A 63,999-nucleotide genomic window follows, 5' to 3' on the forward strand; every position below is an offset into this window, starting at 1 on the left:
ATGCTCGCATTACATTTGTATCTACTCACTTAAATATAAAGCATTCGGTTTTACGAAGTTGAAACGCGTCTTGTTAAATATCTACTGGACGGCCCACCAGGTCGGTAGAAGTCTTCGTGTCAGTAGTTAATTACATGCATGAGTGAGGAAGAGAGTGTACACAAAAGTTACGTAAAACTCTGGCTAGTTAAATATAACGTTTTTACTGAACTTTGTTAATATGATAGATTTTGTGACACCTTTACACTAGTTAAACAATATCCGATTTATCACCCACAGTCTGAATCATAGTAGCTGTTTCAAATCAATACACTCGGTCAGTCAGTTGTAAGAATATCAGGTGACATTGAATATATCAATAACACCCAATAAAATATTGTTACTCGACTATGGTACCGCTTACCTTTTCCTTGTAATTTATAAAATATTGTTACTCGACTATGGTACCGCTTACCTTTTCCTTGTAATTTATAAAATATTGTTATTGGACAAGGATACCGCATACTTTTCCTTTGTAATTTATAAAATATCGACAAGGATACCGCATATCTTTCCCTTATAATTTATTAAATATCATTTACAAATAAATCAAGACTAAAAAAGTCTTGATTTAAAGTTTAAGTTACAGCTGTATTAAACAACGTGCCAATAGAAATTCTCCTTCAAAGATGTCTCCATCAACATATTTTTACATCTAATATCATAGGGTAATGTTTAGATACCACATTTTATCAACGATAGTATAACTATTCCCACAAAAGTCAATTCTATCACTGATCCACAGGAACAATTGTCACAACTATGACTAGTAACTGGGTATTTAATGTCATTAAATTGACATCTGTATAAGAAACTGTCAATAAAATTGATTAAATGTCAACCGAAATGATGCACTACTCTGTTAACCTTTTCTTAAATGTTAAGATTGATATGGATATAACAAATTGTTGAATAAAAAATACAGATACTTCTTTAACACGTTATATGTCAAACATTAAGTGTAAAAATGAAAATCCCCTATACGGCGTAATATTACTTTATTCAAGTGTAATGCACTGTTTTGAATATAATATTCACCGTGTTAGAGAAATCAGATAATGCTGATAACACCGCATTTGTGATAATTACTAAAAAATGAAATCGAATTTGGTCAAATTTCCTATTTGATATATCGTGTATATATGTAATCTATATAAATACAGACAACAAAGATTTGGGATTTATAATAATGATAAATGACATAACAGACCAATGATAACAGAAACATAGACTAAGAACATGTGCCGTTAACAGGCAGATGTGTACGAAATATTTGTAATTCAATTTGTTTTCGCAGTAATTTGACGTTAAATATTTTTCTATAGCTAAGAAGTACGTAAAGGGACATGAAATAGAAAGATTACATGTTATACGTAATGTTTCAATATAGAGACGTATCAAAACACTCTCTTTAAATGGCAGTAAACATTTTTATGTGTAATTAGTGAAATGTTTTTGGTAACATCTTTCTCAGTTCATGATTTTATATTAAATCAGATACACACGGCACACCGGTAATGATAAAGATGTTAAATAACCTACCTGGACTTTGCGGGCTGGATTGAGGGGACCATGCAGTTTTCCCATAGGACGGATCTGAAATGGAACGAAAACATATGTTAACATTTGTAGTCATATATTAAATATATATAAATGAATATATATGAAATTATTATTACACTGTAGATGGAAAACATTTAACTTTGTATATGTATATGACAGATGAGAATATATAACAGAATAATCGGTACTTCTATACATTTCACTTAAAATAACAACTTAGCAAATCTAAAGTACACGCAATATTTTCCGTCATATTACAAGAATTATTCATCATTACAGTAGAACTATATCGAACGCAGTAATCTGTCTCTTTAAAACATGTTTTTACTTTTCACGAACCATATAAGATTGAAGAATGCTCAACATTTTAAAACCGGATTTGTCTAATCACTTGCAATGAAAAAGAACAAGCAGAAATTTTGAATGATGGCTTCAGTTGAGGCAATATATCCAGTCCTCACGCACAACGCAGTTCTATAGTTACAGTTACTCTTCTATCAGTACACGATCATGGCGTAAGTAATCGTAATATTTTTTGAAATCATAAGTTTTTCATGTTGACAAAATGTGATATACCCATTTAGGTGCCTAGACATTAGCAAATAAAAAAAGAGGCTGATAGTTGGAAAAAAATGTAGTCGTTGTATTCTTTTTATAAGTTTTTGTTTCTAGAAACAATTACTTTTTGCTGTCAAATAGCAGTGTTCCCACAGAATTATTCAATCATTCAATGATGTATGTCCATCACAATGTATACAATTCAACGATTCAGTGATATATTTACAAGCGCCATCCGGTACGGGATGTTAAGAGGAAGGAACCGAGCCTCACGCTTCCCTTAACATCCCACTACCTCATTACACAGTAAACCGGGACAAGTCCCGGATATCCCTTGCTACCTACCCGGGAACACCATTCCCGGAAGTGCTGGGAAGCTACACGTTCGGTAATAATCTTGCTGTTTTAAGCTCTGCATTTGTTAAGCTTCTTAAACACAGATTTCAATTCCAGCGTCAGGATATGGTTGTGATGTTTCTTTTGGCACCGGTGGTTCTACAGCTATCCAATTATCGTTTTCCTCAATCGCGTTTCCGAAATGCGTTGCTGACAATTTCCCTAAGCGGAACTTTCCCCACTATCAGTACAGTGCCGAAGAGCCGTTCTGTAACTTTGGGGAAGGAAGCTTTCATATGTGGATTTTAAATAAGTTCCGAAAGGATGGCGAATAATGTGTACAAACTCGCATTGATTTATTGTAGTCGATATTTATACAAAAGTCGTCTTTAATAGCGCAGCAATCACGTCGCCCAATCAGGAATTCATTAAGAAGGCGGAGCTTAGTTGAGGGGCGGGCGTCACTTGTCGTGTTATTCTTGTTCGACCTGTCAATAACTCTTCGGGAGAAATTGATCACGCCATGACACGCCAACACGTGCGCGCGTGTTTACATTTTTGTTGGCATTTACAGAGTGACATGGAATCGCGCCGTATTCACATCTCGAGTACTACTACGCGCAGTTTATTTGCATGGAAATTCCGGAGATAATTTTAGGGTGCATTTCGTTTGGTTTATTCTTACAAGCACTTTAGCGTGCGAGGAGACAGTGTTAAGGCAACAGTATACAGCAACAATCATTTTCCCCATCTATGTTAGTGTGTTTCTCACGACAATCTATTTCCTCTTGTTTAAAGAAAAAAAAAGCAATCGAATTTTGTCGATACATTGGAGAACGAAACTGGGATATGTTTCCTGTATTAATAAGCTATAAAAACATCAACAGAAATGTTTATCTGGAAATTTCAAAGAGGCAGTATCTGAGAAGAAAGCATTCGACCAGGCTTTTTCATTGCGCTCTATGATTGTATAAAAATTACACAAAAGTACATTACAATAATAATTAACCTCCATCCATCGAGGACTCGTCAGAGCCATATTTTTAAATCTATGATGTTACTGAGGAAAATCAAAATTGATAAAAGAAGTATGAAAAATGTAGTTGTAGAGGTGGACTAGCCCTATATCTCAATCAACCTCATCATACGATAATTCCAAACATTATTTTATATCATGTTATAGTCAGATGATGTTTATTTTGTCAAGGTTTTAATTCGTTTAATTTGAAGAATCAATTCTTTAAGTAAAATTATACTGTGTTAAGTTTATGTGTTAAAATAAAATAAAATGAAATAAAATTAAATATACCGGTTTCCAATACCGTTTATTTGCAAAAAAAAAGGATAAGTTTGGGTTGGAAGTATTTCTTTTGATACCGTCACATCCGTAAGACTTGTAATAACTATTGACATTTATCCTTTGTGGAATTATATGATACAAAGTACAGCACCTTACATTAACACTAATACTAAGATCAAAGAATTTGTGTTATAATGAGATCTAAACTGTTTCATTGTGAGAGAAATGACTCACAAATATATAACTGGTTACGTTTATTAAGATTTATTCACCTGAGCGTTTCGTTGAAATTGTAGCATTCTTCTTAAACGATAAAATGAAAAATAAACTGAAGTCTCGATCGGGTTTGTTAGAGCCCGCATGGATTTGTGTCAGGAAAGTCTGATGTTTACACTCTTAATTCAGTGTTTGTATTCATGTTCATTTAAACGCGCCCCTAAGGTATTGTGATAGCAATGGTGATAGTAATATTGTGGTGAGAAAACTCACAGTTAGCTGATATTTATTACCGAGTCGGTGTAATTGATTTCACTATTAAAGGGGATACGTGGTGACAGTTGTTACCGCCCACACAACAACTAACACTGTTCTTATAATGGTCTTCTATTCTAGATAGAAGGTCCAAATACTGCATATCAGATAAATTTCAATTTTATAAGACATCTAGACTATCGATACTTTATATAAATTAAGATTACACTAAACGAGATATTGTTTTTATTTGAAACCAAATTATGTGAACTAAGTATATATGATTAATGTCCATGACGATATTTTAAATGCAAATGTTATACAACAATAATTCACGGTAATCATCTGAAAACATCAGATAAGACAACACTTCGTCTTGTAATGATAAAAAAATATAAATGTACATGATGAGTCAAATCTTTTGTTATCGGGATAGTTATTGAACTATGATCATATTATAGATTTGTGTTATGAATTTTAATGTATATGAGAAAATGAAAAATACTAATTTTGAAGCTTAAAGCATACTGACTGTCAGTTGTTCTGTGAATAGCGATTTCAACTTTGCATATATCATTCAAAACAAGGTAGTTAAAACACAAAAATCTAAAAATCATCGCCACCAAGGAAAATTCATAACAATTTATCTTAAAACATCAGAAGAGATGGCGTTTTATTGGAATGATCACAGATAAAAGTATCACGTTGGGCGCTGACAGGGTTTACACAAACATAATTTCTTACTGTTTCAAGAACACAAGTGATACTATCAATGCGATTTAAAATCGCTGTATCTTATAACATTTTAGGATAGGAAAATGTAAGTGTAATTGGTGTCCTCGTCTATATTCTAATTTCTGAGATTTTGAAGGCAGTTTATATTACTATGGATATTAATGAAAATATACTGCATCGCAGCTGAACAGTCATGTTATTTGCTATAATTGGTCTTTGTCATTATAAAGTATACACTGTCCAGTACACTCACTGATTAGAATAATCCACTGTTGTGCTGTACATACATATACATCGTCTTACCATGCTTGAGAATATTTATTTCATGTAGAAGAAATATCAGATACTGAACTACTTTGTGTTGTAATATTCATTACATGTAGCATAGACATTAAATAATAAACTGCCTTGTGTAGGAGTATTCACTTTATGTAGTATAAATTTTAAATATTGAACTACCTTGTGTGGGAATATTCATTATATGTAGCATAGACATTAAATAATAAACTGCATTGCGTGAGAATTTATGTAGTATAAATTTTAAATATTGAACTACCTTGTATGAGAATATTCAGTACATATAGTAGATATATTTAATTATGAACTACAGTGAAATGAGAATATTTATTACATGTAGTACAAATATTAAATATTGAACTACCTTGTATGAGAATATCCATTTCATGTAGTACAAATATTAAATATTGAACTAAATCACTTCCAAGCTGCGGTGTAAAGAATTTCCTAGTGTCGAACTGAAAGGTCTAATATAGAAAGAAAATGCCACATTGTCTGGCGACCTACATATTCTTCCGGATATTACGGCAGATAGGTTGGTGGGTATTATACGCTGGTCGAGATATACTTTCCAATGAAGCTGGTTACTCATCGGTTTTATTTTATCTGTTTCGCTCTTCTATGTTCTGAAGGTCAGTACCTTTCTTCTTACCCTATTTGCAAGCGTGCAGATCCTGTTTTATACATCGTGCAAACCTATATTTTAGTAACTATTTCTCTTTTGTTATGATTAGGTTTTCAAAGTATCAAAAATGGCGATATCAGAAATGACATTACGACAGTTACCTAAGGTTGGTCAGAAGACATCAATGCATGGTGTGTTAAAGTGCTATTTATATACTCTCATGTGATAAAATTTCTATTACGTTTTACAATAATGTAACGTTTGTTCCTTATACACCTTATATCACATATATAACAATTTTACCATTCATATAATGAGTATTGACGTAACAAATTGTCGTCATGAACATAAAATACTATTCTTAACTAAAATAATTGTGTTACCACTAGGTATGTAATTATTTGTCGCTCACTATTAATGAATATGTACCTTTATGTGTTTTTTAAACCACATATCACCAATCCTGTATTATTCATATTTTCGACGTTGCTCTACTTATTGTAAAATACTAATCAAGTAATCAACATATACCGTGTTTGTTTATGGACACATTATATGAGCATTCTTTGATAAAAAAGAAAATACCAACATGTCAACAAAATCATAATCCAAGCCCAAATTCAATAAAACTAGGTCACAATTTGAACAAAAGAAAGATCTACGCTAAGACTCTTTAAAAAGCAATAGAAGACTAAACCCATGTGTTGCGGAGGATAAAGAGTCTTATTGTTCATCGACGACACTAACCATAGTAATTTTGGTCGATCCAGGTACGTCCTAAAATGAGAAAAAAATATAAACAACGTAACCAACAGGCCAATTAACCAGCATCAAACACGTCCAGTTTCAAGTCACAACAGAAAATCTCAATGAGATCACTATGACGACCGTCCCGTAAAACTTCTTCAGAATTGTCATCAACCTGAATCTTCATCAGTCGACGAAACTGCGAAATGCAAACACTAAACGTTGGAGAAGCAGGGATGTTTCTATCCAGAAATCGAAAATTCTAAATGGGGAGATTGAAAACGGATATGATAGAGATACGTGTCGAGAGTCGTGTCTTTGATTTCCAATTCTGCTAGGTATATCCGATGGAAGAGGTCAATACAGTTCTTGTTATTTAGCGACAAGACGTATTCAAAATATCTGAAAGTTCTTCAATAAATTCAGCCTCGCATGAAAAAAAAAACATGTAAGCCTACAAAGATATGCCAATAATCTGTTGGAAAATTTTACCACCAAACATGACGAAGAATTCAGACAAAGCAAATTTTACGAGTTTACGAAATTAAGTTGTATAACAAAATATAGTCCGCGAGCAAGAACGTCATATCTAACACTCAATTTTAGCTCATAGCTATAGATAATGAATTATATAACATGTATCAGAGGTTATGCTGGAATTTATTTTCGGCTCAAACTTGATTTAATATGTCCGGGTGATTGTAATCAAACCTTTGTTACACTGGTACAATATAATGATGGATACCTACGATATTCTTCCTACTGTAGGCCTTAAAACTAGGTTCCGTTTATATTTTCATTTATAAAATGGTATAAACTATGAATGCAATGCTGTGATGTTATGTTTGTTAGTTTGACAAGGATACTAACCGTTCATTACATACTTTTGTTGTTGTTGTTTTTTCTAGATAATACTGTCACGAGATATCAAAAGAATGTATTATAGGGTCTATTTTAAGGAGATTGGGCTTTAATAAATTAAAAACATAATATTCTGCTAATGAAAAAATGTAAGATTTCTTCCAAATGGCATATTTTTTTTTACAAAAGCTTACTTTTGAATAGAATCGGAAGTGATCTAATATGAGAATGGGAAAGTTAGCTCAGTTTATTTGTAGATATTAATTACCTTGTTGAATAAATTTGAATAGATTTCATTTGTGGAAAAATATCCTTTGTGGAAAGAAAGTTCTTTAACGATAACAGTGTTCGGTAATGGCATATCCTCTATCTTGAATATTCCGAAAGGTATAAAACATCATTTCAACCACAAGAAAGTAAAATTATTAAATAATTGATTTTCAAATTATTTTATGACGTATGATTATAAGAGTACATCTTGCTAAGATAGAGGGATAAGTTCACGATGTCATGATCATGTATTGTTTATTATCTTAGGAATCTAATTAACATAATGCAAATATGATAATACATCTCATATGAGATTTCGTTTCAAATGAGATAATATATTAAACATGATTTCGATATTTTTACTTTTGCAAGCCTTGATGAATGAAATAAAAACTTTGAGACGAGTTTCATAAAATTTCATATGAAACTATATCCTACACATTTATGATATAACTGAGAATAAGTTACATTTTAAAATGAAATTGTTGAGGACAAACTCAAACGGGGGTAGTCATTTTGCTGCGTCATTTTGAATTCATAACATAACGTCGTTTTCTAAAATTATGACATCATAATCGATTTCTGACTGACGCAGCCAATGAAACATGAACAATAACATTAACAGCTACTAAAGAAAACAATTTTGTGTTCATTATCGATGACACAATATTACGAAGGTTCAAATTCGAGACCCAGAAATTAAAAAAGGATGCACAAAGTAGAGGCAATATTTAAAATACAATATTATTTTTGTGAAATCATATTAGCAGTGGTGGTTCTATAGCGTATTGTTAGTTCTTTGAAGTTAATGGTTTTAAACGCGATGAACTTTCCAGGATCGAATTAGAATGAGAATATTTTCAGTGCGTTGTTTTCATAGAAAAATATATACCACGGTATCAACTTCCATATCAATAATTCCAATATCCTGTCCGTATTTAATTATTTATATAGGTTTTTAAATACCAACGAGAGAACGATTGCAAATTGCTCATAATTGAATGTTTTATATGACCAAATAAAGTGCGAAGCTCATATCTTTTAAACAATGACCATCAAACAGTTCCCGAAACAATGTCGTCTTTTCTCCAAAGCAACGTAACACTGCACGTTCTACGCTGTATTCGCGTGCAACGTACACCTGCTTTGGCGGGCACGTTTCGCCGCCATTATTCAACGCATTCACATAACATCACAGGTCACATGGCCACGTGCGAAGCATGTCAATATTTGCATGCTAATTAGCCGCAGTCCGAAAGATGAAGAAATCCATATTGAGTTTCATAGTTCATCATGCAGAAACTACAGGAGATCGTTAGTCTGAGATGTTTGCACTTGTAATTCATGACGGGGACGGCCGAAAAATGAGTTTGATGAAAAAAATAACGCGTCTCCCTTCGGCTTTCTTCAACCATTAGTTAATGCCACGTGTCATTCGAAATAATAAATGCTCCCTAATTTTACAATATTCTGTTATTCAGCTCTGTCATGTTTCATAACTGTAATTTTCACATGATTTTTAAAAACATAAACGTGTATCGTCAAACAAATCCTATATTGAACCTGGAATGTAATTGGAATTTAATTAGGGGAGTTTAAAGCCGGTTTTTGTCACTAACATTATCGCCTCAATGTGTTTGTCGTTCTTTATGAGAACGATAAACAATTAACGTCACTAATTAAAAGTTACAGGGTTATTATGTGACACTATATAGCGCAAAAGTATGATTTAACGTTAAGTTATCTAGACTTTGACGTATGACCCTAACAGCTGATTCAGGCCCTACATCACTGAATGTGTTCCCATCTACCATATACTCAGGAGGACACTACAGATACGGAAAATATAGAGCAACATCCATTTGTTAAAGAGAACTATATATATATATAGTGTATTTATTGCATACTCCTTGAAACATCTATATAACTGAAAGATTGTACAAAACACACACACACATACTTTGAAATATAGAATAAGATACAGTATAGCCAAAAATGAATTAAACTGCATCATACGACTGCTATGAACAGTTTGTCTATGCTGACCTCCTACCGTCGTCTGAGGAAAGGGCTGATAGTTGTGGTCGCATTTATAAAAGATGAAATAATGTGTAGCGTGATGATCAAAACGTTTAGTAGTCTTATTATACTTTCCACTTATCATAGTTCATCAGTACATGCTATATCATAATTGTTATGCAGATATCTTGATTAATCTTTGTGTACTTTTGAAATTAAGTGTATTCTAATAAGCGGGCTTTCATAGGCTTTGCCTATAGCCCAATTGCTTTTTCTCTAAGATCATTGAAATAAAATTATTCTGAAATAAAGATACATCTCTTTCGTACCTTTAGAACTCGTCTTGCGACAATACGGTCTGCGTTACCTGGTGTCCCTTGTAAAAAATGAGTTGAGACAGTCTAATGAGGTCGAAGACACTCTGAACAGGACTCCCACCATAGAAGATGTTGTTAACATAGCAGATCAGGTCAGGATGACTTCAAAGGTACAAAAGACACAAATAAATAACAATAACACATTTAAATATGCCTTTATAATTATAAGCTTCCTGATACAGATGTCTCGTCCTTCTAAGACTTGTCAGTAATGCTAACGGAGTTATCTAAAGCGATAGAAGAAATGTCAAAATCTGGGAAGGTGCAGTAGCCCCATAATTCTACAAATTTCGTTATTTCATATATATGATTGAATTCTTTGACTGAGATTAAAACAAAACAATTCCTTTACTGAATGTTATGTATTTTTATCATGTTTTTAATTTTTCTCGCGATTACAGATAGAGAAGACTCTGAATCGCACGAACTTAACAGTATCCTAAGGGGAATTATGGAATGCAGAAAACAGAAATCAACGTAATATCAGGAGTAATAATATCTAGTTATGAAAACACAGTATATAAGGGATAGTGTGATTTTCACCTTCGGCCGAGGATGCCGTGTTCTTAGAAGTTAATTATTATTTAATTTGAAAATTGTGTAATAAGCTTAATATGGCAGTGTGTAGCAATTAGGACGCAGTACCTATCTATACTCATTTTGACATAATTCTCAGTTTCATCAGCCGTGCAACTGTGTAAACCGTCATGCTTTATATGTTAGGTATATGGCGTTTTTTGACCTATCAGAACAGTTCTTTTCTTAACGTCATTCAAACTCAACGGGTACAGGTGAGGTAGGGTGAATGCAGGTGAGGTACGGTTAATCCAGTAAACTGTATAAAATCATTTCCTTTTCTACAATACTGATATCACCTTCTGACACAGACACAGATGGTTTGGGAAGCCCGTGGAATAGACAGTTTACAGATTTTTAAAAAAAAATCGGCATTTAGTCATATTCGTGATAAAATCTATCACGAGGGGAAAAGAACACCAACTAACTGCACTACATGAATATTAGTTTTGAAACCTTGTTTTTTTTGTGAATTATTTCCAAGGTTCTCCTGTACTCGAAGTATTTCACGACGCGTTGACGACCTTGTAATTCACCAGGTTTGCGAAGATAAACATAAACATTGGCGGGTATCTAGAATATTTGTTTTCTATCTTTATTTCATTTATTTTATTTTTTTAATTCAGCTGTTAATAATCAGATATCTATTCTTGTGTATACCTTTTTGGAGACGAATTACCAGAGTACAAGGGGAAACCCACCCACATGGAAAGGCAGGTGACTCCATACCTTTTCACGTCCGAACAGGGAGCCGAATACATATGTCGTTATATACTACGCTTCCCCCACCTCTACTCCTCCGAACAATTTATAATATGAAAATACACTTTACGAATTGATAGCATTTTTTCGCACTAACATTCTAAATTGCTTAAGTAACAAAACAGGGGAATGAAAATGTACAGGGCACTGCGAAATAAAAAAAGGAAATTCGCTCTTACTACCGCAGAATTTATCAGCAGTAATATTGCCATATTTACACTATGTACACTATTACCACTCCCTTCTTTTCAATGACTTGTAAAAACCTACCTGTCGAATTGAGAACCACACCTTATACTACAAAGCCTCACTCCAGTCTATCACACACTGGGTATGCATGGCACACGACACGCGACACGACCGTAAAAACGTGCACAATTCCTTTCTAGTGTAATAAGCCTTATTTTCATGGTTATGCCTGGACGATTTGAAACGATAAAAGCACATTCTCGGTTAGCCAAGTTCACGGTTGATGAACTTCACAGTATGCGTCTATTGAACTGCCCCATGGAACAGATAAAGAGCGCCAGTGTGGAGCCGGCTTGCCGTTAACTGGACTTTTGAGGATGTGCTTTTTTTAGTGAAGTCAATTTCCTAGACGGGCGTTTAAGATAATATACAAGGTTATATCTAGCAGGATAATGTGGCTGATATCGTTGTAGATTTTGTAAATAATCACATAGTCTCATAATTACTTGTCAACAGTTATATTACACATAATTATGTATAATGTCACAGAGATAGGTATTCACGATGTGTATGTGTATTTAATATATACTTGAAATGTTTATTGATATAACTCTGGTAGGTATTCATAATTAATGTAAATTTTATACATATTGGAAGTATTCATTTAAATCACACTGAAAAGTATTTATGATAAACGTGGATTTCATAATAAAGTTCACATATTCATATGGTAACAATACAAAAGTTGGTTTCAAGATATTAACATGTACCTGGTTGTAATAAAATCATCATTTTCAGGATCGAAGAAATATTTTTTTATGTCCTTTCTGTCTATTTATCTTTATTTTTCATTGTAATGTCAGATAACTGAATTTTTAGAAATCATATTTGAACAATGCTTATGAAAAATAAGGTATAAGGTAACCTGAATCTGTGGGGATTTTTCACCATCTTTGTTATACTTGACTGCCATTTCAGAATAATATTAAAAGTATTGGTGTTACAAAAACATAATACCGACATTGACATTATCAAAACAGAAATCTACACGCTATTTAATAACCAATTTTATATGAAATATGTCATTGAAATTCGACATTTGTTTTGCTGTGTGAACAACTCGTGTCTGAAAATTAAAGTAATATATTACTGTATGTTATAGTTATTTAATGAGAAGGTTTTCACATTGAATGACGATACGATCTGATATAATGATAAATGATTAAATAGATATTAGTTGTGGTGTGCTGTCTGATCACAGGGACATGACAACTCATGCCACCAGGTTCCTATTACCGATAGCATTTTACCGTTAAAAGGAAGGTGGCAGGCATTTATTGACCAGCGAGGGTGTTGCACCCACTCCTTTGGATGGCGTTTGTACATTAACATTTGAAAAATGTATTACTAGCGATATAATTATGAAGACAATTTTAGATATTAACTAAATTATATTCAGAGTTTCCACGAGGAGGGTTATCTGTAACATAACGAGCACGAACGAAGTAGGTAAACAATGTACTTAGTAATGTCTGACTATTGATTATTATGTTGCACTCTGTTCTATAAATAAAAACCACACTGTTGTCTGAAGTGAAATTCGTATTTAATTACTGATGTTGTCAAAGGCCATAATGAATACTAAATACTACTATAATAAACACCATACTATTACATCTGTTACATTAACAATAATGTTTAACATATAGAACTGTGTTTTAATGCAATATCCTAATCAAATGTACTCAGAGACATTCTACAAATTAGGATCACAGGAGTTAATGTTCGTTATACGTATATTTATAACAAAAATATTATAGATAAATTTATTAAATTTTCTAGTCAGTTTTTGACAAGGATGGAATCGAAAAGAAGCTGTAGCCGGAAACGCACCCACATTGGAAGGCATGTGACTTCATACTTTTTCACGTCCGAACAATGAGTCAAATACATATGACGTTATATACTACGCCTTTTGACCAATCTATTATACAAAGAATACACTTCGCCAAACAGATAACTAGAAGGAAAACATATAAACTGTGTTACGGATAATACTACGTTTCAGTCGTGAGGATAGACATGGTTTTAGTTTTATTACTAGATAGGTTTTAATGGCGTGAACTGATAAGGCGCAGAGAGAACAACATGTATCCAATACACTAACATCTGGCCAGGCAAACCTATACGATATAAGGATACGATAGGAGGACATATTTGGAAACCAATCTAGTGCTGGAAATTAGACAAATCATGTTTCCTAGTTAACATGGCATTACATGTATGGCCAAATGATACATCGTTGTTCGTATAGCACTATAAGCAGTAGGCATTTGTTACGCAGATAAATGATGAAATATTGTGTGGAATCCAGTCTGCTTTTGACACGCAGACTGTCTGCGTATAATTTTGGCATATCACACATTTATCTTTTGAATTTTGTGTCATATGGTTCATTTAGAATAGACAATTAATGATCTCAGTCTACATGTTACCTTTTACATATCTCAACATCAAAGAAAAGCTTCAAATCTACATCAGTGATAATTTTAAGGATCTTCTCCATAAAACGATGACTGCTGACTACAAGCATGTCATTACTAAACCCTTTCTAACTTCCACCCTTATCTCAGACGGTACAACCATCGCTACGACTCGCACAAAAGTAACTCAAGACGCTTCTTTGCGTGTGAGAGCAGAATCTCTGCAAGTGTTATGAGGATGTAGCGGATGCGACCCTTCTTACTGGAGGCCATTTAAATGATTAATGGTCTTATGTTAATTCTACGTCAATATAAACAGTCAATTAGGTGCCTTGCTCCATTAGAGGATGATATTAAACGTGCGTGCGGGAGAAACACAACCACTGTTCGTAATGCGTAATTAAAATTTATCATGGCAAGCTCTAAGAATTTTCTCGTATATTCGTAAGTAACAATGTAATATCTAATTGTATTATTTATCTTTGACTCGTAATAATCATGAAATGTATAAAAGACAAAACAAAATTAGCTTTTGTCTCTAAATGAAGTGACACGTGATGTACCCGAACTTGACTTGTGATTGACTTTGTGACTCGGACTATTTGTGTTCGGTTGCCTCTATCTTCAGTGGAATGGTTTGTGATTTAGATATATAATGGCTACAACTAATGACGAAGCTTTCAGACTATCTATTGATCAAGTAGGATCTTCTAGTTTTATGACAAGTAACTTTTACTCAATTTAAAATATGCTACATATGATTGATGACCTATATCTGGCGATAAATCATATCACTAAGTGGGAAGAGTGCTGAAATAGAATCACAGCATACATGCATGACCGAACGCAAGAACGAGGATATAACATTGAGACACTGGTACATAACATAGTGTTATTGAGTACTGGTAAGATATATAAAGCATCCTCCCTATACAAAAGACATAAAAGTGCTGCATTGCATTGTAGAACATTTTATTCAAATCTAGAATTAGATAAAGCAGAACAAACATCGAAGTAAACTGCATTTTACATCTTAATTTTGAAACCTAGAAGGCAACTGAGGAAAAGCAAAACTGATTGAAAGACAAAACTCTACATGGGAAGGTGCAGTAACCCTTTAGTTTGATATATTCCTTATTTGTCATATATTTGATTCTTTAAGAAGTACGTCAAGTACATGTGTCTGAACCGTGACACTTTTCGAATAAATGTTAATTTAAAAGAACAACAGAGTTCAGATTCTAAACACTTATTACCATTGCTGGCAAACATAGTATGTCATTTTTTGGCATCATCTTGTTTTCTCGGCAATATCATAAATGTTTGAAGTCCAAAACAACACTGCTTAATTACTCATCACTAAGATTTCTTAAAAACAACAGTTAGATTTACAGTAATGTATGTATGCATTTTCATAATGTCAATCCTTACGTCTATAAACAATATAAATGTTCACCAAAAAAATTTTAATTGTTTGATTTGTTCGCTTTAACCTTTATAATGAAAACTGTGATTGATAGGAAACACTGCTGTTTAATTGTTTAAGATTTTATGAACAAAACAAAAACAAAAAAGATTTTATGAACATGAACAACGTAAATATATTGACAGGAAACACTGCTGTTTAATTATTTAAGATTTTATTAACATAAACAAGTATGTTGTTAATATATTGCAGATGTAAATGTATATGTATTGAAAAGACTAACTCGTACTAGAATGTGTTTGTCAGTGTAATATATTAATGTTTCCTGTGAAGACGAAATGTATGTGAGATTAACTTATGTCAAACCTGTAGTTTTATTCTTCATTCATTTATTCTGTGTTTTGTGCATGTTTTATTTTCTAACAAAAGACAAGTTTTTCTTTTATTTTCATAATTTGAGTATCATTAAATCACCGAACCTCAGTGGCTTAAAGGGACTAAATAGTTAGATGTTCATTTAATGACTGATAAAAATTTTAATATTTAAATACACCTGATGCCCTCTGTTTATTTTAAACAGCGTGGTGTTATAATAGCAAAGTGTATATAATGTGCAAATTGCTATCAATTTGATATAAATACTTAATACCCCATTTTATTTCAAAGTCTAAACAAAATACTATGCTATCCTTAAATAATGTGGTTTAATGAAACCAATTTGATATACATAAGTACATAATGCCCTTTGGTTATCTTGAACAGCCGTAACAAAATATTGTGAAGCAATACTGTGTTATCATTATATAATGTGGTGTTATATTAAAGTGTATATGAATGTACTAATTGCGATCAATATGAAAATTGAAATTACTAAATGCTGTCTGTTTATTTTAAAGTCTTAACAAAATATTTTGAAGTAACACTATGGTATCCTTATATAGCGTGATGTTATGCTACCATTTTGATTTATATAAGTAAATCGTATTGTTCTAGTTGTTATCAGTCTGATCTATGAAAGTACTGTGTACTTTGAATAGTCCTAACAAAATACAGTGAAGCGTTACGACTTTCTGTTACCATCCATTTTGTCACGTATCTATTGATATAGTATTGTTTTACCTCATGTTATACATTTTCATGTATCTGAGGATCCAATAAACTTGAAACTTGAAACTTAAATATCTGTTTAAAATTGTGTATTTTCTTTTTAAAGTTTGCATGACCATTGTTTTGACAACGTCAATAAATGTAAATCGTATAGAAACGACCCAACACTAATTCATATCATGATCGTTCGGAGAGTGTAAACAGTGTCTTTGTGCATACAGTTTTAGATTCAGATTGATTAAAATTAATTTACTTCGCTCTGTCACGCGTAGAGCGTGAAACACATTGTCATTTTACATACTCAGACTGTAAGCATGACTGGCAAATTATGTTTTGGCTAATTTCATATTCATACATACGAAGAAATCATATGAAATTGGCGGGTCAAAACGAGACTCTGAAAGGTCACGTGATGAGCTCGGCTATCTCCGATCAAACCAGGGATGGATGGTAGCAGAGACATAGATAATATATATGTGATATAAACGTCTCTGGTGGTAGACACAAAAGCGAGTGTCGACTAGCGTTAGTTTGCAGCTGATAATCTTAATGAATTTCACTCAGAGAGTGTTAAAATTTTGTGAAAAGTCTAATTTGAAGTATTGCAATGCTTGCCAGAAATCAAGCACATGGCAAATAAATAACGACATCTAACCATTTAGTCCCTTTGAACATTGTTTTGTACCATAGTAATAGATATCTTTATTATTTCTTACATCAATACACTAACAAATATTTTTTCTCGCAGAAGAGGTTTACTGAAGTTTTGTCGTAACATAATAACAGAAATTATTTAAACATTTGTTTTCTTTTGATAGGTATTTTACTAGCTGTGGCTATACTGAAAATAGACAAAAATTGAATTGCATGGACTCATCTGTATTACAATATTTTCTGTCTTTGAACAAGTCAAGATATATGACTAATGACTGTGTTTAAGACTTGCAAGGAGGAAACCAAAGCATACTGAACCAGTATTCAAATATTGAATACTGTCCATTTTATTTATGCAGTTAACTGTTTTTGGTTTTATGCTTTCTATATAAAGTCACTGAATACAAACCTTTTGTCTGATCTTGTAATGCATGGTTTGTTTATGAAAGGCATTAAAATGACCACAATATGCTATAAATATATGGAACACGTGTAGTAAGGCTGTATAACAATTATCTGTGTTTACGCATATATATTTTAATTTGATATAATCACTGTTGACGTAAACTGTATTAAACACATTTTAATCAAAGAAATTTCACACTCTTCGTCGTCAGGTGCCTACCTGACAATCTTCATGATAAGACTAACTCAATTCATTTTGCTGTATGATAAACAAGACAATTTCAAATTTCCAGTGCCGCATCTTATAATAACTATCCCGCATCCCGTTTCCATCTCAGAGTAGGTAGAGAGTTTTTACCAAACATTACAATAGCATTACAAATACCTCGACAGTTGTCAAAATTGCTTGGTTCGAGATATGTGAATATTTAAGGACAGTGTGCAAGCTTTGTTAACGCCAGTCATGAACTTACGGGACAAACAATTCTGCCATGAGAAAATCAAACAAATATATATTTGTTCGTTGACCTCGTGGTTCCGTCATCAGTGGTAACGATTCCGGAAGATGACGTTTTATATTTAATTTTATTTGGTTGGGGGTGGGGGTGGGGGGAGAGGATCTCTGAGCTGTCGTATACCTTAATCTCACACAATTTCAATCCACTCTACCCCATTGTTTCATCGATCAAGTAGCCATTACGTTTTCACGTGTACCCTCTCCCTGCACATCCTGTTCTGCTGTGACATCAGGTTTACATGTACGTTCATCGCATTCTTTACTAATGAAACGATTTGTGTTTCCGTTACTTTTGTCGTGTAATTCCGTACTGTCGGTAATAGTTTCCTTTGTTACAATTTTAGAGGATCGTTGTTCAGCTTTAGTATTCTACAGATGACAAAATATGAAAAAATAACAACTAAACAATACATTAGTAACTGTAAACTACAATACCGAATATCTAGATAACAATCACATTGTATTATCGCCCACACAAACTGTCGTAAATTTCAAACTGAAATGTATACCTGTTTTTATAATGACTTTTTCACAGTGATCGTTTACCGGATATTTTGGAAATATGATTTATAAACTACTTCCTAGATAAATGATATCTTAAGTAATTCTAATAACAAGACATCTGAGAATGAATATTTCATACAATTTCCTGCCTCCGAAATTATAAAACGGCATCCTTCTTTCATAACTGTGATATTGAAATACCGCTAATTAACTCTCCACGCTGATAAAGGTTGATTCGATTTCTTTAAAATTCAATAGATTTTATAATAAGATAGCTTCGGCAACAGCTAGCTTAGTTATAACTCAGCGAAATTATGCAAACTTAACGAATTCAACCACGCTTCTGTGCTACGGTAAAACTCTGTTTGAACCTCGCTCATATTACAGCAGGTTCAAATGTTCTATACAGTTGCGTAACGCTCTGCTCAAATCTTATCTTCATATCATGGCGAGCTGCACAACGTGTCCTGTGTGTGGACGACGTCAAGCCTCGGACGTTCACTTTAATTGATGGCATTGTTGTGTGCATAAACACATTTTTCACCTTTTTTCACATCTTTGTACAGAGAACTGTTTGGTTGTGTTTGTATTCAATCTTATTCTTCCTGACATTTTTTTCCGTTCAGTTGTAATGGATAATCTATGTGAACAGTTTGTACAGTTGCTTATATTCTCCGAACATATATTGATAGAAAATAATTCAATTTCAGTTTGCTATATGTAATTCGGTCAGCCAATCTTTTCTACGATTTAAAGCTGCTGTGATATCTTATTTCGATTTTATATTTCTGTTTGTTTTAAATATGATAATATAGCAATGTGACCAATATAACAATAAATAATTAGCTACAACACTTGTTCATTGTGTTTGAGATTGTGACAATGTTAGACAATTGATACCAATCCTATGATTCAGCTGTGCTTTATGGCAATACTCCACTCTGGTGTTGTACTATAATCCCAACTATTTTTATACTCAAGTACCATCCTACACAATTATCATAACGATATTATGACCTCGTGCCGAACGCTTCTTGAGCTGACCATTCGGGGCACGGCCGCTGTCCGCGTGCATAATGATATCTTTAGGGTACCAATAAACTTGTTTCAAGAGTGATGATTCTGAAATTACATCCTAGAAAAATGAACACCAAATCAGTACTTTGATGAATCACAATAATTTGACCGTTATTTCGGGTCATGTTTTCAGCTTCAGTTACGAACCAAAGATTATACAGTAGGTTATCGCCTCGTCATTACACGGGTTCTATTGCCACCCCTTTTGGACATGATACGAAACCATTTTTCAAACAGTGTCAACTGAAGTGTACCAACCTACACGCTTAAGTCGTGTGCCGTTACGCTTGAGTGACGCGCTAAAGTCATTAGTAGGGATAGGTCGAATGAACAGAGGGTAATGTATCATGAATGTGGAAATCTGGACGCATCTGAACATATTCCCATAGTGATGTGGCTACCCAGGTAGGGTCGATACATCCAGGTATGAAAACGAAGGAAATCAAGTACACCGACATAAAGAATTCCGTTCCTTGGAATCATTGGAGTGTAATGTAGATCTGTTTGTTAATGATTTGGTAAGAATAGTGTGTAAGTGCACGTCCACTTATGTGTAATGTGCTGTTTAAATCCTGTTAATGTAGAAGTGAGTAATGTTGACCAATGCTTGGGTGTAATGGTGACATTTAAGCTATAAATGAACCTGTATTTAATTTTTTAAAAAAAAGTTAACTAATTTCGACGTATTGTCTGAAAATCAATAAAAATCAATAAATGAAGGAATACATGTTATCAAAGAAAATCAACCAGGTACTTCGGAAGGACAAGCGTTTTCTAATGCATCAATGTCATCCGACTTTTTCCAGAAATACTCATTCTCGGTAAGCGTTTGTCATTGAGTCGATAAAAAAAATAGCCCTGTCACCCCTACACCCTACGCCAATACACACTTTTCCGAAAACCTTGATAAGTCGCATCAAATTAGAAATTAAAGTGTAGCATGCAGTTTTTGATGCCCTTCGTGGGCGCATCGGTGATGATAGGGGCCTTAAACGTGTATCAGACCAAAATACAAGTAGCCCAAAATATTATTAAAAGAGATGGTCGAGAAATAACGTCAAAGACACATGAATCTTCAAAATCTTGTCACTATTTTTGAAAAAAAAAAAAAAATCGTGGCATGCAGATTCACGTCAAACTTCGGGTCTCCCAGCAATAGACGACAATGGTACAGAGTTGTATACCCTAATTTGACTTTTAAAAGGTAAATGACGTATAGAGATGATTTGGAGAACCTGTAAGACTCCTGATGTTTATTTGTAACATTACAGTTTGTGTGACTAGACTAGTAAGGATAACCTGTAGGGTGTATGACGATACAATATAGATCTAGTTTGTGTGACATACAGCTCTAGAGCACATACAAGGTGAATTCTGTATCAATGTACAAGTGCTAGCGAGTTAGTTTGTATGTACATATAGATTATAGGGTTCTAAAAATTGTATAAAACTGCATACATTTATCATACAGGATATAGTTTTCTGATTAACAAATGCTTGCTCCCAGTCACACGCTGTGTGATAAGGTGATAACACTATATAGATTTTTGTATAGTTAACAAACAACAGGCGTGATCACATGAAAGATGTCAAGGTTATCTTGAAAAAAATTATCATTTTATCTTGACTATTGATGAAAACAATGATACGACAATTATTTCCAACAATGAGTTAATATGATTTTAAAAACACAAACAATTTACTTTAAACTAATAAACGAGTTACTATATGATAATTAAATTTAAAAAAGTTTATAAACTGTTGTTTTTCTACGTGGACGTAATGTCGGTACCGCACGATCATATGTAACATCGTTTGTTTTAGTCTGGGGTTGTACAATGTACATCTAGATACACGATATATACTGGTATGTTCCTAATCTGCGTATGATAAGCGTGGACTTGGTTTAAAATATTTTAAATTATGTTAACTTTATACTGCACAAAATATGTGTATCCCATTTTGATTTTAAAAACACACATAACGTATAAAACAAACATAGAAAGTGAAATGAAATGTTATGCATGTGTAAATGCTGTCCTGACTAACACACACTAGTATTCGTGCGAGCCAAGTATTATCAGACTGACATGGCACGTGTCACACGTGCATAAGTAATAGCTATCGCCTGTCCTTCCCATAGCGGTGCGTGCATTGTCCGCTCTAAGTGTGCTGATAAGCTCCTCAGCCTATACCGAGGAGGCAGGTATTGACTAGGAGCACTGGAGCGTCACAAGCAGAGCAAGTCTCTGATATTTGATTAAAGACAATTTTGTTATTTTCCAATTAAGTCGTCGATGTGATTGTTTGTGATCCTAGCTTGCACACAGGGCAGTGAATTGTATTCAACATAAGTGTTTCATTGGGTGTTCACTGATATAAGTGTGGCAGTTCACATCGGATAACATTTTCCGATTACTGAATCGATTTACATTTACTTGGCAAGGTAAAAATCAGGACGATTACTAGCGCTGTCCAGTTCTGCTCATGTTCTCTCAGGTGAAATAAACAATGTTTAAGTCACCTTTGACGCGCTTTTTTGAAATTTGAAACGCTATCATCGCAGTCAGTGATATTATCATAAATTCAATTTATGAGTGCGTTTCTCGCAGTTGGATCTATTCCAGGCAATATGCTGTGGTTGTGTTGATCTTATTGAAGTGCATCTAGGAGCATGCTATTCCAATTCAACATTGAATACTAATACTCAGATATCGTGCTTGTTTCCCAGCAGCTTCTTCATCAAGGTTAAAAGGTGGTTTAATTGAGAGAGAATTACAGCTCAGATCGTTGTTATATTTTTTGGTGTCCTATCTCAGTCGGATGTTTCCTATACAACTAGTGTTATAGATTATCATTACACATATAGTATGGGAGTAAACACATAGCACATCATAGGTACAGCATAAATTTAAAACAAATTGTTTTATGTCGACTGGCTTGTTGGAGGAAATAATTGTATAGGTAAAATTTTCGAAGCCGTAACTCTTGTAAAACATAAATATATAATGCATTGATATAATGAGTAGTCTGTGTTACATTATTTCGCTGTAATATTTAAAACGAGAGACAAAAGAAAATTATAAAAAGACAAACAAATAAATAAGTATTATAAAGATAAGAACTGAATAATCGTGACATTTACATAATTTCCTGTCCCAAATTCACTGCACGTGAATAACAGGCATTTCATGAAACAATCAGCCCCAAAATTTATGTTTATCATTAACACAGAATTTTAATGTTTAGTGTGTGTCTATTTATAATTTATTATTTGGCTTCAATTTGTCTCTAATTAGTACGTTTATGTGACTTTGTCTTGTGGATGGTCTATATATATCATTTTGTTGATATGATTAAAACATTACAGTAAAGTAACTCACTCTAACAGGCTTTCAAGAACAAGGCAAAAAGAGGGCAGTTGATAATGAAAGACATTTTCTAAAATTTGATTTCATGTCTAAATGTTATTCAATACAACATTTCACAACAGAAATTTCTTTTGTAATCGCTATTTTGAACATATTAATGGGACCACAAATTACTGCTAGCCCTAGCCGTGTCCGGATATCGATACTTTACAGTATTCGATTCGTTTGTCATTGTAGAACATCTATGATATGAATTTAATGTCATATAACCCGCTTACTAATGTATTTACTGTTATTCCATGTGACCATTAAAATGTTGGTGTTATATTGTCCTCACACAACTTTCAGAAACCTATTATAGCTGACAACCTATCTGTACGATGTGTGATGATGAGATTAAAGTTTGAAAGATCATTAAATATCTTATTTTCGTTATAAAGATTTCGTTAAAAGGTATGATGACATTGCTTTAATAAACGCCCATACAAGCTTGTTTTATTTTCATGATTTTTAAAAAAAATATTTTGTTTGAAAGTGATAATTTGTTATCAGTAATTTGCTATCCACTTATTTATGGTATCAGTAGGTATTTCAGTAAAAAAAAAAGAGATATAGTCTGTCTTGGAGCAATATAATTACCTCAAACCTCCATGTATTGTGAAGTTTACCGTTTCCGAATTGCATAGTTACGATAGCAGTCACATAATATACACTTGCACTTGGCGTTAATTAAGAAATTTATTGAATACTGTGGCTAGCGCACCTCCCCATCTATAAAATGACGTTTCTTTCGATCGCTTTCGATTTTCCTTGGTTGCCTTCTGGGCTTCGAAATTAAGGCCTCAGAATCACTGCCGAATCCCATAACGACAAACAGCTGTATGTTGCATTTAAGTCACTTTCTGGCTCTACTGTATCTAAGTCTTTGTATTAAAATATGTTTTTCTCTAATGTATCTTCTGTACAGTTTCCGAGCGTGTACGTGATCATTGTTTAAATTCCAAAATGACGTCACTGTCTCCTAACGTTTCTCTGATCACGTCACTACTATATTTATTACGTTGTAGCCCCTTATGAACCATTAAGGATGTCTTTTCATATACTTCGGCATCTGCGGTTATACTTCTAAGCCGAAAACGGTCGATTTTTATGACGCTTTGAAGAAATATCGCTTGTGGACTACATTTTGTGAATAACTCTGGAAATCTTAGGTAGATTTCAACTAAATTTAGCATAATGTATCACCACGAATCAGATTTCAAATACGTGAATTCCGACTTTGTGACAACTTCTCCGGATTTTAGCACACAAAAATAAAAATTTCAGATGGTTTCTCGATCTTAAAAAAATGTCTATTTAGGTGAAAATTGCAAAACATAAAGCACAGTGGCCCCCTTTTTTAATCATGAAAAGTATCGTCGAACATTTCTCTATCAAAGAAAAAAACTGTATTTAAAGACTTATGCCATTGTTTGGTTGCTATGGAGATTAAAGCTCGTTAAATCAAATGTTAACTTAGCATTTCCGTAATATCCAAGTATGATACCGTTACTTTGTAGTGAAAAATGAAAATGTAAGAATGAAAATATTACCGCGGAAATAGCAGAGAGTGTCTGTGATTCAGGAAACAAAGAAGAAGAATATGTAGAGTGGAATCATTTCCTGTTACACATATTCTTACGTCTGTACCGGAAAAAAAGTAGAAACATATTGACTTTTTGCTGCTTTTTTTTTCAAAAATTACACCTTTCAAAAAAAACCGTCAGAAAAAATTTTAATATTGTATTTTCTTTTTACTTCTCAGAGCAGTACATCCTTATCTACGGAGAGTGTGTATAGATCTGAGAACAGATCCATTCCCTGCCTAACTTGTCTGTATGGACTTCTTATGTTTACCTAGAATTTTGTGTACGTGACAATCTACTTGTGCTATTTATTTTTAATTTATCAAAGATGATAATAAACCATGCACTGTTTTATAAGACGTCATTTTATGATATTTTCATCATTTATCTATTATTCATTTTGTTTACATATAGATGTATAAAACTATTGTGTGGCCCATAATTAAATTTCTCTTTGTATTCTGAAATATGCTTAAGGTATATACAATGTAGATAAAATACATGATGTCTAACTCAAACTGAAATTTCATTGTCGTATTTAAATGTCTTGGACTTGTTGTGTGGTACAGGATAAGTTTGACGTATTTAACAGAGTGTGGTGTGTAGTTTTATTTCATCATAGATGTCATCTATTTCACTTGTGAAAATGTTTCCATTGTAAAAGTAGTATGTTTCGTGTTAATCTTATCGTCATTGAACTTTGTAGATGTATTATCATAATATTTCTTTTAACTTTTGTTAATGCAATATTGTCATGGTTGTGTTTGAAATGTGTTGTGCCTGTTCTTGTAAGCATAATTGGTTGTAATTAATATCATATAGAAGACTTTGAGATACTCTTGTTATATTTCATCACGATTATAATAAATTAGTTTCTTGAACAAGTTTAAGTGTATTTGTTTATTAAAAACTAATCCGTTCTAAATATTGTTCATTTACGTTTAAGAACAAATTGATCACAGTATTTCGTGTTGTCTGTTTGATACTTGAATTTTACCAGAACTTCAAAATAGAAAGTTTTCATCCATATGTTACATTACTTTATTGTAGTTTTATGTTTATCAACTGCCGTAAACATTTTATGAATATTCATGAGAGTAATGTAATCAGCATTGTCGAAAGAAAATAGAATGTAACTAGCAGTAAGGCTGGAATACACCCAAGGTTGTATCTAAAGGGAAATAACTCTTACACCCTCACTTACTGACTCCGCTTTTATAATCCTTTAAGGTACATATCAACTACAACGCCTTTGTTAAGTCTATCAATAATGACACAAACAAAATATTTTCAGAAAAAAATATTTATTTTGAAATTTCAAGGTTAAGACGGCTATAAGAAAAAGTATAATAGTAAAGATTAATGATAAAGAAATGAATTACAAAAGTTCCACATTTTCCGGGTCGGGCGCCTTCTTATTCACAAACATTGGTGACAAGTGTCTGCAATAGAAAATTAAAGGATGAACCAGTTACGGCGTCATAGTTGTCATATTATTTATAGATATCTTACATACAGTCTGATCAATTCTAATTCTTTCAGTTAGCTTTAAATACCTGGAATAAAATTCGTAAACAAAATTAGTATGTTTTGTCAAAATAGTGAATATGTTCAGTTTTCAATGAAATGTGCATACAATCGTCAAAATGTAAAAAAAAAATCGCGAAGTCTTCTTCAACACAGAATTATAATTACGAATAAGATAAGTATATCATGCTGCCGAAAATGTAAGTATTTATACAAAAGAATATGTTTTGTGATGTTTTGTGATTAAAACAGTTAATATCTATCCACGTTGATAAATGTATATAATGAAAAAGATTAAGGATATATGATATCTAGAGAATCTGAAAGAGATTATTGTCTATTTGACAATTCCTGTAAGTGAAGATTATAGACCAACACATTAATATGTTTAACAAAGACGTCATCATTTGATTTGTTCTCCATATTGGCAATTTAGAAAAAAAATCACTCACTGTTTTATGCGCATAGTCCGTTTTCACATGAGGTTCCTGATGGGCATTGGGAACATGATGGACCCTCAGTGTAGGGTTTGTAGCCTCGCCAGTTTCCTCTGTAATGTTGTTTTTGATGTAAGTGGGAGAAAAAACATGGCATGTTTTTGTTTGCGATTTGAATGTAAATTGAAGCTGTATTTTCATTTCAACAGTATATCTACGATAAACGACAAACTAAAGAGTTGTGATGATACTGTAATATCTGTATACAAAGTATATCTTAAACTGATGTCGCACGAGGCTTAATTTGATACCATAAACAGCATAACGATTATTCTTCATTAATTGTAACACTTCAGAGAATATTGTTTTATCTGGTGGACTATCAATCCGTTTGCTGTGATGTTACTACTGTATATTAATTGTGTCATGATGACGTTTTAAATGTTATGACGAAGGCGGCTGTGTCATAATGAAGGCTTTGATATGTGGTGGTTTCGCCATCTTGCACAAATAAAATTGAAATCTATGTATATATATTTCAATCCTATATTTGGAATAAATTGAAATTAAAAATTGGCCAATATTGTAATATTAATGACATCACACATTTACAAGTCATGTTGACACAAAGCACAAGGATATCGCACGCGGGATGACTTACCCGTTGCCATAGTTACAGACGACAATGATGGCATTACTCCAGGAGAGACCTTCCATAGAACTACACTTCTTTGCGCCGCATCCTAAATATTCAGTGGAGGCCCACACAACCTGTAATAAAATATAAATGCAAAATATAATGAACGTGCAGTCCTGACAAACTCTAAAATAGCTCAAGTACAAAATATGAAAATATGACTGTATAATAGAATAAAATATAAACTGTTACACCACAGATTCGACCATAAGTGGACACAAATACGTTCAAAAGAGATACTTTTAATGCATTTACCATAAAAAGGCTCTGACGTGTCATGGAGTTATCTGCCAGAACACCGACTCGCATTGTTATTTTCCCTGACTCTAATATTAGAGTGATATACATGATGTATGATATGTCAGTACCTAACGACATAAGACAAAATAAACAGACTTAATCACTGACGCGTTTCTAGTTAACGACAATTTACTCCTAAGGTTTGGGTCGGGAAACTGATCTCTTAGAACATTGTTGGAATTGTTTGTAACAGAATGGAAATGCATATTATGTCTATAGCTATATACGGAAGTACTGACATTATCCAAAGATATGTTTTTCGATATTTCCGTGAGACAATGTAAAAAAAATAAATAGAAAAATTCAAGAACGCCTAGTTTCGATAAGTTGATGAAGTGGTGAAGTGTCGAGGTGATGTAGAAGGGGAGTTAACTCTTATATTCACTTTCTCTGATGAGTATCTGTAAACCGAGCATACAACTGGACATGCTTTATAACACTTAAGCTATTATCAAAGGCAGCTGAATTCAATGACGTAATAGTATCATTTAAAGAAATCTAATTTGAATTTAAGATAAGAGTATTTCAGAACGGTAAAGTTGAAAACGTATACTTAGGAAATGTATGTAAATTTGAAATGAATGTTCATGATTTGTTATCCAATATTCTGTATATTTTCCTCATGGTGTATATAGTGATCCCACCTGATTAAACTGCATCAAATACGAACACTTTTTTACTCACCTGTGTATGGTGGACCGAACTGTATTACGTTAACACGTGTGAACTTACCTGTGTTAAGTTTTCACACCTACTGACTTACCTGTGTATAATGTCCACACGCGTGAACTTACCTGTGTAAAGTTTACACACCTACTGACTTACCTGTGTATAATGTCCACACGTGTGAACTTACCTGTGTAAAGTTTTCACACCTACTGACTTACCTGTGTATAATGTCCACACGTGTGAACTTACCTGTGTAAAGTTTACACACCTTCTGACTTACCTATGTATAATGTCCACACGTGTGAACTTACCTGTGTAAAGTTTTCACACCTACTGACTTACCTGTGTATAATGTCCACACGTGCCACTACAGGTGTTGGAGGAGTAATCGTACTCGGACACTTCGCTAGCCCATCTGTTGACTGTGCTTTCTCCACTGTAGTCTATATCAATTTTAGACACAAACATCAATAAATCAATCTTATACAACCAGTCAAGAAAACATCATGATGGGCAAACGTTAGAAATGTAAAAGAAAACAAATCATTTCCATTTCAATCACCGAAATAATAGTCCACAGCTTATCAATTAAAACCGATTTATCAATAATTTCGGCAGCATTAAACCGCAACCTAATATCAGAAATAAAAGTAAATATGCAAAACCTGTAGATATTTCAGAACTAGCCTTAATTTGAATTATTGTCAATGTACGGTACTGTTTGCTACATATACAATTCCTCTCGTTCGCAAACGAAATAAAAAGAAATGACAATACATTTAGCTGATTTCTGAATAGACATGTTGAATAGGTCTTGTATTTTATGTACTTACACCAGGAGGTGAGGTAGAGGTTCTCTCCGACATACCAGAACGATGACCCGGAAGACCTATCGCTGTTATGACCCCAGATACACTGGTCAGCATATTCCTGGGCAGTGGCCGCTAACTCGTCACTCCATTTCTGATCCAATTTATTATAACATTTATAAACCATGTCAGTCTGATCATGTAACGTCTCGTGAAACACTGTTTAAAGGCTAGTATTTTAAAGTTTTAATAAATATAATAATTCTATTGATATGATGTAATCATTTACTTTACATGCCCACGAAATCCACACATATCTTCCTTGATTTGATCACGATTGTTTTATACTTTTACAATCCTGCTAAACAATTAAACTACGAATTGTTGCCTGTTCCATAAGCCGATGTTTAAGTAAGATCGTATGTCTTTAATTTTACATCTAGCCTTACACATGTACTTGACATTCTTTTGAAATTATTTAATATTAAAAGTTATGAAATTTATCGATTTTTGTGTAATGCTGTACCCTTTTTATCCCTTAATTCAGGCCGTCGGCATCACTGACGATTTTTAGAAAGAAAAAACAGCAGTAAGACACAGCCTGCATATATATATATATATATATCGATGCTGTGAAATTGCACTGAAAGATGCTATTCACGAGTGCCTTTACGATGAAGTACGATCTTTGTCTTCTCTACTTCATATCAATGAAATAAGATGATCTTGTAAAGAACAAACTTCTATAATCTGGGCATATCTTTGTTTATCTTTGATAAAGATAGAATTGCTCACTTTAAGAAATTTTGCTTGCTTATTGAAGACTGTAGTAGATTTTATCATGCAAGGATTATTTGGTAAATCTGCTAAATTAACACTGTTTAGCAGCTAAATACCTCATTCAAACCCCTTGATACATAACAAACTTTAACAATGACATTAATTATCAAAATGGAATTATCTGAAAGAGGACACTTCGTTTATTCGTAATTAAGCGTAGATTATTTTCTAGTAATTGTTTCCTAGTTAAGGTTCTTTCAGACATACATCACTGTAGGAATATTTAACAGATCTGGTATTACATGAAATACAACGACTTACCAATTTTAACATGTTTGATGCGCTTGGCTCGACATTGGCTCTAACATCGTTGTGAACGTCTAAAATCTCTTGCTTCTCTTCGTCAGACAAACCATTCATGTCAGTAGATTTTCTGTCCAAAAGTAATTCTCCGCCCAGTTTGTACGATTCTTCGAGTTCTTTCTCCAGTGCCTTCAGGACGAGACCATCAGGGGCAGCCGATATCACGGCCAACAGAGCACAGCCAAGTAAGATGGAAATCTGCATGGTGATGTAGGAAGATTCGGAGATTCAGAATCAAGTGCAACTGGGAACGATATTCCCGTTTATATACACTATACTGTTGACATTTAACAAGACCAGAAATAGTCGTCTGACATGCTTAGTTCTTTGATCTTAGACCACATGTGTAAACAAGATCAAATTGATCACACCTTATAATTACACATATATATATTTATATATTTGTACATACGTAAGTAGACATTACTACTACAATAAGAAGTAATCTACTCAATTAACCAAGGAGCATGTGTAGCTTTAGTTTCTCAATCATCGATCAATATTTATTGAAAATAATACCCCTGTCCCTGTTTATACGAAGTATTTGGATGCCGAATGTTTACTGATCTCCTTGGACCCTACGGTTTCACGTTTTCACAACTATAACGTTTTTTTAAATTGGTTTTTGTTTGTCTTCAATGTTCATGTCTGGCATATCATTTTATGTGTCAATCTTCGGCGAAAATCTCATTCAGAGTTCACTTTAAGATATTCAAAATCGAATTATTTCATTGTATTTTGCATCCATCGTATCTGAAATTAAACATTTCCTATGTAAATGGTAACGAGTTGCGTAAGATATGTAGTATAGAATAAAACCTATTATTGTACAATGATATGTAAACATTCGGTATCAGGTTCTGACTGATTAAAGAGTCTGTGAATTTTTTGTGTGTGTCTGAAATTATTAGTTCCTAACTGTTTAAGTTATACTGTAAGCGGTGTTCTTTTTGGTGGGTTGCGTTTTCCCCGTTGTTTTCAATCAAAAAAAAATTACAAATACTTTGAAAATAGATTTTTGAAGAAACCCCGGTTCACTGCACGACATCCGTGAAAATAAAATCCGTGTTATCTAAACATCTTCGTATAACCGCAAAATTTTGAACCGACGATAATTGCAAACTTTACAGTATCCAATACTTGTACAGTGAAACATCTATTTCAGTTATTAAGAGCTTCTTAATTAAGGTGTGTACAAATATGGAATGTATGTATCAATACCAGGATACAGTTTTTTCTATTAACTAACTAAATAAGACCTTCAATAGCTCGGTCTCAATGTCATTCTGGTCGTTTGTTCAACATGATATTAATTGCTATCGCATAATTTTATATTTGTTTATTACTATTTACAGTACACACAGTTTGCAAATAAATAATCTGCTTTTATCCTACAACTTGCAGTGCCATTGTCGGAATACACCTGCCACTTATATTTTTTGCTGTATTCGGCAGTGACAGAAAACAGCTGTATTTTAGCACATGTGGTAATTCGACAGAATTACTCTGTGAATTTACTGACATATAACGTTTAGAAATATAATTAGTTGTTGAAATAGGCTATTGTACATGTTGTAATGAGCATATTGATATATGAATGTTCGTAAAATCGCTGTTATATCCGATGAAGTTTGGAACTATGTTTCAGCGCGGAAAAATTATTTCGGCGTCCGTCATCAGGCAAAATTCAGCGTAACGTCAACATCAGGTAAACAAAGATTGAACAACAAAGCTGTTTAAGTTTCAATAGTCTGATTTTCCATCAGTGTTGCGGGATAAATAGAATACATGGTCAGAGTCTTAAACTATAAGCTGTATTTTGGCTCGGGACAGAAAGACAAAAGTGGCTCACCTCATTTGTCTTTCTTCACCGTCGCCAAAACACAGCTTCTGTTTTAAGACACTGATCATGTATCTTCTATAAACATGCCACCCCTTTCATCCTCATGTTTCATTTTTTTTCATTTCTATATGATATCAACGTTTTTTAAGAACAAGGGAATTTCTGGTTTGTTCGAATAAAGTTGTAATGTTTTATGATAACACTAATTGTCAGTAATAACAGTACCTTGTTATCGGTGTCATACAATCAATTAGCCTACTTTAATCAGCAATGACATCACAACTTCATGACATTATTATCACAGATATCATGTATCTTATTCACCACTCGGTCACTAAATATACGATCTAAGAATCGGCTCATTTATATCGAACGAAATGAATATTAATAAAACATTCAGTTTGTGAATCGACTTACCTTAAAATAAAACAAAATTAAACAAATATATACTATGGCCAACAATTAAGGAGAGCCAAACATCTAATTTACAGACAATGTGTACAACATGGTCAATCCAGGAGGATAAAGGCAAAATGCAAAATCCTTGATAAACAAAAATGAAATGGAAACAACATCTATAATATGGAAGAACCTTAAGGAAAAGAAAAAGAAACAGGTTTCGTGAGGAAGATGTGTTCAGTAGACTTAACATCGGTGTCGCATCTAGTAGTACTAATCAAATGAATTAGCGTGAAAATGGGATTTTTTTAATTTCCGTCACGTTTGAAATAAAATGCTGGTTTTATCATTGTTGTTGTCACTAACTAGCACATGAACCAAAGATTGTCTGTTAATACATACTCAGCATTTAACAAGTCAAAATTAACTTTCTATTCGGATGCATTAGAACAGGATCTAGAAAGTAAGAATGGTACTAAAAATCATTCATTTTTGAGGTGGGTTTATTTCCGTGGATTTCGTGTGTGCTCTTTATCCACAAATTCGTAGAAGTAGACTTTTTAAGTTATATTTATTCACACAATTAAGTATCTACTTTATTCGTTTTGGAGGGGGGTAGGGGGTAGGGGATGAGGAAGAGGCGGCGATCTATGGAAATATCTGATTTCACAGGATACGAAGTTCAATAAGCAGGATGACCAACATGTTACACAATTACAGTGTTTCAGGCTTCAAAGTCATATCTCCATACAACACTACAGACAGACAGACAGACATTCTTTATTTCCTCTTTGCAAGAGATTATTGTCAATCAATATAAAATAAATATATTTACATTTTAAATTACATAAAGATATTTCTCACAGGCAGGGAAAAGAGAATTATATCAGTGCATCCATCTCGTTAACCATTTCAACGTTTAAATTTGAAAACAAGATATAAGATTGCACCTCTATTGCATTCACCACACCGTCCATCAACACATCACGACTTTGAAACAATTTTGGACACTCTATTAAAAAGTGAAACACAATGTCAGAACTACTTTCCACATAATTTACAAAGTACAATGTCTTGTTCAAACATAAATGAGTACTTCATTAACTCTACTAGGTTCCACATATATTTATGCGACTTTTGTTTTCTACTTAGCTCCAGTATAGGATTAATTCCTTGATAACAATGAATGGCAGCATATCTGGACAGTTCAGTTTTTGTAGACAGCTTTTCTCTCCATAGTATATAATAGAAGTCACTAACGTACCTTTTCATAAAATGCTTTCAACATAGTTTTGGCGGCAAAAACTCGTTGGTTAGAAAGTCCATAATAAAAGATTCTATATTAAACTTTTCCATGATGCTACACACATCTGGAATAAATCCTATTTGTACATCAGATAGCTCCCCAAACATGAATTGACATAATCGAATAACGAATAATGACTTCCAAATAAAGCGTATATTTCCCAAACATAGCTTATTCCAAAATAACAGTTTTTTAATTTCAACCTCACTCCATACATTAAAAGCGCCTAGACATTGCGTTGTTACAGAAGTTGATGACGTTTTAGATAGTTCGATGCACCGTCTACAGGCATACCTATACATTACCTCTAATTCTATAACAGATTTATTAGCATAATTGTTCCAAAGTTCGCTTCCATATAGCATACAAGGGTAAACGATTGATTTGATAATGTTAAAACTTGTCACGGGATTGAGCCCATCTGAGTGGATGCCAATACCAATAAGAGAATTTAAACTTTTTCTTCCTTTATCACACGACTCGGAGATGCTATTGTCGGATTGTAAATTACAAGTAAATGATACTCTAGCATAAGTTTTCTGAGTAGTTTGAGGAATAGCCTCCCCTCCTAAATAACAGGATATCTTACTGTGATGTTCCGATTTAAATCGACGTGACAAATTAAAAATCATAAACGAACTTTTAACATAGTTATATTTTAAACGCCACATTGCAGAATATGAATAAACAATGTCCAGCTCTTTCTGCAATAAAGAAAGCGTCGCTGCGAGAAGTAACGTATCATCTGCTAATAATACACAAGGAATATGAACATGTTTAACCTTTAGCCCATAGCATTGGTTATCTAATTTCACAGCAAAATCATTTATCATTACAAGAAAGCACCAGGCGGATAACACCCGACCTTGACCTACCCCTTGGTGTATTGGGTACGCATTGCTAAGTTTGCCATCAAAAAGCACCGATGACGTCACGTTCATAAACGAGTCAAACAAAAGTCTCCAGAACTTACCATTAAAACCCAGCTGATATAATTTATACATGAGACCGTTTATCCACACACTATTAAAGGCTTTTTGATTATCAAGAAAGGCAGCAAACACTTTCGATTTCCTTTCTAAATAGTATGAAATGGTTTCCTTTACCGTGAACGCTGCCGTAATACTTCCACAGTGCTCCTTAAAACCTTGCTGAAGCTTATGTGGAAAATGTATAACCTCACATTGTTTTAATATTCTAGAGAATAACACTTTCTCCAGTAACTTCTGCAGTATCGGTGTTAGAGTAATGTCTCTGTAATTATCCATCAGCGATCTGTCACGCTTAACACCTTTAAACAAAGTAATTACTATACCGAATTTAAAGTGATCAGGGTATAATTCCCTTTCTATGATATCATTGAAACATACAATAATTGTGTTTAGTAAGTTACAACTGGCATATTTAATATGCTCAAGGACTATCCCATCATGCCCACCAGCTTTTGCAATATTCCTATCTCTTACAGCATGTTGTAATTCTAGAAGTGTAATAGGCTCTTCACATATACCATCATTATTTTTTAAACTCTCAGTATACATTCCACCAATAAGACCATCAACGTGCTCCTTGAATTTATCGTCGAAATGTGGTTCTTTGAGCGGACTTGACAACTTACGGAAATGATCATACCAGGTTTCTCTCAAAATATCTGGATCACGAATGATTTGCCCATTAACCAGTAATTCATATGAGGAAGAGTGTTTATTTACGTTCCTCTTGGTACGTACGGCTTTGTAAAAGGTACCGATGTCAAGTTCTGCTATATTTTCTAATTTTTCGAATTGTTCCCTTTCATACTGTTCGCGAGCAAAAAGTAGTTCGTTACGGAATAACCTCTTCGCAGTTTTATAGTTTTTGTATGTCTCATGAACATGACCACGTGGACGACCTTCATTGACCCATAAAGATCGAGTGTGTCTCATATTGACCTGAAGAGATTTTACGTTACCATGGTTCCAGTACTGTTTCAGATAATGTCTGTAACGCTTTGTAGGAAACGACGATCTCCGCAGCTATATTCATTATACTAGCAATCTCAGATATATTAACAGGGACATGTATCTGTTCTAAAAGTATATCTAGCTGTTGTTATATATATATCTATATGTTCACTAGTGATTTTTTTCCAATTAATAGTCGTATCAATCGACGGTGAATCACGTTTACAATAAATTGTGCGAAGTACCATTCTTATCGGTCGATGGTCAGATACATTAAGAAAGTTGTCATCACATATATGACACGAATCTACCAGGTCGATTTTGGATTTCGTAATAAGAATATGGTCAATCATAGAAACGTGATTTCCATCACTGGATATGTAAGTATAACTTGGTCCACTCGACCAGCTTTGTATTTACTTTTTATCTCTACATTCCCTTTTACACACTAATTGACATATTTTACGTGGCTATAAAAAGTGATTATTTGATAACAAGTGCCACTTATAGCATGAAATATTGGTTTTATTTAACAGATATGTGTTACATTCCTCCCTGTCTTAAAATTTTAAGTAAATATATATACATGTACAAGCTGTTTTATTTATATTGGCGAAAACGTCAACCAAATCTTGTTTGCTCTTTTCAGCCCACGTCATTTAGATGAAAACCTGTTTGACTTTTATCACAAGATAAACTTAAATCGAAGGAAGATAAGCATGCGTTTAAATGGCTTGTAAACATGTATGTAAGTAAACCAATTTTAAATATCGTCACTGACGTAGGTATTAAATATAGTGAAAACTACACAGCTCACTAATAGTTTAATGATGGTTTATATACATTAAAATGTCTTGCAACCGATAGATTTTCTTCTCAGTCTTCATTTCCCAAATCTCAATAGTATACTGGTATCACCAGCATCACTTTTTAATATGTATCTCATTAAAAATTCAACAATTCTCGTGTGACCTTACCATCTTTATTTTCCTGTATCGAAAAAGAATTGTTTTTAAAAATTTGCTGCAACAGAATTGAAAAACAGGTATTTCCCTCAATATGCACACCTAATTTGTATTCATTCCACGTCTTTTTCTACAGTAAAAATACATTCCGAACTGATCTAAACTTTCGGTAAGCAAAAAAAAAAAAAAAAAAACAAGTTGAAGACCGGAAGTCTATAATTTTTCTCAACGTTTATATATAAGCACAAAATGAAAGGAAATCTTAAATTAATTACTATCAATACTGACAGTCGTGTTTCTTAACTTAAGATATATTGTAGGTTTATATAGTAATATTTACCTCAGATAATGAGCTGTACGAGGAGGATCTAATTAACAAACCTTAAACATTTATCTGAACGACAGACCTGTATGTAAAGGATTATTACAAATTCTGATGGTAACGTTGATAGATGTAGTTTGAAAGTTGGGCATCAAGAAATAACATGAACTTGACATTGTTCTAAAACTACATGATCAATGCAAAATACTAATTTCATTGAACCATGGAGCATGTGCATCTTGCCATCTAGATTTTTACTTTTCTTTCGAACTCTTTGGATGTTCCTCGTTCTTCTCATTGTCTTCAAAATTTAGCATCTATTACGAGTCCTAGAAGGACAAACAGCTGTATGATGTAGCATCACTGACGAGTCCTAGAAGGACGAAACAACTGTATGATGTAGTAACACAGACGAGTCCTAGAAGGACGAAACAGCTGTATGATGTAGTAACACAGACGAGTCCTAGAAGGACGAAACAGCTGTTGATACAGTTCAATCATTTTTTGGCACTACTTGTTATTCACTTGTGTGTCTTTTATAAAATCTTTGATTATTCAACAAAATATTTTGGTCAGTATGAACCTTATTAGAAAGAAAATGAAAGTTTTGTGACATAATTGATCAGACATGTTGAATTGTTTTAAAGGCATTGGGAATGGATTAGATGTTATAAGAAGTGTCTCCGACTACACTTTTCACATTCTAATCAATTTTCTGTGGTTATATATGTTGCCGTGCTGTTGCGTTGTCTGATTCTAACGAACACACAGAGACTTTACAGGAAACTAGCCCACTTTTAAACCAGTGTCTGGAAATACTCATATTGTAGATCGTTATCACATATCGTAATATTTTCTGACAGTATCACGTTTCATTACATAAAGGAGATTTTCTGACAGTATCACATATCATATTATAAAGGAGATTTTTTGACAGTATCACATACCATTACATTTAGGAGATTTTCTGACGATATCATGTATCATTACATCAAGGAGATTTTCTGACGATATCAAATATCATTACATAAAGGAGATTTTCTGACGGTATACAATATCATTACATTAAGGAGATTTTCTGACAGTATCACATATCATTACATTAAGGAGATTTTCTGTCGATATCACATATCATTACATTAAGGAGATTTTCTGTCGATATCACATATCATTACATTAAGGAGATTTTCTGACAGTATCAAATATCATTACATTAAGGAGATTTTTGTCGATATCACATCTCTGACGATATCACATCTCATTACATTAAGGAGATTTTTTTACGATATCACATATCATATTATAAAGGAGATTTTTGTCGATATCACATCTCATTACATTAAGGAGATTTTCTGACGATATCACATCTCATTACATAAAGGAGATTTTCTGACGATATCACACATCATTACATAAAGGAGATTTCTGATAAAATCACGTATCATTCGTTAAGGAGATTTTCTGACAGTATCACATATCATTACATTAAGGAGATTTTCTGACAGTATCAAATATCATTACATTAAGAAGATTTTCTGTCGATATCACATATCATTACATTTAGGAGATTTTCTGACAGTATCAAATATCATTACATTTAGGATAATTTCGGACGATATTGCATATTACATAAAAGAAATAACATTTATATTTATATTTTCTAAAAAGCTGCATGTCTGACAGTTTGACATATAACAGTATTTATGTTATGTGGTGATCAATATGGCCAAGTGTTATGACGCATGAATTCAACTTGCAATGAAAGAAGTTCAAGAATGTTATTTCCAAAAACAGAATCACGGTGTTTTGTTTTCATTTGTTTTTCAAATTATAACAAAAGGGTTGGTTAACCTATCGAAATATATTTACATTATACATATCAAAGCCTTCCTGTGAACTTGCCATGTTATTACATATCAAAGCCTTCCTGTGAACTTGATATATAATTACATATTAAAGTTTTCCTTCGAGATGACGTTTATCATGGGATATCTAAGTGAAACATGACTATGCTAGTACAGCCAACAGTCTAGACATTATAGATGTTGAACGTTTTGTTGACACTTTTCAGTAAAGAATGTTCATGTACATTCCTCTGCTTACATCAAGATTATCTGTTCGGTAAATAAACTTGAGTTTAGAAACAAAACCAATCAAAAGATTAAGTGTGACGAAAATTAAATTTTCAATGTAAACAATGCGGTATATTTAAGTTCGATGTCGGTTTCTAGCTGGTCAATGTATCAATTTACTGCTGATTGGTTTTGTCTAGAAAGCCGTTCGATTAGTTTCTAATAGTTACAAGTTGTTTTATCTCGTCATGAAGATTAAGCTTCTGATTAGTTGTATCCTGGTTGTCATAGTAACCGCTGCGCCACAGGACAATGTACTAAAACAACTGGAAGAAGACTTACAGCAAGCATTCAAAGTAGGAGGGGAACTCCATCTTAACAAGAAAAATGCCGGTTTCCAAGGCCTCACGGCGGGTCAGAAACAGGACTTGGTCAACTTTCATAACCAAGCTAGAACTGAGGTATCCCCTACCGCATCTAACATGCTAAAAATGGTGAGTTCTCAACTTTTATTGAATGTGTATGAAAGTTAAAATTTGACAACATTTTGATAAGAAATAAGTCGATGTGGTTAACAATAGATCATGATACTGTGAAATCATGTATGTTCTGGGGAAGGTTGTTTAAAATCACGAAATCAACATCAATTTAACACCTACGACAATGATTTAAGTATCCTTCTTTTGCTTTCAATAAATCAATAACAAATGTGTGCGGTCATTGAAAGTGTTGTCTGTCCCGTGTTTCATCATGTGTTATCACTGAGAGACCTGTCTATCCATCGTTTCATTGTGTGTTATGTCTGAAATTTCTGTCTATCCCATGTGGTATGGTGTGTTACCATTGACAGTTCTGCCTATCCCACGTGGCATCGTGTTTTATCAGTGACAGTGTTGTCTACACCGCGACACATTGTTACCGATGGCGGTGCTGACGATTCTATTTCTTTTTTCAGTCGTGGAGTGATGAACTTGCTGCTGTAGCCCAAAACTACGCGGAAAGGTGTGTATGGTCCCACAATCCATCGAGGTCAGAGGCGCCGTCATTCAGCTACGTTGGCGAGAACCTGTTTCTCACATCCGGAAGTAAGAAAGCACGTGCAAATCGGTGTAGAAGGGAAACTTATTGCTCTCTTTCGATGTGATGTTTATAACTATACTATAATTGAATCTACCATTTGTACTCTCCGTGGTTATGAGTTCAATGTCATTTTTTCAGTTTTATTGCTCAACTAAAGTTATAAAGTAACTTGATACCAAACAACAAAAAGAACAGCAGAATTAAATATATCGAATCCCACAGCAGCGCAGGATTCCTGGCATTGGTGACGCCAATGAATAACTGAATTTCAAATTCTAACCCAATGGAAAGTGTGAAACACCTGTCCAAAGTGAGAAAAGAGGACAGTTTTCATTGATGATCATCCTCTTGATCAGTGAAATAACATGTATTGTTTATTCTGTATTTCCCTATAGATCTAAGACACAGCCATTGTGGCTTTCGTCTCTGTGTTTGTACTTGTATACAACTTTAGGATTTTCAGTCTAGTCAATTAACTATATCACTAGTTATTTTGGAACATTTTCTTAAGGTTAGATTGCCAAGTCAGGGTACCCATGTGTTACATTGCGCTATAGATGTGATTTTGTTCTTGCTTCTTGTCTTGTTCTTCTGTGATAATCGTTTCACATCTGTTGAGCAAGGTTCTTGTACACTACGTACGTCAGTGTTAGTATGCTCCACACTGATCATTTGTCTAATGAAGGTGACAGTGTCGTCATCGAAACGTCACACTCCAATCTTCTACTGGTTGTGTTATAAGATGAAGGTAACCGTGTTGTCATCGAAACGTCACACTCTAATCTTCTACTGGTTGTGTTATAAGATGAAGGTGACAGTGTAGTCATCGAAACGTCACACTCTAATCTTCTACTGGTTGTGTTATAAGATGAAGGTGACAGTGTAGTCATCGAAACGTCACACTACTGGTTGTGTTATACAATCTTCTACTGGTTGTGTTATAAGATGAAGGTGACAGTGTCGTCATCGAAACGTCACACTCTAATCTTCTACTGGTTGTGTTATAAGATGAAGGTGACAGTGTAGTCATCGAAACGTCACACTCTAATCTTCTACTGGTTGTGTTATAAGATGAAGGTGACAGTGTAGTCATCGAAACGTCACACTAATATTCTACTGGTTGTGTTATAAGATGAAGGTGACAGTGTCGTCATCGAAACGTCACACTCTAATCTTCTACTGGTTGTGTTATAAGATGAAGGTGACAGTGTAGTCATCGAAACGTCACACTAATATTCTACTGGTTGTGTTATAAGATGAAGGTGACAGTGTCGTCATCGAAACGTCACACTCTAATCTTCTACTGGTTGTGTTATAAGATGAAGGTGACAGTGTAGTCATCGAAACGTCACACTAATATTCTACTGGTTGTGTTATAAGATGAAGGTGACAGTGTCGTCATCGAAACGTCACACTCTAATCTTCTACTGGTTGTGTTATAAGATGAAGGTGACAGTGTAGTCATCGAAACGTCACACTCTAATCTTCTACTGGTTGTGTTATAAGATGAAGGTGACCTGGTTGTGTAGTCATCGAAACGTCACACTCTAATCTTCTACTGGTTGTGTTATAAGATGAAGGTGACAGTGTAGTCATCGAAACGTCACACTCTAATCTTCTACTGGTTGTGTTATAAGATGAAGGTGACCGTGTAGTCATCGATCGAAACGTCACACTCTAATCTTCTACTGGTTGTGTTATAAGATGAAGGTGACAGTGTCGTCATCGAAACGTCACACTCTAATCTTCTACTGGTTGTGTTATAAGATGAAGGTGACCGTGTAGTCATCGAAACGTCACACTCTAATCTTCTACTGGTTGTGTTATAAGATGAAGGTGACCGTGTAGTCATCGAAACGTCACACTCTAATCTTCTACTGGTTGTGTTATAAGATGAAGGTGACCGTGTAGTCATCGAAACGTCACACTCTAATCTTCTACTGGTTGTGTTATAAGATGAAGGTGACCGTGTAGTCATCGAAACGTCACACTCTAATCTTCTACTGGTTGTGTTATAAGATGAAGGTGACCGTGTAGTCATCGAAACGTCACACTCTAATCTTCTACTGGTTGTGTTATAAGATGAAGGTGACCGTGTAGTCATCGAAACGTCACACTCTAATCTTCTACTGGTTGTGTTATAAGATGAAGGTGACCGTGTAGTCATTGAAACGTCACACTCTAATCTTCTACTGGTTGTGTTATAAGATGAAGGTGACCGTGTAGTCATCGAAACGTCACACTCTAATCTTCTACTGGTTGTGTTATAAGATGAAGATGACCGTGTAGTCATTGTCACACGTCACACTAATATTCTACTGGTTGTGTTATAAGATGAAGGTGACAGTGTCGTCATCGAAACGTCACACTCTAATCTTCTACTGGTTGTGTTATAAGAACTTCTATTCTAAGTCACTAGTTTAATCATCACATACCAATAATTTTACAAAAGACACAAGTTAATAGTAACAATTAACACGGTAATTTAAAATCAAACTCAATGACACAGCTGTTCCGCCATTCTCCATTGCCAGTCTCTTTTATTTCTATTTTTAGCATATAACGGCGAGGGTGTAGTAAATTCCTGGGTCAGTGAGGTAAAGAATTACAACTACGCCACACTCGGCTGCACATCAGTATGTGGTCACTATACACAGGTAAGACATGGGGAAAATGTGTCTTTAAATACTGGTGTTTTTAGAAGACAGTAGCAATTATCTGTTACGTAATTTGTCCTTAAGACTGTTTGAATGGTGTTTTGCGCTACGTAGTTTTGGTGTTATGTAGATTAGAATATATGCAAGGTTTGATGATGAAGATTGTATAATATGGTGTTTACTTTAGGTTTGATGATGAAGATTGTATAATATGGTGTTTACTTTAGGTTTGACGATGAAGATTGTATAATATGGTGTATACTGTAGGTTTGATGATGAAGATTGTATAATATGGTGTTTACTTTAGGTTTGATGATGAAGATTGTATAATATGGTGTACTTTAGGTTTGTGAAGATTGTATAATATGGTGATGATGAAGATGATGTATAATATGGTGTTTACTTTAGGTTTGATGATGAAGATTGTATAATATGGTGTTTACTTTAAGTTTGATGATGAAGATTGTATAATATGGTGTATACTGTAGGTTTGATGATGAAGATTGTATAATATGGTGTTTACTTTAGGTTTGATGATGAAGATTGTATAATATGGTGTTTACTTTAGGTTTGATGATGAAGATTGTATAATATGGTGTTTACTTTAGGTTGTTTGGCATGACTCGGAGTTTGTTGGATGTGGTGCCGCTCAGTGTGGATCTATTTTTGGTCTGAGCAGTGGCTGGGCCGATTCCATCATAGTCGTCTGTAACTATGGGAAGGGGTAGGTAACGTCGACCTCCGTCATACTTTCGACGTTTTTTAGAACAGAACTTCTAGCCAAATACGAGTGTTCCTTCACACCACGTACAACTATCACACAACCCCTTTATCCTTCTTCAGTAATGATAGGGGCCTCGTGTTCGGAAGAACAGTCAGAAAATCTAAATTGGACGCCAACAATTTTTGTAATACGTGTAGAAATCTAATAAATTCTGTCAACTTTAAAGATTAGATGATGTAAATACTGAAGAATGACCAATACATGTGTATATTTATATGAATTGGGACGTGGTATGCGAGGTTGTAGAAAACCTCGAGGAAATTAAGTCTACGTGCAAAACATACCAGTCAGCTAACCCAGAAGACCGATTTATAATCACATTGTGTTGCCCAAATATCGTATTTAAGATTGAAGATCTCCTCGTACCTTTTCCAAAGGGCTATGTACTTCTTTTTCCTATAATTACCGTGGTCTATTATTTAAGGGTTGGAACGGAAGTTTTGTTAACATTCCGAAAGTGTGAGGAAACATTGTTGTTTACGTCTCTTAATCTCAATAATCAATCTGAAATGGAATTCGTCAAACTAACTATAACTGTGTTTACAGAGGTAACTACCGTGGAAGGCAGCCCTACACACAGGGTAGATCCTGTTCAGCGTGCCCCTCCGGTAAAGTATGTCAGAACAGACTGTGTGCTAACCCCGGGGACACGGGAACATCTGGTAAGTCCGTCCTATACCTAAATCATGAAAGTGGTAGGTACGATTAATTCTTCGTTTTACTGTAAAATTGATCTTAAGTAATATCGTGTTTGGTCTACCTATAATTTTTTTGTTTATAATATATCAGTATTTGTTGTATTTTCCAAGTAAACACCTGAATCAGAGCTCTTTAGAGTGTGCTTTATAGTAGATACTTATTCATTAACACATCCAGAGTATTAGCCTACTGTGCATCAACATTTGTTGAAATGAAAGACATATATTCTTATACTCTTATTCATTCTTATTTTTAATATACGTATATATATATATATATTGATATTGATATATATTGATACAGGATCCAACAACGGCAGTGGCAGCCCAACTTGCACTTAGTAACCTAGGATCCCAACATGCACCTAGTAACCCTAGACCCCAACATGCACCTAGTGACCCTGGACATTTCGGTCGAGGCATTGACAACCAATATTCAACTGTTTTCACTTTGTACATGTAAATGAAACGATAATAAATAAAGTTTGCAATGTAAACGCATTCATAGTTTCAATGAACTCCATTTGGTGTTGGTTCATATCCCAATCTGCAGTTCATATGTCTATTATCCTATGATTAAATGGCAACAGGATTCCTTCCTTCAAACCCTTAATGTATGTCATTTACAAAGTACCTCCTTTCAAATTTAAGTGAACGTTTTCGAGTTTCTTGCCTCATTGTTTTTGAAATTGTAAGTCACACCTATAGTTTAAATAAATGAGCAACTGGGTGTAGGAGAGAATATCTATATTCTGTATCTAAATATTCACTTTGTTATATTTTATCATATGCTCAAGTTGTACTCCAGCCTGTGGATCGAGGAGTCGTAGTAATGCTAACAGCCCCTATAAAATTTACTCAGAATCATTTATTTATTTCAAAACATTAACATTTGCACACCACAAAATAAAATAAACAATAAATTATATTTATTATGATACTGACATAATGTAGATCTGTCAGCTGACAAGGATCATATATATATACACTATAAAGGTGTTGACTTTATCACTAGTACCACGTGATAAATGTACATTGAAAAAACCTACATGATGAACCCCAACACTAAACTAAGTGATGAATAAGTTACATTTTTATGATAATAAAATTTGTTTGAACAATATTTGTGAAATGCTTTGGATAATCAGTGGTAGCGTTAATTACATTGAAGTTGTCATTTCTACGTTGGAATTCCTGTTGTCTACAAACAAAAAACAAACAAAAAATTACTTCAACGTGTATGTATGTAGATAATATGGCTATATAGACAAAGGGAGATAACTGGTATTATTCAGCAGTTTAGTTGCGCGCTGTCCTCCAACTGGTCAATATCAACTCCATAACACGACAGTTTTGCAGTCAGTGCCCGCATGACCTTGTTACTTATGGTTCGGTTGCGAGTGAGAATCCACGCGAACTGGGCGTTGGCCATCCCAAGGACCTCCGTACACGAGAAGACGAGGGCGTGGTCTGTGTAGTCAGTCACTACAATAGAATACTCCAAAGGATGCGTGCCTACAAAGAAAACCAGGTGTATTGGTCGGGTTTTTTTCACATAACAAATCACACTATATGTCACTGATAATTGATTCAAACAGTTCTTGGAATGATACCTACAAAAACATCATCAAACATTTCCACTTAACAAAACAATAACATTCTAAACATAAGATATAGACATTCATACGGTATTATTATAAAACGTATTTTATTCCAGAACTATTTCAAGTTTAATATAGCTTCCTGTTGATAATAATAAAATTAATATGATTTTGCATTCTGAATATTTCTTATCAAATAACAATCTCTAAAATTAGAATAATAATAATAATAATAATAATAACTTGTTTTATTTTCTGAGAACTGTTGTTTAAAAGTATAGAAACAAACACATTAATCACGTGTATTTCAATACGCTTTCATTGTAACATTATATTCGTTAGTCTTTGATTTTATATCAACACAAGAAAGGCAAAAGAAAACAGTATCGAGGGAAACTTTTTTTTATATTCACAATTATCAGATAAAAAATTAAACACGCCTTATAGAGATCGGTACTTACTGCCTGAGAACGTGACCATGTACCTGGCAGGAGTTGTCGGATCGGGAACGTAACCGTCTCCCTCAGCTACCACAGTTGTATTGTCTGGTCTAGTATAATATACAGACACTACTGTAGTCACTGATACCTCTATCATACTGTCTTTAACCGTCTCCCTCAGCTACCACAGTTGTATTGTCTGGTCTAGTATAATATAGAGACACTACTGTAGTCACTGACACCGCTATCATACTGTCTATAACCGTCTCCCTCAGCTACCACAGTTGTATTGTCTGGTCTAGTATAATATACAGACACTACTGTAGTCACTGACACCGCTATCATACTGTCTATAACCGTCTCCCTCAGCTACCACAGTTGTATTGTCTGGTCTAGTATAATATAGAGACACTACTGTAGTCACTGACACCGCTATCATACTGTCTATAACCGTCTCCCTCAGCTACCACAGTTGTATTGTCTGGTCTAGTATAATATACAGACACTACTGTAGTCACTGATACCTCTATCATACTGTCTATAACCGTCTCCCTCAGCTACCACAGTTGTATTGTCTGGTCTAGTATAATATAGAGACACTACTGTAGTCACTGATACCGCTATCATACTGTCTATAACCGTCTCCCTCAGCTACCACAGTTGTATTGTCTGGTCTAGTATAATATACAGACACTACTGTAGTCATGACACCGCTATATACTGTCTATAACCGTCTCCCTCAGCTACAACAGTTGTATTGTAGTCACTGATACCGCTATCATACTGTCTATAACCGTCTCCCTCAGCTACCACAGTTGTATTGTCTGGTCTGTAATATAGAGACACTACTGTAGTCACTGATACCGCTATCATACTGTCTATAACCGTCTCCCTCAGCTACCACAGTTGTATTGTCTGGTCTAGTATAATATATAGACACTACTGTAGTCACTGATACCGCTATCATACTGTCTATAACCGTCTCCCTCAGCTACCTCAGTTGTATTGTCTGGTCTAGTATAATATAGAGACACTACTGTAGTCACTGATACCGCTATCATACTGTCTATAACCGTCTCCCTCAGCTACCTCAGTTGTATTGTCTGGTCTAGTATAATATAGAGACACTACTGTAGTCACTGATACCGCTATCATACTGTCTATAACCGTCTCCCTCAGCTACCACAGTTGTATTGTCCGGAATAGTATAATATAGAGACAAATTGTAGTCACTGATACCGCTATCATACTGTCTATAACCGTCTCCCTCAGCTACAACAGTTGTATTGTCTGGTCTAGTATAATATAGAGACACTACTGTAGTCACTGATACCGCTATCATACTGTCTATAACCGTCTCCCTCAGCTACCACAGTTGTATTGTCTGGTCTAGTATAATATATAGACACTACTGTAGTCACTGATACCGCTATCATACTGTCTATAACCGTCTCCCTCAGCTACAACAGTTGTATTGTCTGGTCTAGTATAATATATAGACACTACTGTAGTCACTGATACCGCTATCATACTGTCTATAACCGTCTCCCTCAGCTACCACAGTTGTATTGTCTGGTCTAGTATAATATATAGACACTACTGTAGTCACTGATACCGCTATCATACTGTCTATAACCGTCTCCCTCAGCTACCACAGTTGTATTGTCTGGTCTAGTATAATATAGAGACACTACTGTAGTCACTGATACCGCTATCATACTGTCTATAACCGTCTCCCTCAGCTACCACAGTTGTATTGTCCGGAATAGTATAATATAGAGACAAATTGTAGTCACTGATACCGCTATCATACTGTCTATAACCGTCTCCCTCAGCTACAACAGTTGTATTGTCTGGTCTAGTATAATATAGAGACACTACTGTAGTCACTGATACCGCTATCATACTGTCTATAACCGTCTCCCTCAGCTACCACAGTTGTATTGTCTGGTCTAGTATAATATAGAGACACTACTGTAGTCACTGATACCGCTATCATACTGTCTATAACCGTCTCCCTCAGCTACCACAGTTGTATTGTCTGGTCTAGTATAATATATAGACACTACTGTAGTCACTGATACCGCTATCATACTGTCTATAACCGTCTCCCTCAGCTACCACAGTTGTATTGTCTGGTCTAGTATAATATAGAGACACTACTGTAGTCACTGATACCGCTATCATACTGTCTATAACCGTCTCCCTCAGCTACCACAGTTGTATTGTCTGGTCTAGTATAATATAGAGACACTACTGTAGTCACTGATACCGCTATCATACTGTCTATAACCGTCTCCCTCAGCTACCACAGTTGTATCTTCCGTAATTTTTAATTTATCTTAGACACTACTGTAGTCACTGATACCGCTATCATACTGTCTATAACCGTCTCCCTCAGCTACCACAGTTGTATTGTCTGGTCTAGTATAATATAGAGACACTACTGTAGTCACTGATACCGCTATCATACTGTCTATAACCGTCTCCCTCAGCTACCACAGTTGTATTGTAGTTAATATACAGCCACTACTGTAGTCACTGACACCGCTATCATACTGTCTATAACCGTCTCCCTCAGCTACCACAGTTGTATTGTCTGGTCTAGTATAATATAGAGACACTACTGTAGTCACTGACACCGCTATCATACTGTCTATAACCGTCTCCCTCAGCTACCACAGTTGTATTGTCTGGTCTAGTATAATATAGAGACACTACTGTAGTCACTGATACCGCTATCATACTGTCTATAACCGTCTCCCTCAGCTACCACAGTTGTATTGTCTGGTCTAGTATAATATAGAGACACTACTGTAGTCACTGATACCGCTATCATACTGTCTATAACCGTCTCCCTCAGCTACCTCAGTTGTATTGTCTGGTCTAGTATAATATAGAGACACTACTGTAGTCACTGATACCGCTATCATACTGTCTATAACCGTCTCCCTCAGCTACCACAGTTGTATTGTCCGGAATAGTATAATATAGAGACAAATTGTAGTCACTGATACCGCTATCATACTGTCTATAACCGTCTCCCTCAGCTACCACAGTTGTATTGTCTGGTCTAGTATAATATAGAGACACTACTGTAGTCACTGATACCGCTATCATACTGTCTATAACCGTCTCCCTCAGCTACCACAGTTGTATTGTCTGGTCTAGTATAATATAGAGACACTACTGTAGTCACTGATACCGCTATCATACTGTCTATAACCGTCTCCCTCAGCTACCACAGTTGTATTGTCTGGTCTAGTATAATATATAGACACTACTGTAGTCACTGATACCGCTATCATACTGTCTATAACCGTCTCCCTCAGCTACCACAGTTGTATTGTCTGGTCTAGTATAATATATAGACACTACTGTAGTCACTGATACCGCTATCATACTGTCTATAACCGTCTCCCTCAGCTACCACAGTTGTATTGTTGTCTGTAGTCACTGATACCGCTATCATACTGTCTATAACCGTCTCCCTCAGCTACCACAGTTGTATTGTCTGGTCTAGTATAATATAGAGACACTACTGTAGTCACTGATACCGCTATCATACTGTCTATAACCGTCTCCCTCAGCTACCACAGTTGTATTGTCTGGCTATCATAGTATAAATACCACAGTTGTAGTCTAGATATAGAGACACTACTGTAGTCACTGATACCGCTATCATACTGTCTATAACCGTCTCCCTCAGCTACCACAGTTGTATTGTCTGGTCTAGTATAATATAGAGACACTACTGTAGTCACTGATACCGCTATCATACTGTCTATAACCGTCTCCCTCAGCTACCACAGTTGTATTGTCTGGTCTAGTATAATATAGAGACACTACTGTAGTCACTGATACCGCTATCATACTGTCTATAACCGTCTCCCTCAGCTACCACAGTTGTATTGTCTGGTCTAGTATAATATAGAGACACTACTGTAGTCACTGATACCGCTATCATACTGTCTATAACCGTCTCCCTCAGCTACCACAGTTGTATTGTCTGGTCTAGTATAATATAGAGACACTACTGTAGTCACTGATACCGCTATCATACTGTCTATAACCGTCTCCCTCAGCTACCACAGTTGTATTGTCTGGTCTAGTATAATATAGAGACACTACTGTAGTCACTGATACCGCTATCATACTGTCTATAACCGTCTCCCTCAGCTACCACAGTTGTATTGTCTGGTCTAGTATAATATAGAGACACTACTGTAGTCACTGATACCGCTATCATACTGTCTATAACCGTCTCCCTCAGCTACCACAGTTGTATTGTCTGGTCTAGTATAATATATTGACACTACTGTAGTCACTGATACCGCTATCATACTGTCTATAACCGTCTCCCTCAGCTACCACAGTTGTATTGTCTGGTCTAGTATAATATAGAGACACTACTGTAGTCACTGATACCGCTATCATACTGTCTATAACCGTCTCCCTCAGCTACCACAGTTGTATTGTATTGTCTGGTCTAGTATAATATATAGACACTACTGTAGTCACTGATACCGCTATCATACTGTCTATAACCGTCTCCCTCAGCTACCACAGTTGTATTGTCTGGTCTAGTATAATATATAGACACTACTGTAGTCACTGATACCGCTATCATACTGTCTATAACCGTCTCCCTCAGCTACCACAGTTGTATTGTCTGGTCTAGTATAATATAGAGACACTACTGTAGTCACTGATACCGCTATCATACTGTCTATAACCGTCTCCCTCAGCTACCACAGTTGTATTGTCTGTAGTCTACCGCTATCAATATAGAGACACTACTGTAGTCACTGATACCGCTATCATACTGTCTATAACCGTCTCCCTCAGCTACCACAGTTGTATTGTCTGGTCTAGTATAATATGAGACACTACTGTAGTCACTGATACCGCTATCATACTGTCTATAACCGTCTCCCTATAGAGACACTACTGTAGCTACCACAGTTGTATTGTCTGGTCTAGTATAATATATAGACACTACTGTAGTCACTGATACCGCTATCATACTGTCTATAACCGTCTCCCTCAGCTACCACAGTTGTATTGTCTGGTCTAGTATAATATATAGACACTACTGTAGTCACTGATACCGCTATCATACTGTCTATAACCGTCTCCCTCAGCTACCACAGTTGTATTGTCTGGTCTAGTATAATATAGAGACACTATTGTAGTCACTGATACCGCTATCATACTGTCTATAACCGTCTCCCTCAGCTACCACAGTTGTATTGTCTGGTCTAGTATAATATAGAGACACTATTGTAGTCACTGATACCGCTATCATACTGTCTATAACCGTCTCCCTCAGCTACCACAGTTGTATTGTCTGGTCTAGTATAATATAGAGACGAACTGTAGTCAGTGATACCGCTATCATACTGTCTATAACCTTCTCCCTCAGCTACCACAGTTGTATTGTCTGGTCTAGTATAATATAGAGACAAACTGTAGTCACTGATACCGCTATCATACTGTCTATAACCGTCTCCCTCAGCTACCACAGTTGTATTGTCCGGACTAGTATAATATAGAGACAAACTGTAGTCACTGATACCGCTATCATACTGTCTATAACCGTCTCCCTCAGCTACCGCTGTTGTATTTTCATTTAGATTTGAAATAGATGAACTAAGGTCAAATATAAATCAATAATATGATAAGACAAGGCGTTCAGGAAGAGCATCCGTTTTATACTTTATAGTCGGCATCAAACTCAAATCATGGTTAATCCAAGTAAAACACAAAAGATTGGAGAAGCAGGGGTATTACCATCTTCAAATGGATGTATATTAACGAAGATCAACAGAGACTAAATCACAGTTGTTTCAAATTATTATCATTATAGAGAATGTGCTTACTATACTATTCTCACAAATGTTTAATCAAAATAATACCAAACAAATGCGCATTGAAACTATATGGAACATCTAGAATTAAAGTCGCGTGTTATTTAAGTCATGTAATATTAGTAAATGCCGTAAAGAGTAAAACACTTACAGATCGCCAACGTTCTGTAATCCTATGTGTCCATCTGGTTTAAGGGTGTATTCCATTCGGATACAGGTCTGACCTTCCTCGAACTGGTCATAAAATCGGGACATCTCGTACCATACTCCGAGGAACTACGATGTAAGATATATGAATGGAAAATAAGAAAACTACTTTCACATTCAGAGCACAATCAGGACTGGTTGATAAGTTGTGGGCCTTGTATTGAAGAAGTTAAGCAGGAATGTCCTTTTTTCAGCTCTTCTCTTCCCTGAATATTCAAGGCCCGAAAACCGGTGTCATTTAATCAGTTTATGTCAAAGAGATAGCAATGTAAAGTAAACAAGGCAAGTGACTTTTGCAAAAAGGACAAAATCGCTGAAAGAACAATGATTCACTATTTATTTAGGAAAGGTCTAGCACCTAAGGATATCTATACTGACATGGTAGCAACACTAGGGGATGATTTCCCTTTCATATGACACCCGTCCTGGAATGCCTGTCACTGTTGTAATCCCAGAAATGGACAATAATATCCATGATACTGTTATGGCTGACAAGCGAGTGACAAAGGGACATATAGCCAGCACAGTTGGGATTTCACAGCAAAGAGTACATTCCATTTTTACGGAAGATCTTGTAATGAGAAAAGTCTCAGCCCGTTGGGTACCCAGACTTCTGAAAGTTGACCAGAAGCACACCAGACGGACCTTGTCGTACGTTAACTTGAACCCTTTAGAGGCAAATCCTACTAACTATTTGCAGAGGTTTGTGACTATGGGTGAAACGTAGGTCCATCATTTCACCCCAGTGGCACAAAAATCAGTCTAAGCAATGGAAACGCTCTGGTTCACCCCCACCAAAGAATGCAAAGACTGTTCCATCAGCTGGAAAGGTTATGGTCTCAGTTTTCTGGGATGCTGATGGTAGATTATCTGCAAACGGGACAATCAATGGCAGAAAGTATGCATCACTTCTTAGGCAGTAAAGAGTAAATATTAAACAAGAAAAGAAACATGTTTTCTCGAATTTTATTCTTGCATGCTTGAGCATGCAAGCATGCACGGACGCTACGCCACTGACTTCTTAGGCAGTAAAGAGTAAATATTTAACTCGAGCGCCGCGGAAAACTCAGTAAATGTGTGTTGTTCCACCAGGCAATGCCCATTTTTACAAGTCTGTCATTGCCATGGCTGCCATTAACGATTGTGGCTTTAAATTTATTGAGCATCCTCCTTATTTGCCTGATCACCCTCCATCAGGCTTTCATCTATTTCGAAAATTGAAAAAAGATCATTTCCGGTACCTACTTTCGATCAGATGTTCACACCATACTTGCAGTGGAGGACTCTCTGGACAGTCAAAAAATTGATTTCTTTAAAAGTTGCATTGATGCCTTTAAACATCGCTGACAAAAGTGTATAGCTACTGAAGGGGAATATTTTGGAACATAATGCAATATGTCTGCCAAAAGTCAAACCCTTAAATATGAGGCTCACAACATATCGATCAGCCCTCGTAAGTACAAGCTTCCATAGAAAGAAAAAGCCAAAACATTAAAAAAAATCCGTGCATAGAGTATGTCGGACAAAATTACAACACTAAAGTTGAAAATAGGTATCTGATATTTTTGATAATTAAAAATATATAAATAGAAAATTGTGAATAACTAGGCCTAGTGCATTGCTTTCCGGATATTATATACACGTCATACTATTCTATGTCTTACTATCATTTCAACGTTTCCGATTATAATGTTGTTAAAGTGCAAATTTTCAAAATGAAGAAGGCTTCTGGATTACAGACGTCGATCGACAAGTTTTTCAAACAAAATAAAGTCGAATCGAGTGACCACACTAAAAGTGACACATCAAAGACCGAAGGTACATGTAACCAAGATACGGAAATTGTCAAGGACATTTTAGCGAATCAAAAGCACAGAAAGTTAGCTTTTACTTAGTCAGGGGTTGAAGTTTGTTGTTAAATAAATAAAAAAAAAAAAGATGTTTCAGAAAACGATTCAAAACATCTCTGAAATTATGAAATTCGTTTTCCTAGGCGGCCCCCAGACCCCTCGCCTGGGCTTACACATTTCTGTCTATCGTTTTACTGTTTTTTTTTTTTCGCTCGGTGTCATTTCGCAGGTAACAAAGCGAACAGACGAAAGCCACCATATTCCTTGCTACACTGTGCTAGCTACAACTCTGCCCACATGGGATGAGCATATTGTCCACTCTGATGACGGTAAAGCAACACAACACAGAGTATTTACATTATTTACAATATTTAATTACACTATACACTATTAACAATGGTTGCACTTCATACACACTCTCTCTCGTACATTCAACAAGGTCATAGATTAAAGGCATAAGATATATACAAAGTAACAGTCACACTCTATAAATGGGCAGTATTCCATTATTTCCCAAATGTTCCTGCTACAGTGACACCGTATACTGATGGGCTGATATCCACCACGGAGTAAGTGTCAGTACACATGTGATGTGGTCACCGTCACATAAAGACTGCCGGAACACAACAACCAGAAAAGTTCCAGAGCTATACATTAGCCAAATGCTGAACACAAGGTGGACAGTCTATCCTCATCATAAGTGCTGGCTGTGTCCCTCAACAGGCAACCCAGTACCCCAGACCACTTAGTAAGACATGCGTGCACCTCTGGCAGTTATCCCTCTCTACTGGGTTAAACTACAATAGATATAAATATAACCCTACATCGTTATTAAATCATCCCCAACAATTTACAGCAATAATATGGACATATATGAATATATATAATATGGTATAATACATATTTACAGCTAAATCAACTTCAATGTAAAGTTCACTAAAGTATGCCACACGACGCCTTAATATCTGTCATGCTGGCATGCACCCGTGCATACACGTGAGTGATATAACTGTATGTAGCCAATACAACCCTTTATTATATATTATATCTATATTTACAACTACATATATGATAATAAATGATTATAATACAACCAATGTAACCTACAGGTCATGTAATGCCCTATACACCCTAAACAATACAACACGTGCACCTGTACACACCTGTGCCACGTATCGGGTGGATATCTATAAATAGACAATAATATGAAACCTCGCTGTTTATCTACACAACAGTTTAACAACATATATAAACATATCCACATATGGGTTTGTGTGGTCGGTACTCACCGCAAGCTGCAGTTTGCGTATATTGGTCCCATAAAGGTAATATATGCCCCGGTGAGATACCGCTACCCTCACATGCTGTTTACACCGGTAGTGTCCATTGTCTCTCTCCTCTAGTATACCATGTCGCACATCCCGTGCGCGTACAACAGTCTATGCGCGCGAAATACAAATAGGGTAGTACAAAGCTATGTAACACACGCCCCCGCCAGAAGAATGAAATTTCGAGAATTTCATTTCACTCCAAACATAGCTTTGTCAGTTCTCAAGGTATCGACTATGCTGGTGCTTCTCAAAATCAAGTGTCACTCAAGCACACAGCGTGAATATAGGTTTCACTGCAAACGACTCAGACAATCTGCCCCAACATTGTCCTTTCCGCGAATAGCGCGTATCCGAAACCTGTATGGCTGCAGAAGCAAAGCCCACCTCATCAAACGAGAATTGGTTCCCTTCAGTTTGTTCAGATAAACCAACGGCTGGTGGTCGGTTTCGATGATAAATTCGCGTCCATAAAGATACCGCTCGAATTTCGAAATTGCCCAGACGACCGCCAAACACTCCTTCTCGACAACGGAGTATGCTTTCTCCGCTCCTTTGAGTTTTCTGCTTGCATACGCAACCGGAAGTAGCTCACCAGACTCCTCTTGCAGGAGTACTGCCCCGATCCCATAATCTGAAGCATCCGTCCTCAGTGTAAAATCGGCTTCGAGATCAGCGAGTTTGAGGATTGGGCTAGAAGACAACATTTGTTTCAACGTGGTGAACGCTCTCGCTTGAGGTTCTTTCCAGATCACTTTGTTCGGCTGTCCTTTCTTTGTAAGATCCGTCAGAGGAACTGAAATTGCGGCAAAGTTCGCGATGAATTTGCGATAGAATCCCGATAAACCGAGGAATGATCGGACTTGCGATTTGGTTTCCGGTCGTGGTGCGTCAAGAATCGCCTTAACCTTGTCAGGATTCGGTAACATTCTCTGGTCTCCAACGACATGACCTAAACAATCCAGGCTTCTGTATCCGAACGCGCACTTCGATGGCTTTGCAGTGATTCCAGCTTTCCGTAGTCGCTCAAATAGTTCACGAAGAATCTGCTTATGATGTTTCCATGTTTGAGTATAAATGAGGATGTCGTCTATAAAACTCTCTATGTTTGACATTCCGTACAGAAGCTTCCTCATCAAGCGACAAAAGGTAGCTGGAGCATTCACCAAACCGAAAGGCATCACTGTAAATTGAAACAACCCACCTGGTGTAGTGAAAGCTGTCTTGGGTTTAGATGTCTCTGCCATTGGCACTTGCCAATACCCTTTGGTCAAATCCAAACGCGAGAAATACATATGTCCCGCCAATCGGGCAAAGATGTCATCGGCATTGGGCATAGGCTCAGCATCGAAAACAGTGACTCTGTTTATCTGGCGGTAATCGATGCAGAAGCGGTTTGATCCGTCCTTCTTCTTGACGATGACTACTGGCGCTGCGTATGGCGATTCTGAGGGTTCGATCACCCCCATTGATAACATCTGATCCATCTCCTTCCGAATAGTCTCTTTCATATGGAAAGGTAGAACTCGACCTTTCACCCTCACTGGATCGTCAGTGGTCACCCTGATTTCGTGCTCGACGAGAGATGTTTTCCCTGGAACATCAGTCAGAACGTCAGAGAAGTTTCCAAGAAGATCCAACATCTGACGACGTTGCGTTTGTTCCAACTGTTCAGAGACCTTCGCGTCGTTTATCGTTTCCTTCCTTACTAGACTCGGTGTTGTCTCTAACTGTCTTTCAGAGACAGCCTCGCCGTCGGTTTCAGTGTCGTCAGTGAGAATCGACGCACACACTACGGAGAGAACACCGGGTTCTGTCACTACGGCTGACGTTGAAGAGTTTGTACGTTCCACATACCTGCGAAGTAAGTTCGCATGTAGAGTCTTGACTTTTCCATCGACATTGACCCTATAATCCATTGTCCCCTTCCTTTCCTCAATAGTGTATGGTCCTCTCCATTGCATTAGTAACTTGTTGCGTTTGGTAGGGAGTAGAATAAGTACTTTCTGACCTGGTTGCATCACAACATCCTTTGCTTTGCGATTGTAGTACTTGGCCTGTCGAATCTTGGCGGATTTCAACTGCTCTCGTGCGAGTTTACAAGTATCCTCAAGCCTCTCCTTAAGATCGACGACATACTGGTATGTAGTCTTGACATCAGTATCAGGAACGTCCTTGGTCCAAAGCTCGCGCAAGATCATCATCGGTCCGCGCACAGTTCTGCCAAACAACAGTTCAAAAGGCGAAAACCCCAGACTTTCTTGAGGGACCTCCCGATATGAAAAGAGTAAAGCATTGAGATACTTGTCCCAGTCTTTGGGTCTTTCAGAACACATTCTCTTGAGCATTTGTTTCAATGTCCCGTTGAAACGTTCAACAAGCCCGTTGCACATTGGGTGATACGGTGTGGTTGTCAACTGACGGAATGACAAGAGTCTGCTCACTTCACGCATCAATTCTGATGTGAATTGACTGCCCTGGTCAGTCAAAACTTCCCGCGGTATTCCGACTCTACTAAACACGTCAACAAGTGCTTCAGCAACTCGTTCAGTCTCTACTCCCTTCAGAGCTATCGCCTCTGGGTACCGCGTTGCATAATCAACGATGGTTAAAATGTATCTATTACCACGATCAGTCGCTGGCTGAAGCGGACCTACTATGTCAACGGCAACACGTTGGAATGGTATATCAATTAAGGGCATCGTCCCTAACGGTACCTTTGACACGCGACCTTTCGGGAACGTCCTCTGGCAAACGTCGCAAGATCGACAAAACCTGGTTACGTCGGCGTTAACCCCAGGCCAAAAATTCCATCATGATTCGATCACTAGTCCGTTTTGCTCCCAGATGACCCGACATCATGGATTCATGTGCCAAACGAAGTACGTGGTCACGATACTTTGCTGGTACTACGAGTTGCTTGAACGTCCTCCCGTTCGCTACCGCCGGACTCTGATACTCCCGGTATATCAGACCGCGATGTTCAAAGAACTTGGACTTCCCACCATCTCGACGTTCCTTGACCTCATCAGTAGAAACCATTTCCCGTATCTTTGCCAGACTATCGTCTTCCTGCTGTTCCTTCTTGATGTCGGAGGGTTGAACATCATTCAAAGCAGAAGGTACCTTGAGGGCACGATATGGTCTATCCCTTCGTTCTTTCTGAGCTCTGGTCTCGACCGCCGATATCTCATCCATCCGCAGATTCCAACTGGTATCTGGCTCTCCTGGAGCCCTAACTCCTTCTATATTACCAAGGATCAAGTCGTAAACTGGAGTTTCCATGCACCAGGCAACTACATGTCCAACATAATACGGTGTATCTACCATTATCTCCGCAGTAGGTACTTGCAAAGAGCTGCCATCTGCAAGTGTACACGATCGGACCTCGCCAGTCATTTGATCATCTGTAACAAGACATCTCTTTACCACAACACCTGCACAACCAGTGTCTCTGAGAACGGAAACTCTATGTTTCCCTACTATACCTTCCACAACTGGCATCTTAGGAAGTTTTGCAGCCGGTACATTGCAGGACAGGTTCACATCTTTCAAATCATCTTCTAACTCCACATCGAGAGGGCAATCCTGCTTATTCTCCTTATTGTCAACTCTGAGTTCAGTCTTGTCTGGTTTCCTCGTAATAGCCATTATGCGGTTCTTGGACCCCTTTTTAGGACACTTGTTCGCTAGATGATCTGTCGCTTTGCACACGTAGCACTGTCTAACGGTATCCTTTGGGTTAGCTGCTGACGATGATTTCGTAGAATCAGTCTGGTCACGCTTTCCATTACCATGAGATGAACCCTTACCTCCACCATTTTTAGGTCTTACCAAATTACTAGGATTACCCCTGGCTTCCGCGTACTGGTCGGCTAATTTTGACATTTCCTTAATAGAAGAAGGAATACGCTCTTTTAAGAAGAGGGTCAGTTCGCTACCACAAGCCTGTAGAAACTGATCTCTCACCATCAGATCTTTGAGTGAGTCAAAAGTCTTTTCAGTGCGACCCATCTCCAACCATCTTACAAAATAACTCTCCAGTCTTACTGCAAACTGGCTAAATGTCTCACCAGTCTCAGGCTTACCGGACCTGAACCGTTTCCTAAAACCGTCCTCCGTCATATCAAATCTCTTGAGGAGTGCTGTCTTAAGTACATCGTAATCTAACGACTGGTCCCTTGGCAAACGCGAAAACACGTCCAATGCGCGTCCCTTTAGCAGAACACTAAGGTTTGTTGCCCAATGAAACGACTTGTCCCAATGTTGCGTTGTCGCGTAGCGTTCAAACCGTTGAAGATAAGAGTCTATGTTATCTTTATCTTCATCGAACGGAGTAAGTTTAGGACCGCGAATCGCTGGCTTAGGACTGTCTCCCTCAGATTTATTGCCAAGCTTCCCTTGTAACTCAAGAAGTTCCATTTTCCTGCGATGCTCCTCTACAGCCCGTTCCTCTCGCTCCTTCTCAAGTTCTCGCTGAAGAACTATCTTCTCTTTCTCAGACTGAAGTTCAAGTTCATACCGCTGTTTATCTTCCGCTTGCCTAGCCTCCTCGCGTTGTAATTGTCGCTCTTCGCGTTCTCTGGCTTGCTCTGCGCGAACAAACTCAACTAGCGGCGCACCTGACAAACCCATTTCATTGCCTATAGCTACCAAGTCTTTCAATGCTGACATATTGGAAACAATTAATATGCAAAGTATACAAACAACAATGTCAACACCTGTATGCATTCCAGAACCGACACAGAATTAAACAATCACACTATCCCACCGCTGCCACCATTTTTTTGTAACGGGATGAGCATATTGTCCACTCTGATGACGGTAAAGCAACACAACACAGAGTATTTACATTATTTACAATATTTAATTACACTATACACTATTAACAATGGTTGCACTTCATACACACTCTCTCTCGTACATTCAACAAGGTCATAGATTAAAGGCATAAGATATATACAAAGTAACAGTCACACTCTATAAATGGGCAGTATTCCATTATTTCCCAAATGTTCCTGCTACAGTGACACCGTATACTGATGGGCTGATATCCACCACGGAGTAAGTGTCAGTACACATGTGATGTGGTCACCGTCACATAAAGACTGCCGGAACACAACAACCAGAAAAGTTCCAGAGCTATACATTAGCCAAATGCTGAACACAAGGTGGACAGTCTATCCTCATCATAAGTGCTGGCTGTGTCCCTCAACAGGCAACCCAGTACCCCAGACCACTTAGTAAGACATGCGTGCACCTCTGGCAGTTATCCCTCTCTACTGGGTTAAACTACAATAGATATAAATATAACCCTACATCGTTATTAAATCATCCCCAACAATTTACAGCAATAATATGGACATATATGAATATATATAATATGGTATAATACATATTTACAGCTAAATCAACTTCAATGTAAAGTTCACTAAAGTATGCCACACGACGCCTTAATATCTGTCATGCTGGCATGCACCCGTGCATACACGTGAGTGATATAACTGTATGTAGCCAATACAACCCTTTATTATATATTATATCTATATTTACAACTACATATATGATAATAAATGATTATAATACAACCAATGTAACCTACAGGTCATGTAATGCCCTATACACCCTAAACAATACAACACGTGCACCTGTACACACCTGTGCCACGTATCGGGTGAATATCTATAAATAGACAATAATATGAAACCTCGCTGTTTATCTACACAGCAGTTTAACAACATATATAAACATATCCACATATGGGTTTGTGTGGTCGGTACTCACCGCAAGCTGCAGTTTGCGTATATTGGTCCCATAAAGGTAATATATGCCCCGGTGAGATACCGCTACCCTCACATGCTGTTTACACCGGTAGTGTCCATTGTCTCTCTCCTCTAGTATACCATGTCGCACATCCCGTGCGCGTACAACAGTCTATGCGCGCGAAATACAAATAGGGTAGTACAAAGCTATGATGAATTTGCGATAGAATCCCGATAAACCGAGGAATGATCGGACTTGCGATTTGGTTTCCGGTCGTGGTGCGTCAAGAATCGCCTTAACCTTGTCAGGATTCGGTAACATTCTCTGGTCTCCAACGACATGACCTAAACAATCCAGGCTTCTGTATCCGAACGCGCACTTCGATGGCTTTGCAGTGATTCCAGCTTTCCGTAGTCGCTCAAATAGTTCACGAAGAAGCTGCTTATGATGTTTCCATGTTTGAGTATAAATGAGGATGTCGTCTATAAAACTCTCTATGTTTGACATTCCGTACAGAAGCTTCCTCATCAAGCGACAAAAGGTAGCTGGAGCATTCACCAAACCGAAAGGCATCACTGTAAATTGAAACAACCCACCTGGTGTAGTGAAAGCTGTCTTGGGTTTAGATGTCTCTGCCATTGGCACTTGCCAATACCCTTTGGTCAAATCCAAACGCGAGAAATACATATGTCCCGCCAATCGGGCAAAGATGTCATCGGCATTGGGCATAGGCTCAGCATCGAAAACAGTGACTCTGTTTATCTGGCGGTAATCGATGCAGAAGCGGTTTGATCCGTCCTTCTTCTTGACGATGACTACTGGCGCTGCGTATGGCGATTCTGAGGGTTCGATCACCCCCATTGATAACATCTGATCCATCTCCTTCCGAATAGTCTCTTTCATATGGAAAGGTAGAACTCGACCTTTCACCCTCACTGGATCGTCAGTGGTCACCCTGATTTCGTGCTCGACGAGAGATGTTTTCCCTGGAACATCAGTCAGAACGTCAGAGAAGTTTCCAAGAAGATCCAACATCTGACGACGTTGCGTTTGTTCCAACTGTTCAGAGACCTTCGCGTCGTTTATCGTTTCCTTCCTTACTAGACTCGGTGTTGTCTCTAACTGTCTTTCAGAGACAGCCTCGCCGTCGGTTTCAGTGTCGTCAGTGAGAATCGACGCACACACTACGGAGAGAACACCGGGTTCTGTCACTACGGCTGACGTTGAAGAGTTTGTACGTTCCACATACCTGCGAAGTAAGTTCGCATGTAGAGTCTTGACTTTTCCATCGACATTGACCCTATAATCCATTGTCCCCTTCCTTTCCTCAATAGTGTATGGTCCTCTCCATTGCATTAGTAACTTGTTGCGTTTGGTAGGGAGTAGAATAAGTACTTTCTGACCTGGTTGCATCACAACATCCTTTGCTTTGCGATTGTAGTACTTGGCCTGTCGAATCTTAGCGGATTTCAACTGCTCTCGTGCGAGTTTACAAGTATCCTCAAGCCTCTCCTTAAGATCGACGACATACTGGTATGTAGTCTTGACATCAGTATCAGGAACGTCCTTGGTCCAAAGCTCGCGCAAGATCATCATCGGTCCGCGCACAGTTCTGCCAAACAACAGTTCAAAAGGCGAAAACCCCAGACTTTCTTGAGGGACCTCCCGATATGAAAAGAGTAAAGCATTGAGATACTTGTCCCAGTCTTTGGGTCTTTCAGAACACATTCTCTTGAGCATTTGTTTCAATGTCCCGTTGAAACGTTCAACAAGCCCGTTGCACATTGGGTGATACGGTGTGGTTGTCAACTGACGGAATGACAAGAGTCTGCTCACTTCACGCATCAATTCTGATGTGAATTGACTGCCCTGGTCAGTCAAAACTTCCCGCGGTATTCCGACTCTACTAAACACGTCAACAAGTGCTTCAGCAACTCGTTCAGTCTCTACTCCCTTCAGAGCTATCGCCTCTGGGTACCGCGTTGCATAATCAACGATGGTTAAAATGTATCTATTACCACGATCAGTCGCTGGCTGAAGCGGACCTACTATGTCAACGGCAACACGTTGGAATGGTATATCAATTAAGGGCATCGTCCCTAACGGTACCTTTGACACGCGACCTTTCGGGAACGTCCTCTGGCAAACGTCGCAAGATCGACAAAACCTGGTTACGTCGGCGTTAACCCCAGGCCAATAAAATTCCATCATGATTCGATCACTAGTCCGTTTTGCTCCCAGATGACCCGACATCATGGATTCATGTGCCAAACGAAGTACGTGGTCACGATACTTTGCTGGTACTACGAATTGCTTGAACGTCCTCCCGTTCGCTACCGCCGGACTCTGATACTCCCGGTATATCAGACCGCGATGTTCAAAGAACTTGGACTTC

The 63,999-nt window shown here is 36.2% G+C and overlaps 3 protein-coding genes and 1 pseudogene across 3 annotated transcripts in view; 1 reads left to right on the forward strand and 3 right to left on the reverse strand.

Moving 5' to 3' along the window:
• Window positions 1–2,578, reverse strand: part of LOC132561166 (transcriptional regulator ERG homolog) — a 7,475-nt gene extending 4,897 nt beyond the window's left edge. The window contains exons 1-2 of the mRNA XM_060225894.1: window positions 2,506–2,578; window positions 1,582–1,635 (exon numbers count right to left, since the gene is read on the reverse strand). Of these exons, the coding sequence (XP_060081877.1) occupies window positions 1,582–1,635; window positions 2,506–2,578 (127 nt within the window). The remainder of the gene's footprint in view (window positions 1–1,581; window positions 1,636–2,505) is intronic.
• Window positions 2,579–26,865: 24,287 nt separating this feature from the next.
• LOC132561163 (uncharacterized) lies at window positions 26,866–35,949 on the reverse strand (annotated as a pseudogene).
• Window positions 35,950–39,574: 3,625 nt separating this feature from the next.
• On the forward strand, window positions 39,575–45,042 carry LOC132561164 (peptidase inhibitor 16-like). Its single transcript, XM_060225891.1, has 6 exons — window positions 39,575–39,820; window positions 40,282–40,411; window positions 42,963–43,063; window positions 43,672–43,787; window positions 44,394–44,509; window positions 44,850–45,042. The coding sequence occupies exons 1-6, from the start codon at window positions 39,575–39,577 to the stop codon at window positions 44,885–44,887; spliced, it is 747 nt and encodes a 248-aa protein (XP_060081874.1). The 3' UTR covers window positions 44,888–45,042.
• Window positions 45,043–45,836: 794 nt separating this feature from the next.
• LOC132561165 (apolipoprotein D-like) lies at window positions 45,837–52,711 on the reverse strand. Its single transcript, XM_060225893.1, has 3 exons — window positions 52,608–52,711; window positions 46,608–46,696; window positions 45,837–46,060 (listed from the first exon to the last, which is right to left on the reverse strand). The coding sequence occupies exons 1-3, from the start codon at window positions 52,709–52,711 to the stop codon at window positions 45,837–45,839; spliced, it is 417 nt and encodes a 138-aa protein (XP_060081876.1).
• Window positions 52,712–63,999: the final 11,288 nt, after the last annotated feature.

This window comes from Ylistrum balloti, unplaced genomic scaffold (genome assembly GCF_031769215.1).
Source record: "Ylistrum balloti isolate Yb309-2 unplaced genomic scaffold, AGI_CSIRO_Ybal_v1 Utg371158, whole genome shotgun sequence".
NCBI classification, from domain to species: Eukaryota; Metazoa; Mollusca; class Bivalvia; order Pectinida; family Pectinidae; genus Ylistrum; species Ylistrum balloti.

Coding starts and splice junctions, on each gene's coding strand:
- LOC132561164 (XM_060225891.1), top strand. CDS start 39,575: ATGAAGATTAAGCTTCTGATTAGTTGTATCCTGGTTGTCATAGTAACC. Junction 43,064..43,671: donor TATGTGGTCACTATACACAG/GTAAGACATGGG, acceptor TGTTTACTTTAG/GTTGTTTGGCATGACTCGGA. Junction 44,510..44,849: donor CGGGGACACGGGAACATCTG/GTAAGTCCGTCC, acceptor ATATTGATACAG/GATCCAACAACGGCAGTGGC.
- LOC132561165 (XM_060225893.1), bottom strand. CDS start 52,711: ATGTCCCGATTTTATGACCAGTTCGAGGAAGGTCAGACCTGTATCCGA. Junction 46,697..52,607: donor TTACAGAACGTTGGCGATCT/GTAAGTGTTTTA, acceptor ATATTATACTAG/ACCAGACAATACAACTGTGG. Junction 46,061..46,607: donor CATGGTCACGTTCTCAGGCA/GTAAGTACCGAT, acceptor TTTTCTTTGTAG/GCACGCATCCTTTGGAGTAT.